Genomic DNA, 69222 nt, shown 5'->3' on the forward strand with positions numbered 1-69222 from the left:
CGTCGTGACAGGCCGTTGCCACTAAGTAGGTGGAGTATCGAGGGATCGGATTGGAGATTTTGGGTTTAAAGATGCTTTTGATTGAGATGCATGATTTATTCGCTCGTTAGCTTGAACTACAACTAGATGACGATAGGCCTAGTCATATCTTTGGTTTTGCTATGATTAAGCCTATGTTCATGGATGAGATCAACCTTTACATATCACTCATATCTATTAAAGGTTTACCCTTTATATGCAATCAATGCTTCATGTTAGGATAGATCCATTAGATTAGATGGAAAACATTAGGTAGTTCTTTGTCGATCCACGGATTGATAAACCTTGGGGGAATACTCTAAGGGAAAAGCTACATGAACCGTGCGCTTGTGGTACACAAATTGGGGCGCTACGGAGCGTCAACATGTACAGATAGAGGGGCTCGCCATCCACGGGTGGCGTGAGAATGGGGGCGTGAGTGAGCGATGCCTTCAGCCTGTCGAGGGCTTCTTGAGCTTCGGGGGTCCACGTGAAGCGCTCGGTTTTCCTCAGGAGTCGATACAGGGGTAAGCCCTTCTCGCCGAGACGCGAGATGAATCGGCTGAGGGACGCTAGGCATCCCATGACCCTCTGTACCCCCTTTAGGTCTCGGATCGGTCCCATCCGAGTGACGGCCGAGACTTTCTCAGGGTTGGGTTCGATGCCCCGCTGGGGCACAATGAAGCCCAAGAGCATGCCTCGAGGGACTCCGAACACGCACTTCTCGGGGTTGAGTTTTACCCCTTTGGCCCTTAGGCAATCAAATGCGATCCTGAGATCGGCAACCAGGTCGTCCGCCTTTCTAGATTTTACAACGATGTCGTCGACATATGCCTCTACGTTCCGCCCGAGATGGTCCTCGAAAACGTGGAGCATACACCGCTGATATGTAGCTCCGGCGTTTCTGAGGCCAAAGGGCATCGTGACGTAGTAGTACATGCCGAAAGGTGTGATAAAAGAAGTCGCGAGCTGGTCGGACTCTTTCATCTTAATTTGGTGGTAACCGGAGTAAGCATCAAGAAAGGATAGAAGTTCGCATCCCGCAGTTGAATCTACAATTTGATCAATGCATGGCAAACGAAAGGGAACCTTCAGACATACTTTATTTAAACTAGTGTAGTCTACGCACATCCGCCAACTCCCATTCTTTTTCTTCACTAATACAAGATTAGCTAGCCACTCGGGATATAATACTTCCTTGATGAATCCGGTCGCCAGAAGTTTATGCAGCTCCTCGACGATCGCCCGGTGCTTGAGCTCGTCGAAACGTCGCAGGCGCTGCTTCATCGGCTTGGAGTTGGGTCGGATATCAAGGGAGTGCTCGGAGACCTCCCTCGGAATGCCAGGCATATCCGAGGGGCTCCATGCGAAGATGTCTGTGTTGGCACGGAGAAAGTCGACGAGCACCACTTTCTATTTGCTGTCGACGGTGGCGCTGACCTGCAACGCCTTGTCGTCGGAGCGATTCGGGTCGAGGGGCACCTTCTTGATACCCTCGGCGGGTTCGAAGCTTCCTGCGTCTCGGTGCGTGGAGTCCAAGGCCTCGCTTGCCATTTAGTCGAGGGTGGCTGCGAGGGCCTCGCCCTCCGCTTGAGCCTCCGCGTGCTCAACGCACTCGACATCGCACTCGTAGGCATGCTCGAACGAAGAGCCGACGATGATGACACCCTTCGGACCCGGCATCTTCAGCTTGAGGTAGGTGTAGTTTGGGATGGCCATGAACTTGGCGTAACAGGGACAACCAAGAATGGCATGATAAGATCCCCGAAACCCCACCACCTCAAAGATGAGTACTTCCTTGCGGAAGTTGGCTGCCGTGCCGAAGCAGACGAGTAGATCGATCTGACAGAGGGGTTGGACTCGCCTCCCCGGCGCAACGCCATGAAATGGCGACTTGCTGGGGCGAAGCTTGTTCAATCCAATCCCCATTTGCTCCAAGGTGTGGGTGTACATGATGTTGAGGCTGCTGCCTCCGTCCATGAGCACCTTGGAGAAGCGGGTATTGCCAAATGATGGGGTCGACAACAAGCGGGTACCGTCTCGGGTGCGGGATGTAGTCGGGGTGGTCTTCGCGGACAAAGGAAATGGTGTCCTTCGACCAGTCGAGGTAGGATGGCGTGGCCTTGGCGACGGAGAAGACTTCCCGGCGCTCACGCTTGCGCTGCAGAGAGGTCATGTTCGTCGTTGGTCCTCCAAAGATGAAGAAGGCATTCTCCACCGGGCGGAACTCGTCATCTCCACCCTTGTCGCCAGCATCCTTTTTCTTGTCCTCATCGCGATGCGCAACGCGGTTGTATTACTTCCTGAGCATTTCACACTGCTCGAGGGTGTGGTTGATCGAGCCCTTGTGTATGGGCACGGCTTCTTGAGCATGTCGTCGAATAGGCCGCCTCCACCTCGAGGGGGGCCTCGAGGTCCTTTGCGGTCCGGGGCGGCGATGAAGGCCTCGTCGGAGTCTTCTGCCTGCCTCGGTCTACGCTGGATTGGTGGGGCCTGCTTCTTCCCTCTCTTCCCCCGCTTTTGTTTCTTGGCGGGGGCGTTGATCTTGGCATTGCCGCCCTCTTCGGGCGCATCTTCCTTGCGTTTGTTCGGCTTGTCGTCGAAAATGGCATCAACTGCCTCCTCGCCGGCGGCGTAGTTGGTGGCTGCGTCGAACAACTCGTTGGTGTTGGCGGGACGGCTTCGCGCAAGCTCGTACACTAGGTTCCTGCACGTCGTGCCCTCGAGAAAGGTGTTGATGACCTCGACGTGGGTGACGCTGGGGAGCTCGGTGCATTGCTTGGAGAAGCACCGCACGTAGTCGCGCAGGGACTCATTGGGCTTCTGTCGACACCCTTTGAGGTCCCAGGAGTTCCCAGGGCGCACGTACGTGCCCTGGAAGTTGCCCACGAAGATCTAGACCAAGTCAGCCCAGTTATGGATCTGGTCCGCGGGCAAGAGCTCGAGCCACGTTCGTGTGGCATCAGTAAGGTGAAGGGGAAGGTTGCGGATGATAACTGCGTCTTCCGTCTCACTGCCCAGCTGGCATGCTAGGCGGTAGTCGTTGAGCCAGACTACGGGATCAGTCTCGCCCGAGTACTTGACGAGGGTGGTGGGCTGTCAAAAGCGTGGGGGAAAAGGAGCGGTTCGGATTTCCTGACTGAACGCCCGGGTGCCCGGGGGCTCCGGTGACTCGCCCCTATCGTGCTCGGGGTCGAAGCGTCCACCCCGTCGAGGGGTGTACTTCCTGCCGTTGACGATGTAGCGGGCGTCGCCGTCGCCGGCATGCCCGCGCGTGTCGTGGAGTCGCTCCCTTGCAGGAGCCTTTCCGATGCGGTCGGGCACCGAGGGTGCCTTCGCGTCATGCGCTACGGCTGCCTTTCCCTTCCCTCCTGGTGGAGTGTGCACCGAAACCTTGTGCTCTTGGCGTGCAGTACCACCGAGCTGCTTCGGGACTATCGAGCGCATGCGAGACGTGGAGCTCTCGGCCTGCTGCACAGCAGCTTGCTCGATGAGTGCCTGTGCCTCGCAGCGCAGGTTGCGACCCGAAGTCGTCGACGGCTCGGGCATCGCTTGGAGTAGGTAGGCCGCAGCGACGAGTTTTTCGCCGGCCGTTTTCAGTTCCGGAGGATTGTCGACGTTGTCATCGGCTAGGATCCGCTCCCGGGCAACGCGTGCCGCCACCTGGGCATGTGCGCCTCGCGCGGTGCGCTGTTGCTCGAGTGCGACGCGCAGCTCCTGAGTCTGCCGACGCTGCTCGTCGAGCTTGGCTTGAAGCTCCTTGAGCTGCGGCAGCGGTGCCAGTCGTGCCGCCGAGCTTAACGAAGAAGAAGGGGCCGCAGCTGGCACCACCGGTTGGTTTGCCTGCGCGTCTGCCCCGCCATTCCCGTCATCACCCGGAGCGTTGTCCTCTTGCCCGTCCGCGAGCTGGACCATGAAGCACTCCCAGGCTGGATCGTAATCCCCCTCGCTGGAGTCCTCGGAGCAGGTGAGGCAGTAAGCCGCCGCGAGCTGGAACGAGCGGAAAGCGTCGGGGTCGCGGACCCCGGAGTAGTCCTCGGCCTCCTCGGCCGTGAAGTTGTCCATGAAGAAGCTGATGTCGTCAGCGATCGAGCTCGCCGTCTCGGGGTAGGAGTCATTACGAGACGATGCGATGAGGTTGCGGATCGACAGATGGTGATGACCCGGCAGATCTTCATACTCGGCGAAGTTCGTGCTGGACGAAGAGTCGTAGGAGGCAGCGTTGCGCATCCCGATGGGGAAGGGCAACGCCGCAGTAGCGCCCCCCTGGGAGGCACTAGGGCTGCAGTCGATGATGGTACCGTCATAGCTGGTGCCAAAGCACGTGATGACGAAGCGGTGGCCCCGTCGGCCGCGACGCTGAGCCGTGACATGGCAACCTCAACCCACGTTGGGGAGCTGAGGCGTGCCGCTCGGCGCCGCTCCACGCGCGCTGGTCGCGAGTGCTGGCCCGAGCGCCTGTTGCGCCGGGCTAGTGAAGTCGGAATGTCAGGGTTGCGTCTGGGCGAGAGAAGTTCCATGAGGTAACTGTTGCCGGTTGCTCTGAACTCAAGGCTCCCGAACCAGATCACGTATCTTGCTGGGAGCGGATCCGAGACGCCTATGGGGAATGGGTTGGATCAGCTCGCCATCCCTGGAGATCAAATGGGAACAAAAGAGAAAATGTCACGCAGCCGCCCCTACCTGGCGCGCCAATTGTCGGTGTCCTGACCCGGCGGTCCGGGCCCAACTAGTAATGCTGCGTGTTTCCTCGTCCCAGATGTGGATGCAAGAGGCAACACAGTAACGCACGGGTTTATCCTGGTTCCGGCCTCGGGGCCGTACGTCCAGCAAGGGAGTGTGCGAGGGTACTGTATTATCTTGCACCGGAGGTGCCTGTAGTAGGGGCTACAGGCGAGGTGAGAGAGGGAGGGAAGCTCCCAAGTCTCTGCTAGAGAAGAAGTTGATTGAGGCGTGTGCCAATATCGGAGGCTTAGTGGTGCTGAGTGTTGCGTGCTATCGGATGGTTCTGACCGCGACCCCCTTAAAGGAAGCCCGTCTCCTCCTTTTATAGACACAAGGAGGGACGGTGTACATGCACAGGGGATCGTGGAAGTCGCCGTCTTTTCCCCGAATCGCGGGGGTGCAGTGGTCGAGCACTGTAGGAAGTACACTGTGGGGCATGGCGTCGGGCGTGGCAGTTGTCCTGAACATCGTCCTTGGCCTTGCGGAGATCGCGCCGGCGTCCTGTCAGCCCCAGCAGGCGCCGTGGTTGCCGCTGTAGGGTGTACCGTCTTCCAGGTGTGGCGTGGCGGTGTTCCGTGGGCCCTGCAGGCCAGAGTCTTGCATATATATGTGCGCCATCGGTAGTGGGGCACGTGGCGGTCCCGGCCCCCCTGGGTGGAGTGCGAGCGCGTGCACTAAGGGGGTCCGGGAGTCACGTGGAGGTCCCGGACCCCCTCGAGGGGGGAGGTCCGGACCTCCGATTGCTAGTGCTGAGCATCCCTCCTTGGGGGACACGTGGTGACACCGGACCCCTTCCCGAGCAGGGGATGGGTCCGGGGCCGTTGGTGTGGTGAGGTGGAGTCCGGACAGCAGGAGTTGGCAGAATAGTAGCGGGAGCTGTGCCGAGCATGTCTCAAACCGCGTCGCAGATCCCTACAGCGTTACCACAGCGTCCGGGATGGCGGAGCAGTGACCGGAGTTGGCAGACAGGACTCCGATCACAGCCACTGTGGGGAATGGCGCCCTGACGCCGCCTGTCCTGGGCGCTGTGGAGTGGTTGGCATTTAGTGCCTCCGTACGACGGGCGGGTGAGCGGAAGGGCCGTTTGTCCTTTTCGTCGAGGGGTGGCCTCGAGCGAGACGGAGATGATTCGCCCCGCTCGGGGGTAGGTTCGCTACCCTCGAGCGAGGCGGAGACGATTTGCCTCCTTGAGGGTAAGCTCGCTACCATCGAGCGAGGCGGAGACGCGGGGCGTGGTCGAGGGTCTCGATGGGAGCCTTCGAGCGAGACGGAGATCACCCCGCGAGTCCAAGGGGGGTGCGGATGGGCCGCAGGCTGGGCTTCTTTGAGTCCTTTCCTTTCTTCCAGATTGGAAGGATGCCGTAGGCCTTCGTGGGCTCAGTTGACTAGTATGTGTTTGCGTTTTTAGGGTGATTTTAGTACCCCGATTAGGGTGCCTCTAATCGTGGTCCCCGACAGCTGGGAACTTGGAATCCGAGAGGACAATGGATGCTCCATAGAGTACCAGAGCTTTGGATGCTGATACTGTTGTGGTGTTACTGCAATTGCGTGAGAAACGCCACTGAAACCAAACTTGGGGTTGTTCGGCTGATCCAATCTCGACTTATCTCCTCTCACATAATATCATTCATTCTACCAGCTGAACTTTATTCCCTAGATCAGCCGAACAGCCTCTTAGATAGTCATCTACGCCGAGTCTGGTCAACGTAGCGTCCAAAAATCTTGACTCCCTCCCCAGTGTTTCTGGGTGCTTATAAAAAATAAAAGGCCAACATGTACGATATAAACAGCAAACTATAACAGATATGATACGATACAATCACACAAACAGGCCAGAGCGATGATCGTGGCGATAGTGGCTACGGCTGCTTGGCTTCATTTGGATTTGTACTGATGGCGCATGTTTAGCTGCATCCATATCACTGTCAATTCTTCAAATGTACATCTCTTAGAGCTGTACAAGGCCGTTAGAATCAAGAGCAATTAAGAACCCGATGCCCAAAAATAAACTGGGAAACATGTGAAGCCAGTGAAACCAGATCCCTTGGCTTCACCGGCTTCACGCTAAAGTGCTCTACAGTATCTGAATAGTGACAAGCCAGATCCGGTAGAAGCTGTGCCAAAAGGGGTCTAAAAATGCTAAAAGAATACTGAAATGACTCCGGGAAAATAGCATGAGTCAGTATTACAGTGATGTTTGTTACTACGTATGGCATCACAGCATGCCGATATTACAAGTCGCACATGGCGGCACAAAAGACAACTGGGGTCTGGGGCAGGAGCATTCAGGCCGCAGCAGTGTCTACTATGAAACGGTGCCAATGAAACAGCAGCAGGTAGAGTAGAGTAGAATAGAATTTATTCTCGGGACTGTCTAGGATGGATTTGCATTTAACTTTATGACCCCAGTACTTCAGAAGTAAGGCCTGTAGCGCATTGGCCGGCGGAATCTTGGAGCCCTCCTGCAAAGACATAAATGAATATGTTAGAAAAGAAAACTAGAAATCCACATAATAAAAGACCACAAAACTTACCCATAACCATATGGGGGGAAGTACGGCGCTCCGTATGATCTATATGGGTAGCCATGGTACGGGTTAAACCCGCGTGGTGGACGCTGCTTCATCCCAGGGACATTAGTCCTCTTCGGTGCAACCTGTTGAGCACAAAGCAAAGCGCGAAAGCTAGAGCATCGTTCATAAGCGTTTTTGAACTTAACTTCTTGAGATCACATTGAACCACTGCCAAATATTTTTGTACCTTAATCTGGCGACCATGCAACTCTGATTCATTCAAATTAAGAGCCTCCTGGACAGCTTCTTGTTCCAGAAATTCAACATAAGCAAAACCTTTTGGCTGCCCAAACTTGTCGGTCAAGATTGTCACCCGATTGACAGTTCCACAAGCTTGGAAGTGCTGCTGTACTTCTTCTGGTGTACACGCATAATCAACCTATGGTATATGATCATATCCGTAAAAATGGTGTTAACTGAGTGCCGAGTCAAATGGATATAAATATTCACAGTAGTAAACTAAGCATCAAACAGGTGAAAAGGTCCATAATAAAAAAAAGTAACTAAGTGGAGCGGGTCCATATTTGATGCCATAGCCATATATAAATAAAGAAAACCATCACTCAAGCAGTGTGCAAAATAGTTGTTGAGAGTTGATGTTAAACCTTACAGTGCTTAACTCCCTAAAAGACAGCCCTTTCATTTTCAAAATAAGCTTGGTAGAATCCAAGAACGTTTCATTTTAAAGGTACACTCTCTAGTATTCTCTGGACGCATATGTATCACAAAATAGGTGAATATGTTCAGGTGACAAACAATGTGTATTTTAACTGGTAATGAAGCTTAGGTAAGGGTGCCACTTTAGAAGAAAACTGAGATACCAATTTTTACAGGTAAATACAATGTAAGACACACAACATTAAAGGGGATATATTGGAGATATCTGAGTCGATAGTAAAAAAAAAAGAAGTAACACCTTATTAAGTGCCTAAGACTGTGCAAAAAAACAATTTCAAACCATTTGTTGCAAAAAAAAACTAACACAAGAATGCAACGGAAAGAAGTATGCACAGTCAGTATTTTTTTCCTTGTAGCATCTGGAACTGCTATCATCTAAATTGATCACATGCTGCAAGTATGCCACACCATCAAGAAGGTGCAATTCCGTTTTCTTTAACACTGTTGTTAATTTCTAAAGTGAGGGTCTGCCTTCTGCATGTCACTCATATACACCTAAATATCAGCCAGTGTTTGTTCTCATGTTAGTAAGAAAAGGAAGTCACCACTCACCACAATATGATCCAATAAAATACAATTGTTAGGTGATACGAGGATTAAAAGGAAAAAGGTAGGAAGATAGGGAGAGCACAAGTTCACAGACAGCAAAGTATAGTGTCAATATTAAGGTGTCCTATTGTTACACTTACATGCCATACCTATGCACCACTCAGGTGATATCATTGGGGACCAGCAGCTATGAACGTCACTGCATCAGATGCCATCTCCAGTCAAAAAGGCCATTCCAAGTGTACACAGCAGCTCTGTGCTGACTTCCTTTGCTTCGTCAGGGAGGTTTCCTAAACTATAATATCTATATTATACTTTTTTACTCTTCTTTTTTTTCTTTTCTTTTTCCATGCACTTCTTTTATATTTTTTTCAGAGATCTTTCTATCTTTTCTTTTCTTTTCTTTTTTCACACTAAGCTAACTCTAAATATGGGCCAGGCGCCCATTAGTCAATTTGAAAGGCTTGTTTAAGCACACTACCCTGCGACCATCACAGTTTAATTAATGCATAAAAACAACAAAATAAGACACCATAAAGACAAAACGAAGGAGTATTGATGTGTACTGATAGCAAAGGATGTTGATAAAGCGCAAATAAGACACTTCACAACAGAAGCACATTGCATTCTGAATAACAGAATAAGGCATCGGGGCAAGGAGGCAATACTGAAATGTGGAACAAGCTCTGAATCATCATTTCAGTAGGCAAGCAATCATTGAATTTCAGAGTGAGGGAATTAGGCTGTGGGCTTTTTGGCGGGAAACATTTCATAATTATGTGAGAACTGCCAATGAAATTTCCAGTTGGCAACTGCACAATATGTGTGTACTATTTCATAACACAGGCATCCACATTTTCTACTCTATGTTTAATATCACATAGAAACTGTATAGAAATTTAACAGCAAGAAAACATACTCATGCAAATATGCATCAAAACACAGGCGCATACACCCAGAGGAAAGAGAGAAAGAGAGCTTATAAAATCTTACATTTCCAACATACACAGAGCGGGCATCCACCTGCTCCTTCGCCTCAGCTGTTGATGCACTAGGGTCACCTCCTGCAAAAAAAAAAAGAGCGATTCTGTCAAGAGAACTTGCACCCTGTACTAGACCAGCAAGCTAAAATTGAAGTACACCCACGATCAAACTAAAACATGATAGACCAGCATGTCCATGAGAAGACAACATAGAAAAAAAAAATGACGGCTCATCAAGACAGACATTTGAATTTTCTTTTGATAGATGGCACGTTGAAACATGGGACATGGACCATATGCACACAAACAATTGATAACTTTTTAGAACATCGACCATCAGTATTCAGTAACTTATAAAATATTTCGTTTAGAAGCATGAAATTCATACATGTAGATTAGCTTTAGTATATATTCATAATCTCATAGTCTTAAAAATCAAACATGGCAGAAAACAAAGACCCACCAGAAAGAATCCCAATTCACAAGAGATAGCAACCTATATTCTGTCTAGATTCTAGAATAAGTTTTCATTTGAAAACCATCAAACAGTGAGGCACAACAAAGTGAACCCACAGAACCAAGTATGCAACTACACAGAAGAATGGATTCACCACTTCAGTGAAAGAACTACTTTCATCGCATGTACATAAATCCATGGTTACTGGTATAGTTTAGAGTATGCAGTAAGCAATAGATGAAACATATAGATTGCTGATTTGCATAATTAGAGATCGGTGAATAAGATATAAATGATAATAGGCAGAGGAACACAGGAGATTAAAGGATCTAAAAAATGGTGGAAAATCAAGGGAAACTGTGGCAAATATAACTTTAGACACGGAGGCTCTTCAGCGCGTTTATGGTCATAAGTGACCAAGGACATAATCTGAAAGTATAGCTAGACTCCATGTCAGATTGGATTCTAACCACCGTGAGATCATAATAAGTTCATAACACACAAATACAAGTTACACGCACAACATGTAAGCAATGGAAATCTGGAATCCAGTTGTGAAAATATCAATGGCATGATTGCATACTTCAGGTTAAAAAGCACACAAATTAAAATGGTGCAGGATTAGTCACTAGCTGACAATTTTACTGAGTACTACCAAATAAGGAATCCGGTCATATTTACAGGCACTGACCTTAACTGGCTCGAACAGCCTTAAAGCCCCTTCTATGCACAGATCGTCAAAAGTATTTAGCGAAGAATATCTCATAGTTTTGTAGCCTAAATACACCGCAAAAGTTCAAGCATCGAAGGGAACACATTGGGAAGACAACCCTGCATCTCCTTGGCGACCTTGGCCTGCATATCGCGGAGGGCGGCAGCCTCCTCCTCCATCTCCTTCAGCCTGCGCTTCATCTCGTCGAGGTCCTGCAGCTGGACGAACCCCAAGGGAGTCAGCTTCCCCCACAGGCCTAGGGTTAGGGTTTAGCGTAAGAGAGACACGGATCCAGGGATGGTACCTTCGCCGCGTCGTCCCCGCCGGCGGCCATATCGACGTCAGCGCCGTCCATATCGCCGTCCTCCGGGATCTCCTGGCCGTACACCTCGTGCTCCTCCTCGTCCATGGCGGCGAGAGAGCTCCTTCGCCTCCCCGAATCAAATCCCCCCCTGATGGCCCCCCCGATTCGGTTGCGGCAGGTGCTGGTTCGGTGAGCAAAGAGATCCGTCGCCGGCCTACTCGCCTCGGACGGGACGGAGAAAGGTGGGTGGGCTTGGGCTGTGAGTTTAAGGATGGGCCTTGTGGTGGGCTTGTGGCCCAGTTCGTCGTGTTAACGTGTCTCTCGCCTGGTAGGTGGGCCCGCTCGAACGAGCGGACCAACGCGCGGCGGCAATGCGGGGCACTCCCGCCTTTTCTGGAATGTTCCGCCGCCGCAGGTTCCTCCGGAACCTTCTGAATTCTTCTTCTTCTTCCCCAAGCTGCGCCGCTGTATAAAGTTCCCCCACTTTCCTACGGCATTTACACCACAAGGCAAGAAGGAATTCACGAACATCCCAGCGAGAGAGCAAGCAGATCAATCCAGCGAGGAAGGAAGAGGGGGAGTGTCATGGCTTCCACTGTGGCTTCCAAGAGGGTCGTCCCGCTGGTCCGCGCGCTGGAGAAGCTCTTGGCCGCGTCGCCCGCACCCTGCGCTGTCTCCTCTCTTAGGCCGGTGGCAGTCGCCGGCGGCCTCCGCGGGTACAACACCGGCGCTCCGCTCCGGCGTTACGAGGGTATCGAGTCGGAGGACGACAGCGTCCGCGAGTACGAGGGCCGTCGCGGCGGCCGGGACTTCGCTGTGCCCAGCCTGTTCTCAGGTAGTCGTCATCCTCGCGCCATGCCTGCCTCATTTGCTTCGGTCTCTCGACTGGGACAGTAGAGTTCGATCGCGTTGAAATGGCCGGCCGGTGCTGACTCGATTTTGATCCCCGCCCAGATGTTTTCCGTGATCCGTTCAGTGCGCCGCAGAGCCTCGGCCGCCTGCTGAGCCTGATGGACGACATCGCGACGGCGGCGCCGGGCCGCGCCGGTGCGGTGCGCCGTGGGTGGAACGCGAGGGAGGACGAGGAGGCGCTGCACCTGCGGGTGGACATGCCAGGCCTGGGCAAGGAGCACGTCAAGGTGTGGGCGGAGCAGAACAGCCTGGTGATCAAGGGCGAGGGCGAGAAGGAGGCCGGCGAGGACGAGGCCACCCCGCCGCCGAGGTACACCGGCCGCATCGAGCTGTCGCCGGAGGTTTACAGGATGGACAAGATCAAGGCCGAGATGAAGAATGGCGTGCTCAGGGTGGTCGTGCCCAAGGTGAAGGAGGAGCAGCGCAAGGACGTCTTCCAAGTCAACGTCGAGTGAAAATTGGACTTCGAGTCTGAGCGGCTACTAAGCTAGAATTCCTCTTTTTTTTTTAATCAAGATCTTACTACTAGCCTTTCTCTTTCGTCATCTTGTGCTACTAAGCCAGAATGTATTCAGGAACGGTTTTGCTTTTCGGTGTCAGATCCAGGGGATTTGCAGTGAGTATGGTGTTCACGCTCTGTCCTCTTCTAATCGAAGGCGTTCTATTTTTATGTGATCTTTTCCAAGCAAATCAAATGCGTAAGCGCCCGAATCAAACGTGAGCACGTTTGGTCGCTTAAGTACATGAACCGAGAGGACACGACACGCAAGATACAGAAACGACCTCGGTCACGCCGGTGGCGGAGCAGAATAGGTAGCCACGGCGCATCAGCCGGAGCGGTACCCACTGGAGGAAGGAGACACATCCTCGGAGTCGGAGAGATCCGGGACTGTTTGCCGTATAATTCTGTCAAGGTCACCGAGTTTACCAGGCGCTCCCGTACACTTGGGAACGAAACCTCGACGCTCACAAGTTCGCAAGGCTCCCTTGACGAGACGACCCCTTCCCGAGGCCCAGACCAGAGGCTGAGCGAGCGAGCGAGCTCGTCCAGGACAGAGGGCGCGAGGAGCGCGAGCGGACAAGGTGCTTGAGGCCAAGGAGCGGCAGCAGCCGCCGTGAACCGCGCGCGTCGCCGGCCAGCAACATCCTAAAATTCAGCGACCACATGATCAACACTTCACACCATTGACACTGACTGACCGACCCCAGCAAGCACACGGCGGTTCTGATCTGCCTCGCGCAGGAGTGATCGAGGACCCGATTACAGATCAACTCACTCCACAGAAGGGGAAGCAACCGGCGGTGAAGATCGGTAGCGAAAGCGACTGCGCAAAGTAATCTGGCGCCTGATTAGAGATAGCGTGTTTTTGGAGCCGAGCTGTTTCCTGATTAGATGAGTATACATCTCGTTTATTTCAACCAGGGGATTTCTAACAAGATCACAATGTTTCAACTTTTAACTAATTTTAATATATCTGCTTGTCGTAAAACGACAGTCTGAAAATGATCTTTTCCCCACCCAAAATGGTGTAGGACAGTGATAAATGCGGTTTCATAGAGCCTTGGTGGTTGGATTGTTTCATATTCTCATGATTCATGTTCTTCATTCGACAAAGCCAGACATGAGTGTAGCAAAAAAGACGGATCCAGTCAGCTCTTCATGTTTCTCATTCGGCACGCAGTACTTGTTTATTCTAAGTGACCAGAAATTGAATTTGACACCCAGGCAAGGAAAATGTTTCCAGTTTTTATATCATAACAGCACTGCAGAAATTATTAAACTTAGTAATGGAGAATCGGTTCATAGATCAAGCGGCCAATTCATTACATGTGACCTGATGATAACGTTGTCATTAGTACACTTTCATTCAGTTTGAATCATCGACTAAACTAAAAGAAGACATGAAAAAGCAAGTCCTTTGACAGAAGTGGAGCATTGGAATGAATAAGCTAAAATGCTACTAAATTTATATTGCACTTTTTAAAAAAAAAAGATATCCGAGGCATTCTCTGATATCTTTAGCCAGCAAACAAGATAGTAGATAACTCACAATAAGACTACTGTTCAGTGCTGGTTGCAAGCAACTCTTGAAGTATTCAAAGTAAGGAATATTGTTTATAGTATTGAGCTGAGAAATATACTTCATATTGAAATATTTGATAGGTCGAGAATTTAGCACATGAAAGTAAAAGTTAAGCATGGTCAATGACTAGACCTGAAACACATAATGAACAGAGAAAAGGATGACATCAATCTGTGACAATGATGGAAAACTCACCTAAAATGATGGGTCAAAGAAATGGTATTGAAGCAAGTAAATCCACTTCAGCACACAAAGTTGGACATTACTACATCAGTCGTACACATTAGTGTTCGCAAGGATCCTAGATCCATTAGTTCATCAACAGGTAGCTCAGAGTACAGGCAGAGCCCCACTACCATCGATTCACCTTTCATTGTCTCTCACGTGTCGCTGCAACAACAACATGTCTAGTTGTCTTCATAATTCATTGACAAATTAGACTTGCCAATAGCATTGCAGTCTAGCAGCCAAAATTGTTTCAGGTAGCAAACCATAATAATCAACTTCATTTTACCACCAGGTGGCATAGATAGGTGCATAAAGAATGCAGGGAGATAACAGCAGTCAAGTGGAAAAATGATTCTCTCTCTGTAGATCAATTGTCTATGCCTTAACATCCATATGCTGGGTCCTGGGAGGCAGGATGGACTTCAGTATCTCTACTTGTAGCTATTACATTTCGATGTCATCAGATATTTTCCCTGCACAAGTAGTAGCATAAAAATCTGCAAGCCCTGGAATAGTCTCCCTGTGAGGATCAATAAACTTCTGGAAAAATTTCTTCTCGGATATACAAACTGCATTGTAAAAGTCGACGTTTTCCTTCGCAAGCCCCTTCGCCTTCAGAATGTTGATGAAATAATGCCGGGGAATAAGCCGCCTCTCCATGCTATAGCCTAGTACTGGTGGCCTAAGCAAGATGTACTGAAGGTTCAACCCAACATCCACCTTCAGGAACTTCAATGCGCGACTCAGCTTACCTTCAGACATTCTCAGAATTTGTGGTGCCCTGCGCACTGCAAGGGCTAGCTCTGCCTCTGAGCATCCAAGGGTCGCCTTCAGGAGATCCATTTTTGCACCAATGGAATCATGACCCACGCAATGGACAGACCACAGGGCAGCTTTGAACGTCCCTGTATTGCGCGGAACACCAAGCTTCTCAGCACATGCCAGCATTTCCTTGACACGCTCTGGCTTCGATGTTAGCACCTTTGAAAATAAAGCAAGATCAGAGGCTGTTAGGCCGCACTGCAGTAGAAGCGCCATGTTGGGCTTGACCACCTCAAGCTTCTGACCGAGGAGGTACGGGGTCCTCTTAAGGGCGAAGTGCAGCAGGTCGAAGGTGCCAAGCAAGGAGAGATAGAACTGGAGCCGGGAAATCATGGATGGTGCGACGAAGATGTTGGGGACGATGCTAATGATGCGGGAGATTTGGGCAGGGGATAGCCCGATGCTGAGGATCTGGGCGAAGCGAGGGGTTAGGGTTTTGTCCACCTTACAGCAGAGGAGCTGCGGGTGCCTGGCGATTCCGGCTGCAATGTCCTCTTTGGCGAGGCCGGCGCCCGCGAGGAAGGAGAGGACGGCGTCGGGGTTGGCGGGAGACTTGAGGTGGGCGAGGCCCTTGGAGGCCTTCGCCGCTTGCGCTGGAGTGAGCCCGCAGGTGGCGACGAGGTATTCTTCTGCGGCGAATCGGGCGGGAGAAGGGGCGGGGGTGGTGGTGGAGAAGGGGTGGTGGTGGTGGGGAGGGAAGGCTGCGCGGACGCCGGAGAAGAGATGGTTCCGGAGGCGCAGCATTGCGATGGGATACGGCCGCACGGCGGCGGCACGGGGATGGGGATGCGGCGATGTGCGAGGCCCGGGCTCTGAAATTTGCCCTTTTACGGTTTTGCCCCAAAGGTGGCTGCCGGCGGTTTGGGCCGGAGCAAGGCCGCTCGACCCACGGGAAAAAATTCTGTCCGACTGTATTTCTATATTTATTCTACTCGTTTCCGCATTTTTAAATATGATGGAAAGCGGGTAGAGGTGCATCCCATACGTATTTGTGGTATTCCATTTTGAATCGAGATGATCCCGTATTAGTCCTATATTTATAAAATTTTAAACAAAATTAATAGGCAAATTATATGTGCTCTCTTGTTCGTCAACATCAGTCGGTGTACTTCATAGTTTGATCATAGAAAACATGAAACATTGATAATATTTTTAAAAAATAGTTTGCGTAAAAGAGTGTACAGTGTTACATTCATGCAAAGTGAATGGTGATTAAATAATAATGCATTTCAGTAAATTTTTCGGTTCTCGCCCGTCTCCGTAACCCATATATCGTCTCGTTTCTGCTCCAGCACCCGTTTTCCGTAATAAAATATGGAAACGGAAATGGTTGGGGTTTTACCATCCGTTTTCATCCCTACCCACACGCCCGGTGTGTTTATGTACCCGAAATACAAAGAAATTAAAATTTCGAATGAATCCAAGCGCTAATAGGTGAAAATACTTTAACACTAATTCATCCGAATAGAGCTAGTAGAGTAGGCTAGACTTTAGGTAAGATTTAAAATTTTTAACAAGCATATAAGTAATAGTTGCTGCTAAAGCTTAGCAATCAACTTTAGGTCATCCAAATAGACCCCTAGAAACTTAACACTTCCGATACATAGCTTTGTAAATCTGCCACAATTATCACTTATACTTGCCATCCACGATCAAGGCGACGCTCACCCACCTTGTGGTCGTGGTGTCCTGCATTAACAATTTTGACAATGATGGTTTAAGGAGGAAAATACAGGAAAATTGAGGGTCAAGAACTGATTAACAATTTACCAATATTTTTTCGAATCTACATCTTAAGAGTGGTAAAATACAAACTTCTTCTTGTATATGTCCCTGCGAGTCCAGATCCCAACCACTTCATACAGTACGAAAGTTAATTAGCTAAGTAATTGTTTTAATTGAAAAAAAACTCCTAACCATTATTTGTAATTATTGACATATTTTTTTTGCGAAAAGGAAGAGCTTTACTGAATAACTTAAGTGTTTACATCCTGAGCAGCTAAGTGCTCGACGCTGGTAGGACGGCGTTCACGCCAAACTGCACTATGGTTCAGCCTTTTGGCCAGCTGGGCTAACTCATGTGCTAACCTATTACAAGCTCTTCCAGTATGACGAAACTCCACTCCGGGAACTCTTCCGGCCACCTCTAGGGCTTCTCTGATGACGAAATACGAAGCCGAGCGCTGGGACGTTGGGTTGACCAGGTAGCTGACGACGGCCGCACAATCCGATTCAAGGATGATCGGACCCGACGTCCACTCGGCCGCAAGAGTCATTCCTTCTCGACACGCTTGCGCTTCGACCTCCTCTGCTGAGCCAGCTCCAAAAATCTTCTTCCATGCGGACAGCACGATTGCGCCCAGGTGGTCCCTTATCACCACCCCGATTCCTGCCTCCCCTGACGATTCAGTAAAAGCTGCATCTACATTCACCTTGAGCTTTCCATCCTCAGGGGGATTCCACCGTTCCTGTGTTCTAGCCAAGCCGTCGACACCAACTCTCATCGGCTCTACTGGCTTTTTGCCTTTATGATCTTCTTCTGCCTGCAAGGAGCTTCCCTCCAGGGACTCCCAATAATTTGTCAGAAACCTGGTCGACGCGTCCCCCCCGACCCAGCGGCCGGCGTGTGTCCATTCGTTACGCACGAACCACGCCCGCCACAGGATGAGAATGAGGCGACCGGCCTCCTCCTTGGTTGAAGCACCAATCACCTGCAGGAGCCACTCCGGCCCTGAAAACATCAACAAACGCTCGTCAAGTATTAGCCAGCTGGCCCTCGTGTTCTTTCGTAACGTGGCAGCATGAGTGCAGCGCACAAGGGCGTGGAATTCTGTCTCCTCCTCCATGCCACAGATCTCGCATACTGCTGACCGCTCGAGGTGGCGTCGGTGTTTGTTGGACTTTGTCGCCAGTCCGCCATTGATCACCTTCCACGCAAAAATGCGTACCTTGTGTGGAATTGGCAGCGACCAGAGCTTCTTCCAAACCGTTCTTGAGACATCCGGGCGCCCGCTTGAGGACCCGAGATTGGAATCCAGATCCCGTAAGTCCATCCCGAGCCTGTACGCACTCCGCACCGAGAAACAACCTGACTTCTCCCAGTGCCATGCAACAACGTCCTCCACTTGGCGCCATGGAATTTGTATTTTCTGTATCACTCCCACATTGTGGACATGGAAGAACTGGTGCAGCACATCTACCTTCCAACTCCGCGTCTCCCCATCAATGAGATCACTGACCCATTTTAGGCGGCATGGTCTCCTCTGCCCTGCTGGACGTAGCGTGAAGCCACGGGGAATCCACGCATGCCGCCAGATTTTGATGCTTGTGCCATCTCCTACCCTCCAGATCGCGCCCCTTTTAAGAAGATCTAGTCCATGCATGATCGCTCTCCAGGTCGGAGACACTTGCGCCGGGAATGCAGTGTCCAGTAGGTCGCCATTGGGGTAGTACCTTGCCTTCAACAGCCTTGCGCATAAACTGTTCGGAAACTCAATTAGACGCCAGGCTTGCCTTGCCAGTAGAGCCTGGTTAAAGATTTTCAGGTCCCGGAAACCCAGGCCACCCCGAGCCTTGCACCTCGTAAACTTCTCCCAAGCAACCCAGTGTGTCCTTCGTTGGTCCTTCTCTCCACCCCACCAAAACTTCCGGATGGCACGCTCAAGATCTTCACAAACCGAGGCCGATAACTGAAATACACTCATCATGTACGTTGGGATAGCCTGAGCAATTGACTTGATAAGAACATCCTTTGCACCTGACGAGAGGAACTTCTCTGACCAGGATGAGATACGTTTGGAGAGCTTCTCCTTCACCGACTGAAAACGTTCCTTCTTTTGTCTACCATCTGGGGTAGGCAGCCCAAGATATTTAGAATCAAACTCGACACGTTCAACTTGCAGGATCTGGCGAATCTGGTCTTGCAGTGTCGGGTCCAAAGCCTCCCTGACTAGGATAGAGCACTTGGCTGGGCTCAACAACTGCCCTGTACCATGCTGAAAAACCTGCAGAATCTGCATTATTTTCTCCGCTTGTTCACGTTCCGCTTTGAAAAACAGCAGCGCATCATCTGCAAAAAGGAGGTGAGAAATTCCTGGTGCATTCCGACTGATCCGGAACTCCTCCACTTCGCCTCGGTTAATTTCCTTCTGCATAACAGTTGACAAAGCATCAGCAACAAACATAAATAAATATGGAGATAGAGGATCACCCTGACGTAATCCCCGGGTCGGCTGGAAGGAATCCGAGAGGATTCCATTGAAGCGAATAGAGTAGCGTACGGAGGAAACACATGCCATGATCCACCATACCCAAATTTCATTAAAGCCCAACTTCACCAATGCTTGTTCCAGAAAGCTCCAGTCCACCCGATCATACGCTTTGGATAGATCCAATTTGAATGCTCCAAAATTCATTGGTGACGCAGTTGAATGTTGAATTGCATGCAGGCACTCGAAGGCAATCAAAGCATTATCAGTAATGAGTCTACCAGGGATAAAGGCACTCTGGTGTGGGGAAATAAGCTCATGCAACCAAGGTCTAAGGCGATTTGCAAGGCATTTGGAAACCACCTTGTATAGCACATTGCATAAGCTAATAGGTCGAAAATCGGAAAGAGACTCAGGATGGAAAATTTTGGGGATAAGGACAATCGTAGTATCATTTACCTCCACTGGCATGGAGCCATCAATGAAGAACCTCTTCACCGCAGAGGTAATGTCATCTTTCAGCAGTCCCCAGTTGCGCTGAAAGAACCTTGCCGGCAGGCCATCCGGTCCAGGTGCTTTAAGCGGACCAATTTGGAACAATGCATCACTTATTTCTTGGTCAGTAAACTCCCGACATAGGTCATCATTCATTACATCGTTCACACATGTGTCTAACAAGGACACCAGGTGAGCCGGACAAACATTCGTATCCTTAGTATACAGTGCCTGAAAGAAATCCGTAGCCATCGCAGCCATTTGATCCGGATCGTCGCACCACTGGCCATTACTAGCCTTCAATCTTCTGATTCTGTTCTTCCTGGACCGCCAAACTACCTTCTGATGGAAGAACTTTGTATTCCTATCGCCTTCTTTTAGCCACGTAATTCTTGAGCGCTGTAACCACATCATCTCCTCACGGTACAGCATTTCGTTCATGGCCTTAGCAGCTTCCTTTGCTTTCATCCTACTCTCATCGTCCGTGAGTCCATTCAGGCTAGCAAGTTCCACTCTCAATTCCTCCAATTTCCTCCTAACCGAACCAAACTTCTCCCTACTCCATGCTTGCATGGACTTCATGACATTCTGGAGGGCCGAGGCCACAACGCCTAGATCAGTACGCGGGGAACTGCCCTCCCAGGCGTCCAATATCACATCTGTCAGTGATTCCTCCCTCTCCCACATGATTTCGTATCGGAACACCTGAGGCTTCCTTCTTGCTGTAGGATCTGGGATTATCCTCAGCAGTAATGGGCAGTGATCCGAGCACGGGGACACCAGGTGCTCGACGCGTGCCGCCTCAAACAATTTCGACCAGCATGGCGAAGCCACCACTCGGTCCAGCCGAACTCTGACGTTCCTGGAACCGGCCTGCCTATTATCATACGTCCAAGGCAACCCAGTGAACCCCAAGTCATGCAGATCGCATGCCGCGAGCGCATCCCGGAAAGCTTCCATCTGACGTTCGCTACGCCTTGTTTCAGAGAAGTGCTCAAATTGCCACATGGATTCATTGAAATCACCCAACATGACCCAAGGTTTATCGGAACGGTACCTGATCCTTTGCATGAACTCCCACATAAGATGTCTATCTTCCACTCTCGGTTCACCGTAGACGAAGGTGGCTCTCCAGATTGGGGCGTTTGGTCCTTCTCTTACTGATATATCAATCACCTTGTCCGAGACGGTAATCAGATCCACAACCAAAGATTCCTCCCAGAAGAGCGCGATGCCCCCGCGCTTCCCATTGCAGCTCCGAGCAAGACAACCTTTTAAGCCTAATCTCCATCTCAAATTCCTCATTTGATCTTCACTTTGCCTAGTTTCCGAGAGAAAAACTAGCTTGGGGTTATGCGACCGCACCAAGGCGGCCAAGTCACGAACTGTCCGGGAGTTCCCCAGCCCCCGGCAGTTCCAGACCAATGCATTCATTGCTCCTGACGGGCCTCCACATGAGCGCCCGTCAGGTTTGCATTGTGATCAGTAGAGACTCGGCTGCGCTTCACAGGCGACTCTCCTTCCTTCACTAATGCCGCATTACCTCCTGCATCTGTCTCAGCATGAACAACCTGGGTAGAAAGGATCCCGTCATCCAACCCATGCTTCTCCAATTCCTTGAGCGATCCCAGTATGTTCGGATTAACCACCCTTCTATTTTTTGGCTTATCCAAATCCTTCATAGCCCCTTTTACTGACAGTTTCTTGTCACCTGCAACACTGTCCTTTGCCTTCCTTGTGAGTGCCCTCCTCTCCTGCATGTTCAGCCGGACTTTCTCATCTGAGTCCTGGGGGCTAGACCCTGATTTGTCACTAGATCCCATGTACGAGTTCAGACCTGAAACCTTTGCCAGGCATCCTGAACCAGACTGTTGTACAGGCGATGACGCCCCTATCCCAACCACAGCCATTTGCTGCACTCCCTTGACCAACTCTGCCGACACCGCCGGCGGGATACCTGCATGGCTATTCCCCTTGACATCGCGCTTCCTGTTATTGCTTACCGACGTGCTCCCTGTTGAGAGAACCCGCTCTCTCTGCTCCCCACAAAAATTCAGCCCACGTCGTGCTCCCATGTCACCAGAGGGGATTATCATGCTTCTCCCTACCTTGTTCTTTTGCGGAGAGCAGCGGAGTGCTTTTGCGAAGATGACACCACCCTTAGTCAAATTTTCATCCGGGCAATCTTCTTGTGCGTGGCCAATGCGACCACAGCCAAAACAGAAGTTCGGGACATTCTCATAACGAACTTTGAACATCATCTCACCGCTACCACGAACCTTTTGACAAACCGCGGGCATGAGAGGGTTTGCAAGAGGAAAATCAACTCTCACCCTCTTGTAATCCATGATAGCCCTCCCTACTTCCAAAACACGTCCAATCTTAGCCCCCAAAGCCCGAGCAAAACCCTCCGTAATCATGTGTATCGGAATATCGTAGATCCGAACCCACAAAGCAATGGAATCAATACAAACCTCTGACAGGCGTTGGAATCCATCATAAGGGGCGAAGATGACAGCATCTTTCTTGTGCTTCCAGGGTCCTCCCCCAAGTACCTTCCTCCGTAACTTCCTGTGGAGAAAAATATTTTTGCCATATGTTCCAAATTTCAAATGAATGGAAAGGTTAGATGTCATATAGGGTTTTACACATATAAAATAGCATTCTTGTTTTAGGAATAGCAACAAGTTTCTAATTTATGCTGAAGCATATACATAGCTTTGCACATAATTGTTGTGTGGAATAAGAGTAAATGGAATCATACTTTGGCAAAATCACCTCATTTTTCTATGAAAATTAAATACAATTGCATTTCGCTGCTTGTACGTAAGATTGAGCCAGATGATTTCAACCTAGATGCAAGCCCAGGTGGAATCTATCTAATGTAAGTGGAATATCTTTTTGTAAACAAATAGTATCATACTAATTTCACAAATCTTCTTTCAAATGTTAAACTAGCAGAATTTAGAAAAGACATTTATGCATCCTGGCCTAATTTCTAATGAAGTTCAAATGAACCATCAAACTTGAAATTTTTTGTCCTGTATATTTGACGAATGAATCGTAACTTTGCGTGCGTGCGAGTACTCCCCTCGGACCGACATTTCCATACTCCACCGAACGCTCCCTGTTCGGCCCACCAGCGCACCTTCCTCGTCTTCGTTCCCCCGCCGTGCGCCTCCACTTCCCCGGAGACAAAAGAGCCCCGCGATCTCCCGGGCCCCACCTCACCACCCGCGCGCCTCGATACGAAGAAGCTTCTGGTCCACCGCCACCGTCTTCTCCCCTTCCCCCTCCTCCGGCCGTCGGCGCGGCGGGGCGGACGGCGCCCGGGCGGCGCGATGTGGGTGTTCTACCTGATATCGCTGCCCCTGACGCTGGGCATGGTCGTCGTCACGCTCCGCTACTTCGCCGGTCCCGCCGTGCCGCGCTACGTCGTCGCCACCGTCGGATACGCATGGTTCTGCTCCCTCTCCATCATCATCCTCGTCCCCGCCGACATCTGGACGGTCAGATCCCTCACCGCGTCTCACCCCCACCTCCTCATCCACTGCCCCCGGTTCCGTTCATCGCTCAGCTCCGGCTCGCTGGTTTGGCTGTTAATGCTGTTAGATCCACCGGGTTTAGCTCGTTGCCTGTTTTAGCTTTGTGGCAATTAGGACGTATGTACGAATTGAAACAGCAATTCACTTGGGAAGCGCGTCAGGCCTTGGAGCACGCTTTTGAATTGACGCGTATTGCTGCGGTATGAGATCTGGGAAGCTAGCTTTACCCCTTTCGCCCATCGGAGAGGCCACAGATCATTTCATAGCTCTTACAAAATGCAGTGGGGCAAAGCGATTGGTACCCTAGGAGAATTGCATAGCCTGACAGCAAGTTACTCTTAGAGAATTCTTGTTCTACACTATTTGAGTCTTCACAGCTGATTGCCATTCAACCCTCTATAGTCCTAGTCCTGATGGTACTTTGAAAACATCTTCTATTGTTTGTTGGGATTCGCCATTTTGTTAGGTTCAGGCAATTTGACACTCTTGAGCAGCCATACAGACCAGATGCAGTGGAATTGTTTGGCTAATGATAGTCCCAAGTAGCTATGGTAGCATGTCTTTGGTATCCATTTAACTGGTGTACTTAGTAACTTAGGTTTGAGGAAGTGTCAATTGTCGATATACTGTGCTGGAAAATTCTATTTTTGTACTCCTTGGTTTAAACCCTTGTATCATCTCCTTGCAGACATTAACTGGCAGTGCAAAGGGTGGCATTGGATTCTTTTGGAGCTGGTCTTATTGGAGCACATTTATCCTAACATGGTATGCTATAAACATGTCTTGCATAGTTTCCCCTCTACTGTTGAAATTTCCTGATTCTTAGTAGCAGCCACAAAGAAAAAGGAAGAAAGAAAATCTATTTGATGAGAATTATAACCAAGGTTTCGTGGTACTTGGGAAAACACTGGCTATGTATTGTATCATTTGTAGAAGGATAAGTTAGATTTGAAGGTATATAATCTTGTGCTGGATGGATGGTTGCTAGCTTACTCATTTTCTAGTAGGACTGGTTCATGTAACCTTTGGGTATCAATTCTGGTGTACAATCATAGTTATGATTTGCTTGGATCTTTAGTCTTAATTTTTATTGGATGCACTAGTGCTTCTTCATATCATTTGCATTGGTGTCGATATTTCTAAACAATTCTTGTGTTTATATATTTAAACAGGGCTGTAGTTCCTACTATCCAGGGCTATGAAGATGCAGGAGACTTCACCGTTAAAGAAAGGCTGAAAACTAGCATTCATATGAACCTGCTTTTCTATTCAATTGTGGGAGCCATTGGCCTTATTGGTCTCATCCTACTCCTAATCATGCATAGAGCTTGGTATGTTTCAATCTTTACTTGAGCTAAATTATGCACTACAAAACTAATGTCTGAACATCACCTTGCATGTCACTTCAATTTTTATCACCGTTTGTCCCTTGTCATTTCATGGTATTTGTGATGTTGCCAAGTGAGCGGTGAAACGTTTTGCTGAAATATCTATATAAGGCTCAACACAAAGGCAATTCGAACATTATGTTTAGTGCTAATGTTAGAGTTGCATAGTAACTTTTGATTCATAAGAGGAATAATATATAATCAATGGTACCATCGCAGTACTGCTGTTATTCTGAATGAATGATGCTCTTGCTGTGATCCATTGAGAACATAGTTCTTCCAAAACTATCTGTAATAGAGTGTTGACCTGGAATAAATTTTCTTGACAGGGACGGTGGTATTGTAGGATTTGCAATGGCATGCTCAAATACCTTTGGATTGGTGACTGGTGCTTTTCTTCTTGGTTTTGGATTGAGCGAAATCCCAAGAAACATATGGAAAAATGCAGATTGGTCTCACCGCCAAAAAGTACTTTCTCATAGAGTTGCCAAGATGGCTGTAAAGCTTGACGGTGCTCATCAAGAATATTCAAATGCAATTGTCGTAAGTACATTTCATAAATTGTTAAGCAATAATATGCAGCTTCTTGCATCTTGTTGAAGTTACTGTTCCATTTCAGGTTGCTCAAGCCACTTCAAATCAAATGTCAAAACGTGACCTTTTGAGGCCTTACATGGATATTATTGACAACATGGTAGCTCAAATGGTACTTGCTGTAATCTGTGCATGACTCGAATTTCATTATTGCTATTATGCAAAATATCTTATGATTTTATGTCCATTGCAGCTGCGGGAGGATCCTTCCTTTAAACCTTCTGGTGGTAGATTAGGTGAGAATGATATGGACTATGATACTGATGATAAATCGATGGCCACACTTCGACGGCAACTCAGGAGGGCTCATGAGGAGTATTATAGGTGCAAAAGGTATCATAGGATAAGCCACTAGATATATTTCATTTAGTAATGTGGAGTTGTGGACTGTCATATGACACATGCAAGTTTATGTGAAGCTAGTGAGTAGTAAATAAGTACAGAACAGATTAAAATGTGACTGCATTTTCACTGTTTAGCCGCTAAGTTTCAAGTGTGCTGCCATTTTGCAGTGAGTATATGACTTGTGTCATGGAAGCCCTCAAACTAGAAGACACAATAAAAAATTATGAACACCGTGATGCGAATGGATGGTGAGTTTATTGATTTTATATTTGCAGAAAGTTCTTGTAGTCTCGTCGCTGTAATTATTGTGTAGGAGCATTTCAATTTTATAGGAATTGAGATGTGTCCTTTTGTCCCATTCGATTATATTCACATGATAATGTATTTTGGGCTTTTGGCAAAATACCCCCCCCCCCCCCCCACACACACACACACACACACACAAATCCTCCTCCTCCTTTGTCCTAATAATGTTGCACAGTGTGGTTGCAACTTGATAATTCCACTAAACAAGTTATGCGTAGTATGATAAGCATGAGGAATGATTTAATGTGTTAATTTTTGGAAGTAACAAACTGCGTACTGCTAGTATTCTTAACAGTAGCTGCTTTAGTCCATTGGTTGTAACATATAGAAAGCATAAACAATACTGACCAAGAATACTTGATTAGTGATCTGAATATTCCAATTGCTAACATGAACATTGTTTTTCACCTATTCATAGTAATTGCTTGGAAAACCTTGAGCAATATGTACTGCAAACCAGTTGTACTCATTTGGTTCTGAAAGATGTAACTACTAATATTGATCTCTTTTTATTAAAAAAAACAGGAAATATGTGTCAAGTTTTAGAGAAAGTCGTTCCGGCACACTTGGATCCCTTTTGGACACTATTGGTATTCTTCTTACCTATAATGCAGCTTTTTTTGGTTTTCATAATTTTGTACAACTAACATCTCAATTAGGTTAGGTTCTTACTTTCTTAGTGAACTTGTATTATTCTTACAACTGGTTACTCAAGTTTTTCTTAATGCATTTCCAGAGTTCATTTGGTGCTGTATACTGAGAAAGCAGCTTCAAAAAGCATTTGCTGTTATCCTTGGCTGCATGTCAGCTGCTATACTGTTGGCTGAAGCTACTTTGCTTCCAAGTGTTGATTTATCTCTTTTTTCCATTCTTATTAAAGCTGTAGGAAAGCAAGAGGTTTTAGTTCAGGTGAGAACTGGACGCTTCATTTAAATCACTTGCAATCACTTTTCTACTCTGTGTCCACTTTACCAGAAAGTTTTGTTACTTGTGGGACTTACTAATCTATGCACACTTACTATCTTATCTTATTATTAGTGATAAGTTAGGTAGTTTATTTGCATAGGCCACAACAATTATGTTCATTTGTCACCTACTCGTTATCTAAATTTTAAAAACATGTACCAGGGGACACTTGGAACATGTTGACTCTATTTTAGAATTATTATATTAGAAATGAAAAAGTCGCTCTTTTGTTTCACTCTGTTGTGACATCATAAAAATTCAGTTTTTTTGGCCATATTTACAAACTTGCGTTTATACACAGGTTGCTGCATTTGTCCCCTTGATGTATATGTGCGTTTGCACATATTATTCATTATTCAAGATTGGTATGTTGATGTTTTACTCCCTGACACCAAGACAAACCAGCTCTGTCAGCTTGCTTATGATTTGTTCGTAAGTTTTCAATGCTTTATGTTTTATGCTAGGCTGTTTCCATTTCCAAAGCCACTCGACTCATTTTAGGCTGAGCAAGAAATTCGGTTTTGCAGAATGGTTGCAAGATATGCACCTCCTATTTCATATAACTTTCTGAATCTCATCCGCCTTGGTGATAATGCTAAAACTACTTTCGAGAAGGTAAAATAATTGCGATTTTTATTCTTCTGTTTGTTGTACATCAATATCAATTGTGTACATGAAAATGTGTTAATACTTGGCACCTGGAAGGAAATTTTTTATAGCTTATCCCTTTCATTTATTTTGTATATTTGCTGTTTGCCAAATAGAATATTCATACCTAACGCCGAACAAACTATCTGTTGTAGAGAATGGGGAACATTGATGATGCAGTTCCTTTCTTTGGGAGAGGCTTCAACAGGATCTACCCACTGATTATGGTTGTTTATACGCTATTGGTTGCTAGTAATTTCTTTGGCCGCGCGATTGACTTTTTTGGAAGCTGGAAAAGGTTCAAGTTACAGTGTGAGGAAGAGAATATAGATGGTTTAGATCCGTCTGGAATGATTATTCTCCAAAAAGGTGACGACTCAACCGATTGTGTGTCTGGGGAAATTGGGGGCATCTTGTGATTTATGTTTCCATAAGGATTCCAGTTTCCTTGTTTTTCTTTGCAAATGAAATTAAAACAAGACCTTGAATTATGATTGACAATGACTTTCCTGACTTTAATTGGGAATGATGCTTTAGCTGATCACTCAATACATTAAAATATTTGTGTAACTGCTGTTGAATTGTTGCTGCAAACAGGGGCATTTGGTTCTTCTGCAGTGCAAACACATCATTTGTCATACTAATTGATTGCCTTTATTTTTTCTATTTTTCTACAGAGAGATCTTGGATTGAACAAGGATACAAAGTGGGTGAGCAGGTTATTCCATTGGCAAGGAATTTCAATGGTGTGAGCACAGATATTGAATCGCAAAATGTGCCATTGGTGCGTTTCCATTTACATTGAGTCTACAGTGTAATCTGTCTGCCATTCTCTTGAAATCGCAAAATGTTTGGAACAAGTACTCTTTGAACACCTCGCCCCCTTTTCTGGAACTCCTTTTTGGGTTCAGAATCCCTTGAAATCGTGTGTCTGATCATTTTACACCCGCTAGATATGGAAACTGGTAAGGTACAAATCACAAGCCTTGGCCCAAAACCAGTTAGATGATGTGCCATCTTGTGCACAAGTTCACATCATGAGGTTGCATCCTGTTCAGACGTATAAAAATATATATAAGAATCTTATACCCGTAGGTCCGGCAGAGGGGACTTACTCTGCCTCTTTTAGGTTTACTTCCTAATTTATGTAATACTGAGCTTAGGTCAGTTTTCATAGTTGCAGTTTGTTGGATTCTATCTATTCATTAAACTTTGGTTGTCGCCAGCCTTCGATCTCTTCATTGAGCTTTGGTTGTCTCCAGCTGAATTTGAGCTTATTTTGGTTACTTAGTAGTTACCGGTTTCTGTTTTCTTTCTGAACTGTGTTACAGGTTGAAAATACAGTGGAGATGAAAGCAGGAGCAACTTCTTCCAGAATTGACGGGAGGGCTGGCCATTCGAAATATGCTAACAACAGGGAAAATATTGCCAGCAAATACGCTTCTGTTAGAGAACAGAATCGGAAGGCAGTGAAAAAAGAGATTTCATCGAACTCTGTGTCTTTGCTTGAAGAAACAAATTCTGAGCAGCGGTCCAACACTGGTATTCCACCAACTGGAGTTTCCGCAACATGGGCCTCGATGAAGATTGGTTTTCAGAACTTCAAAGCAAATATGGGTTCCAAAAAGTTCATTCCTTTGCGCCAAGATCCAGGATTTGTTCCAAATTCGAATGTCTCTTCACCTGAATCTCTTGATGACATATTCCAAAGGTTGAAACGGCGGCCTGCAAACATGCCCGTCGATTACCTTGATGACGATGAAGACAACACGGGAGACATGGATCTGCATTTCCAGGATCACTGAGATAGGCTGTGACATTCTTTTAGGATTAGACTATGCATACCCAAAAGTTAAAAGAATTTGTAGAATTAGATGCAGAAAGGAAGATATAGGGTGTATAGATTGAGAAATTGTATTTGGGTTGGTGTGCTTCCTGGAAGCTCATGACGCCTGCCCATCTGGAAAACTGCAAAATGAAAGGACGATACGTTGACAGGCTTAGCAGAAAAGCAGGAGATTTTACCACCAAGGACTTTTGGGACTCTGCTTTACATATACTATGCAGGTGACGTTGTTGACTCGCTGATTATCTTACCTTGTTGAATCTGTATTGGAGATGCTAATTTGCTATCAAAGCGAAAGTATGTAAAGGTGTACCTACGATTCTATGTGAAGTGTAACGTGCCTTTGAGAGTTGTATCAAGTGTACTATCAAAAGTATACATGATCGGGAAAATGCCCCCAAACTGTTTTCGTGTGGCAAGACATCGAACTCGTATTTGATGCTGTAACTTGTAGACACTTTCTATCTGCTGGTTGACTGAAAAGAAACCGCCCACTTTCTAATGAACATTACCAACTGGTTCTTCTATGTTGCGATCACATGTTACACTACAATCAGAGGGCACCGCAGGATTGCACGAATCAGGAACTGTTTGGAGGAACTAGAGTTGAGTGTTAAACTTTAGTATTTATGCACATGCCAAATTTTTTGAGTCTTGGCTAAAGTTTAGACTATCTCATTAGCACTCCCATTTGGAGAAACTAGTGTTAAAGTTTAGCACTTTCACCCGTTAGGATCCATTAGCACTTGGATCCAAGGGTCTAAGAATCGCTGCAGGCATATTGGTAGATATGAGTTGATAATTCTAGAGAATGTAGGATGATGTCACATGGAGAAGACAGCCTTATAAATAATCAGTGCAAATTAATCGTGTAAAAAAAAGAAATAGTGATGGAACGAACATTTCCCTGTTGCCTGTCAAAAACCGTTCTAAATACCTTGATCCTCCCCCCCCCCCCCCCCCAAACCTTAATTTGTAGAACATCTGTAGGTGAAATTCTGCGCCCTAAATGATGCCTAAATTTATATTCTAAGTTAGTAGTATAACTAGATGAATGGGTCGTAGTCTCAGCGCGCTCAAGGAGTCAAGGATGCCTTGTTCATCTCTTGAAGTTCGAATCCAAGCAAAAGTCAGCGACTCAGGTTGAACAACAAAAGTCAACAGATGGAATGAGAATGCCAATATGCCACACAGGTGCTGTCGTTCAGTTGCATATACTCGATCCGACGATCCGTATTAGTTAGATTAGATCAACAACAACAACAAAAAAAACTGAGATGACTGAAGTTAAAACCAACCAAAGAATATCGATCAACGGATCACGTACAAGTTGTTGTTTCCTTTAGAGATCTGTACACAGCATGGAATCATATGGATCATCATGGCTAGGCTAAGCTGCATGCCCCTTCGACACCCAGGCGAAAACCATCAACAAAATGCACCCAAAGAATTTTAAAAAATGTCAACGAAACTACTAGAACCAGTCATCGACGGACTAAAGAGCACCGGAATGCATGCATGGCCAGATCAGACGGGCCCGATCAGAAGAGGACCCACTTGGCCGCGGCGCCCCTCTCCTGGAGCGTCTCGGCGCGCGCCGCCAGCGAGCACGCCGCCTCCTTCTTCCCTCCTCCGCCGCCGCCCCGCGTGGCCTGCAGCAGCTTGGCCCAGAAGCTGGTGGCCGTCCTCCTCCTCTGCTCCCTCCTCGCCTGCAGGAACGCGGCGACGGCGTCGGCGTCCCCGACGACCCGCTCGTGGCGCATGAGCAGCGACACCCGCGGCGCGCGCCTCATCTCGTCGTGGAACGCCGGCTCGGGCGCGGGGCTGGCGCGCCCCGACGACGCGGCGCTGGAGCCCTCGGAGGAGTAGGCCGTGGACGCCTCCGAGCAGGACGACGCCCCCTCCTCGTCGAACCCATCGTCCTCCTCGTCGCCGCGCACGACGGAGGGCAGCGACGCCGAGAGGGACAGGTGGGCGAGGCGGTCCCGCAGGCAGGACGCGCAGACGCCCGCCCCCTGCTGCCGTTGCCGCGGGTGGCGCCGGCACCGCGCCGCCTCCGCCTTGCCCGACCTCGCCTTGCCCATCACCATGCCGATCAAGAAACCAACCCGGCGAACGATCACCCGTCCTGTGTGAGAAGAACCAAGCAGCAGGCAGTCATCGTGTGTGGGCGCGCTCGTGTGCGCGTATAAATACGGAGCGGGCGGGGCGGAGGGGAGCTTCGCGGATGGTGGGAGTGGGAGGAGGAGCTGCGAAGCGGTTGGACTTTTGCCTGGCTGGCCATGCGTAGGCAGCGGAGCGGAGCCTGGCTGGGTCCGGGTTGGCGGCGTGTGCGCGCGGTCGGGGCGCCGTGCTCGCGTGCGGTACGGACCACGGAGCGGCGGAGTACTTGGCACGCACGGCGTCTGATCGGGGTTGGGTTTTTTTTAGCCAGTCGATCGGGTTTCCCCCCTGCTTTTTCTCGGGCGCTTTTCGTAAAGGGGTCTTTTTGGAAGCTTCCGATCCTGGATCTGGGATGGGCGATGACATGCGTGGTGGTTCGTCAGCTCCACGGAGAGGGAATTTCGCTTCATTCTCTCGGCGCCGCGCTGGGTGGTGCACTGGTGTTGGTGTTGCTTTCTTCTGACCCTAGGTGGTGGTGGTGGTGATGGGTCTGGTGATGCGCTGCCATCCAAGGGAGATGAGACTTTTTGTGTGTTGGTGCGCCTGCCGGCAGGAAGCCGAGGGTTACTGTTGATGAGGTGACGGAGACAGAGCTTTGCTGATGGGACACACACTCCTTTCAAAGAAATGGACAAAAATGATGGTAGCCAACCCTATTTCTTTTCTATTTTCTCCTACTTTGTTTATGTATATTAGTAGCTGGTAGCTCTCTTGCTGGATTTCTAAACAAACTAACTAACAAAGAAAGGGTAATCAACACAGATATATAAGTTCATGGCCATATTTGCGTCTTTTAACGTAAGCTATACATTCTCTCTTCTAGTAGTAACATACACTTTTTTATCTCGCTCTTTGGCGGTAAGATGGAAACACAGGAGGTACAAAACCAGTCGTTGTTTACAGGGCACAAGCGGCCACGCATCTCACGTCAGTGCAAACTGCAAACACAGAGATCCCATCTCCGTCAGGCCCAGCCGCGCAGGCTGACAGCGGAGGAGGTCGCGAAGCCGCCGCGACGACGGCAGGAACGAGTCCGGTCGTGCTCACTTGAGTGAAGGTCCCAAGGAGGGGCTCTGATGTTTTCTGTGTAATCCGTCTGAACCAGGTCAGTGGAACCACTTCAAGATGCCGAGATGGACTGACCGGTTGACGGCTTCCTGGTTCCACGGCGGCGGAAAATGAGGCCCTCCTCGGCTCTGTCCGCGCCGGACCGAGTCCGAGAGCTCCGCGGCTGGTCTAAATTTTCTCTGCCTCTGTTTAGAAAATCTCCCGGCTAATGTCAGGGAAAGTTCATAGGCCCATAGTCCATAGACCAAGGCTGGACTCATCTGATGCCGGAGGGATGAAACTTCCTGGCATGGTTTCGCCGGCGAGCAGGAATGTACGGTGGACGATGCTACCTTCGCCACGATTTCCATGAAACTTTGTTCGAACTTTCAAATGGAGCAGGGCTTGGAGTGGTAATAGGTCATGGTCCTAGTGGTTTTTTCACAGCCCACCAGAGTCCTTAGATTATTAAGTTCAAAATTGTATAAAATTAGAGTTTGATCTTTTTAGAATCCGATCCTTAGATTTTCTAGTTCAAAATCTTAAACCCTTTACCACCCCTAAGCAGGGCAAATACAATTTCGACACTAGGGCCGTGTTTGGTTCCCAAAATCAAAATTCCAAATTTTTTTTCCGACACCTGCATGGAGACTTAAATCTAGACGAAATAAAAAACGCATTGCGACTGCTGCCTGTAAATCGCGAGACGAATCTAATGAACCTAATTAGGCCGTAATCAGACGCTAAATTGCTACAGTAATGCTACAGTAAACAACTTCTAATGACGGATTAATTATGCCCGTTACATTCGTCTCGCGATTTACAGACGAGTTTTGTAATTATTTTGGTGATTAGTCTATGTTTAATACTTCAAATATATAAAGATGCCTTTTCAAAAATTTTACAGCCTGCAACCAAACACGGCTTAGGCGTGGGGCGCGCCATGCCGCGCCACGAACCTGGCAATCCGCGAGGAAGTCGGCGCCAGCGGACGCGATTTCGAATAGTTTTGGGGTTCTGGACAGCGGGATCCGCAAGAACAAGCGCCAGTTTTTATTTACGCTGTGGTCGGCTTTGTGCGTCTCGCCGCCGCGCACGCAACCGGCCGCCGCCCGCGCGACGAGAGGAGCAGCGCGGGGTGCGAGGGCGGGGCACGTGCCCGGGGCGCGGTCCCCGAGCCCTGGGGCCGGCACGTCGGGCTGCGGGGCAGCGCGCTGGCGGGGGCGCTTCCCGTGCTTCGCCCATCGTGCTTGCGCGCGCATCGGCCACGACACATGGGTGACGCCGCCGCCTCGTCGGTCGAGACGTGTGGACGCGCCCAAGTCTGAATCCGCCACCGCCACTGTCGCGCCGGGTCGGTCCCTCGCTTTATCTGGGGCGACGGCGACGCCGCGTCGGTGCGGCTGTGGCGGCGCGGTCGGATTTGGCACCGCGCTGGTGATTCTCGTACGGCGCCGCGAACGCGCTGCCAGAATCTAGTTGGTTGTTTTGTTGTCGTTCTATATGGGCCTGTTTGGTTGGTTTCCCTGCCGAGCCAGGTTCGCACGAGGGAGCCAGGCCCCGATTAGCCAGGCCCGGCGCATGCATGGTGAGTGTGATTGGTTGAAGGTTTGTTCGAGACAGGTTAAAGGGAGATGGTGATTGGTTGCTTGAATATGCAGACGGCCAGCCACCTTTTACACGCGTTGGTGCGCTCGCTGCGCTCGCCCGAGCCAGGCTGCGCGGAAACGACCGTTTCTCCTGTATCTACCGAGCCAGCCAGGCCGCGCGGAAACGACCGTTTCTCCCGTATCTACCGAGCCAGGCTGAGAGGGGCCAGAGGGCCTTTTTGCACCGCACGGGCCAGGCCCAACGGTTGGTTCAGGCAACCAATCATGCGCAGGTTGTATCTGCAGAGCCTGGCTGAGCCATATCCAGGCAACCAATTAGGCCCTATCTGTACTGGTAGAAGCAACCAAACGAAATCTAAAGTGAGCACAACAAATGCATATGCTCATGGCAAGACAACAAATGCATAAACAGGAAGGTGATTAGTGCATCAATACATGTTTTAGCTAGAAAAGCAGTAGACTACAAACCGTAATAGCTCAATGGAACTTATAGCAACAGCCAAAAAATAAAGACTGGTCAAGTAATAATATCATACGATCTTAACAGAAAAGGGAATTAGATTATAAACATATAGGGAAAAAGATCTTATAAGTATGGACAGTAGAAAAGGAGGCAGGTGGTTGGATATGCATGTGTCCAAAAAATAGAGTAATACAGGAACGTATTATTGAACATGCAGACTTCAAATATAGTTTGAAGTGAACTCATACTTTGAAATAAAGATGGTAGGAGCTGTAGTGAAAGGGAAAGAACAGGCACTGAATACCTTCTTGAGAAATCAAAGCCTGATCTTATTTTGGTTTCTAAAATTAAGGGGTCACATAAGAATGTAAATACTATTCTTTTCTATGAATAAGCATCATCTTGCATGTTGACAAAAGCTAATAATTTATTTGGTGTAAAACAATTAGATGTCTAATTATCTAAGCGTTCAATGCTCCTATGTACATAGAATTATGCAGAACACGTTGACTGAAGTAGGATGAAAGAAAAAAGAGAGGCATCGACTACCTTCTCAAGTGAACAAAAGCAGACCATGCTTTGCGTCGCCAAACTGAAAGGTCTTATGATAAAGCAATTGCAACAACAGGTAATAGATAAACATACATCGATCACAGGCCTTAAGTACAAATCACTTAGCATTTATGACTCTTATGGTGAAGTAGGATAACAATTCGGAGTAGGTCAGGAAAATAAAGAACAAAACACATTGCAGGGTAATGGTTGATGACATTGACAGAAGGTCTTTACCATATTCATGTGTTCCTATCTCTGAAACGATAGAAGAAAAAGAACTAATTTGGGCCCATGCCAACAATCAATCAAGATGACAACCCGAATAAAGCGGCACATCAGTCGACGGCTGGTATTCAAGCCTATACGCTGTATTGCTCAGGAAGAAAAATGAGCCCAAGTGCATTCACAGTTTCAGACTTACTCCCTCCATCCAAGTATATAAGGCGTGGTCAAACTTGGCACGGTCTTCAATAATAACATTTGACTCATAATATCTCCTATAATATAATGTTTGTATCAACAAAATTATAGTTACATGAAACTACTTTTAAATATGAATACAATGATATGATTGTTATAAGATGAAGTTTTTATCAAACAAGATTAATTGTAGGTCAAAATTTTTAAAGTTTGAATCTTAAATTACGTGCGCGCCTTACATAATGGGACGGAGGGAGTATTCATAGTTTTACAAAGCTGGCAACAAACTCCTTGCACATTGACTCACATGCAGCATCTGGTTTTCAAGTAATAAGCAAGATAACCACCTAGCTGCCTAGGTGGTTTTCAACTACGTAATAAGCAAGCGGCTAGCAAGGTAACCACCTAGCTAACTAGGAGTCTAATTCATTTCCGTACACCCGAACAAGGCAGAGCCATAACTTAAGGACAGCGGCTATAAGGGCAGCCAAAAGACCAGCCCAGGTGACCAACACCCATGGCTGGTTATAGAAGAAGAGTACCACTATGGCAGAGCTGATGATGACACCCAAGCCAATCTCCTTGAAACCAACCTCATCGAGAGCTTCACACACCGCAAAGGGTGTCCGGGGCACAAAGAGGGCCAGGTGCCCAAGTGCGAACATCACCGCCGCCTGGTAGATGGACAGCAAGGCAACTGGCAGGCACCATTGGTAGTCCCAGCCCCTAGTGGCGTAGACGGTTCCTGCTGAGAAGAGAATGAAAACAGATGGCCTGTAGACAGCAAGTATCCACAGCGTAGAACGGCTTATCATCAACTTCTTGTTGTGTTCCCCAACCGTCAATTCCGGCGACGCCGACGACATTGCCATTACTAGCTTAATAGCATGGGGCACGTTGTTGTCCATCTTCAGCTCTACTTCTGGGACAGTAGTGGATGCCAACAGAGCCATGGTTTACTTCGAAGTGTGATGCGATGTATCCTGAAAAAAAGTACAGTTTGATATCAGTTCCTATACCATAAAAAACACATTGCATACATGGGATCTTGTATCAACTAAGGATGTAAAGATTTCTACACTCTTGCCTGTCTAAAAGGGGATCCATTGCCAAACAAAAAACTCTAGGATCGGTCACGCATAATTATTGATGCCCATAGACAAGATTTTGAAGTAGTAAATCAAGATGTACAGTCGCGATTGGGAGAAGCTACCAAGTTAACAAAATTAGGTCAATTTCAAAAGTAACCAAGCTACAGATGCACAGAATGGAGCACAATGGCTCCCCGCATAGTATTAAATCAGGTCCAGGTGCATCGTGGAGAAACCTGAAACTTGTAGCATTCTCATACCTGATACGTTCAGTTATGATGTGAACCAACTAGATAGAATGGAATCAGGTGGAACATCAAACCATCCACAGTTTGGAACGGAGGGAGTACATTCCTGCTGCAAAGAATCGGCAGAGGCGACCGCAGGCCAAGCATAAAATAGCTGAGCGTGGTCATATCAACTCAGCCGGCGGTGGCAAATCCTCCACCACCATGTTCATCGTGCTCAACCGCCTCCGCCCAAGGCCGCCCCACAAAACGAACGTGCACAACACCTCACGGAGTCACGGTGACACCCAACGCCGGATCAGCGGTTGCCACAGGAGCCCCACCCCGACATATTTACACCCGCGGGTGTCCCACGCTAGGACCATAACCCTAAACCGCAGCGGCCTCCTCCGGCGAGGCGGCGAGGAGGGTGCGCGGCTGCGCGTATAGCGCGTTAGGAGAGAGAGGGGAAAAAGATTTTTGTTTCTATTTCCCCCTCCAAATCGTAAGTATCGCCGAACAGACGCGAGTGGGAAGCCTTCATCTCGGCGAGTTGCACGCCCATCAGAAAAAGGGGGAACGAGAGTAGACGAGGGGGTGCGAGCTGCTACAAGATGTTAGGGGAGAAGATGCATACCTTGATCTGCAGCCCGCAGATTCGTCGCGTCGAGGAGCCAGGGATGGAGGGAGGGACGAACGGAGTGGAAAAGGGCGGCGGCGGCGGCGGGTGGGAAGGTGAGATGGGGCGACTCGCGAGTCGCGTTCGCGACTAGATCGAACTGGAAGGCTCTAGGGCGATTATATCTCTACCTCCCGGTCCCGGGTCTCTCCTGAGTCCTGACATGTAGACCCCACCTTAGCTCTCCGTCCGTCGGCCTCCGTTTTGCCTTTTCCTTTTTTTTTGTCTATTCCCTTCCCCGATTATCTCGGTTGCTTTTTTTTACAAGCCGTATGCCCGTAGGCATACGTTACCTGTATTCATACGCGTAGGAAAACAGTACACGTCAAGAAACACGTGTGATTGTGTGAACCTATAACAAAGAGGATACAGAGGAAAATTTATGTGCAATTTAACCTTCCATTCAATTATGCAATCATGGATTTTATATCTTTATTTTGCTTCCAACCAGCTATGGATCTTTTACAAATATAGGAGTAATAACACTTAGGCCATCCCACGGCTCTGAACAAAAAGGTTGTGTCAAAACCAAATAGCGGCGGATGTACAGTATGAACTATGGCAGGAAGGATATTCGTTTTCCTTTTCTTTTTTCTAGCATACTCCTTCCAGGTCTAAATTAATTGTCATTTTGGACATTGACATGGTCTACAAAACAAAAATTTGACCAATGTTTTTATTAGGATATAAATAAATATATTCAAAACTTTATATTTTTATAAAAGCACTTATTAAGACAAATATATGCATATGACTTTCGAGATTCAAGACTAAATAGTATAAAAGGTATATAAGTTTAAAAAGTTTAATTTGTAGCTTTTTTTAAACGACAACTAATTCGGACCTAGATGGAGTAGGCGCTAAAGCCCACTTTGTAGATAGGCTTTGTTCTTCAGTATACATACTGGGCCTTCACTGCTTCGCATGTTGAAGACTGGCTAGTTTCCCTAAGAAAAAGGAGTTGGGCCTGGCCCGCTGATAGCTCTTCCTGCCTATTATCTCAACATATCTCCTCCTAGAAAAATATGTTGATATTAATTGTTAGCTTTCTCTTCATTCTGAAGTTATCAGATGAACCCAGCCAACTACAGAGAAGCTCTTATAGAAACTGCAGCAGATGAGGCAGAAGGAGCTGACATTCTTCTAGTAATACCCCTGCTGCATATAACAATAGTGGCTTGTTATGAAGATAGAGTGTTTATGTGTTCATCTATAACCATGGTCCTCACTTGACAGGTGAAACTGGGATTACCATACTTAGATATCATCCGACTTCTTCGGGATAATTCAGCACTACCGATTGCTGCTTACCAGGTTAGTACATTGGTCGACCCATACTTCAAGATGCAAACGACGCGGGCCATTTTACCAACCCAACGGGCCGGACACCGCCGCTAGCCCACTTAACTCCCCATCTCAACCCACTTCGCTGGAGCGGCCTAATACGGGTAACACGTACAGACCGCCCAACCCGCATGTCGGTACCCTGTAGCAGGGATACCCACTCCTACTGCAGCAAGGTAGGGCTCGCATAGTTATCTTTAACTATGCCCTAAGGAACGGAGCAGCCGGATCCCTGGGATCCGGATCTTACCTCATCGGGCCAGCGGCCCCGGACCTGCTCCCCGCATGGGAGGCGATCCGGTGACGCCATGTGGCCCCGGGTAAAGGAAGCTCCGCACCAGCAGCTGAGGGCCCGGACCCCAGTGGGGGTCCGGGACTTCCTCGCGTCCGTCCGGACCCCCCGCGCGTGTGGAACCCAAATACCGCCGGGGCAGGGTCCGGGAGTGCCACGTATCCCGCAGGCACGGGCGCAACCGCGAGGCTTCCGCTGGAAGACTCGCCCAACCACCGCATTCAATGCGGGTAGCTGAGGCGTGCTCTGGCGCCGCAGCATGCGGGCAGCCTTTGTCAGGCCTCACTATACACCGCGTATTACCGAGGTACACAGTGCAGCCGCCTGCGCGGCGCCCGCGCAGAGCACGCCTGCCGCATTAAATGGACACGACAGCGCGGCTCTTTCCATCATGTCGCCTACGCCGCAAGCTACACGGCCCGTTCAGCTGTGCGGCAGGCTACGGGAAGCTACGCCGCACGCTACGCCTGACGCCGTTTCGACAAGACGGGGCAAAGCACGCCGGTCGGAAGATTCCCGCGGACAAGGCAATGAAATCCTGGGATAAGATCTTCGTCGCCTGCAACGCCTTAATGCTCTGTACAGTATATTATCTTATACTACTGCTCTGGGGCCACCTGTCGGGACCAGGCAGCGCCTTTGTACGTGCTCCCCTTGGACTATAAAAGGGAGAGTGCGCGTAGGATAGAGAGATTTTTTCCTTCTCCTCCACACGCGCGAGGACTCGAGCAATACACCACATAGTGGACGTAGGGTGTTACGCTCCGGCGGCCCGAACCACTCTAAACCCTTGCGTGTTCTTGTGTTTTTGCTCTGGAGATCGGATTAGGACTAGCTACCCCTCGAGTTCATACTCCCTTAGGGCTTGGGCGGGTGCATTCCACCACCCGGCCGTGGGTTTGCACACAACGACATTTGGCGCGCCAGGCAGGGGAGTTGCTAGATTTAGTTCATCTCTAGTTCGCCTCCATGGTTCGTGTGGTGGAGCACTCCCACCACGGCGACGACGTGGAGATGGCGGAGGGTGTGGCGTCGTCCGCGCCGCACGCCTCTCGCCTCCCTGCGCCAGGGGCAACTGTGCCTGTGGAGCAGCCACCGGTGGCAGCGGCGCACGCCGCACGCCAGCGGGAGTCAGGGCGCCCATCCAGGGCCTCCTCACAAGCTGCAAGCGGCGGGCCGCTGGCAGCAGCCAGGGAGTTGCTTCGCAACCCTCCGGCTGCTGCGGCTTCGCCAGATGCCCTGAGACAGTGGCGGGATGATGTTGACCGTCTCCTCCATCTGGCTCAGACCTCCCCCAGCTCTGCAAGGACTGGGCAACGGCCTCCGCCTGGCAATGCGGTGGTGCCCTACCACCGGTGCCAGGGTGGCGCATCGTCGTTCGTGCGCTCCCCCACGGTGAGGAGCACGCGGATAGAAGACCTGCGGGTGGAGCTCAACCGCAGGCGTGCGGGTGAGGACGCCCGCGTCTCCCTCGAAAGGGCGCGAGAACGCCGCCTCAACATTGAGGGCCGCAACCTCAACGTCGACTTGGATGTCGCGGCACCCAAGCCTCCGGGAAACGCCCGGATACAGGCGGCTGCCCCGGTGGCCGGGGTGGGTTGCGCCACGCTGGCAGATCATCTCCGCGCGGTGGCATGGCTGACCAAGTTCCGCCCGCACCTACCGGAGAAGTACGACGGTACCACTAATCCGTCGGAGTTCCTGCAGGTGTACGTCACCGCCATCACAGCAGCTGGTGGCAACGACTCCGTCATGGCGAGCTACTTTCATGTAGCCTTGACTGGGCCAGCCCGGACTTGGCTCATGAACCTCACCCCTGGGACGATTCATTCCTGGGAGGAGCTCTGCGCGAGGTTCACTGCGAACTTTGCCAGCGCGTACCAGCAGCATGGCGTGGAGGCTCACCTCCACACTGTGAGGCAGAAACCCGGAGAGACGCTCCGGGCTTTCATCTCGCGCTTCACCAAGGTACGGGGTACCATTCCTCGTATCTCTGATGCATCTATCATTACTGCTTTCCGTTAGGGGGTACGTGATGAGAAGATGCTCGAGAAGCTGGCGACGCATGATGTGGAGAGCGTCACCATGCTTTTCTCCCTGGCCGACAAGTGCGCCAGGGCCGCTGAGGGCCGCGCATGGCACTCAGCCCCCCAAGACGGAGCCGCCGAGGCCGGTGGCTCCGAGACAACCGTCCAAGGCGGTGGCAAGAAGAAGAAGAACAAGAACCGCGGACACGGGGGGCCGCAAGCTGGAGCCCCAGTCGCTGCAGCAGCAGCACCTGCTGTAGCAGCAGCTGCTGTGTGGCATACCGAAAAAAATCAACCAAATTAAAACATGCGATAAAAATATTTATTTGCAAAACTTTCATCGTTGAGCTCAAAACCCCCATAAACCCCGAACCCTATTTTCCGGAATCTCTCTCTGTTCCAAGTGTCCGATTTCCAACCCCCGACCGCTTCCCTGTGGCCTCGTCCGCGCGCGCACGCGACGTTGCGCGTGGCCGACCGGCGCCGCGATCGCGGCGCGAATCTCTCCATCTCTCTCTCTCCCCTCCTTTTCTTTTTCTTTTTCCTTTTTCCATTTTCCTTTTCTTTTCCTTTTTCTCTCCCCTCTCTCCTTCGTTCTCCCTCCTCTGCTCCTTCCCGCGCGCACGACCCCGGCCGCCTCCTGCTCCGCCCAGCCACGCTCCCCACCCCCGCACGCGCTCACCCTCGGCTGCCTCCACGCGCCCACGCACGCGCGCACGCGCCCACGCGACGCCCGGCGCGCTGGGCCGCAACGCCGCACCGCCCGCCGCGACACGCTGCTCCCGGCCCCCCGCGCGTCACGCCACTCGCGCGCACGCGGCCGCGCCGCCCCGGTCCCGCTCGCCCTTGCTCCCCACGTGCATCGCCGCGCCGCTCGCCGCTGACCCGTCCTGCTCCGCCGCGCAGCGCTGCACAGCTCGTCGCTGCCCGCGCGCACGCTCCCGCACACCCTCCTCCCTGGCTTGGCCACGTGCGCGCCTGCCCGCACCGCGACACGCACCGCCTCGGCCCCCTGCGAGCGCTCGCCGGGCCGCCCGCCGTTGACGCCCCGCTCTCGCCGCTCGCGCCTGTGCCGCACAGCACCCGGCCCCTCCCCCACGTGGCCGCACGCTGCCGAGCCATCGCTTCACCCTGGCCTCGCCGTCCGCGCCGTCCGCGCCGCCGCGCAGATGCCATTAAGGCGCTCCGCGCCGCACTCCGGACGGCACCAACCCGCCACCGCCGCGCTTGACCCTCCCCACCGCCTTCCCGCGGCTATAAAGAGGCCCCTGCCCCGCCTCCGAGCCCCGCAACCACCACCACCACGAGCCGCGCCTCCTCCCAAGCTCCAGCACCGCCGCCATAAGCTTGCTCCGCCGCCGCGCCTGCCTCCCTGCTCCACCCCAGCTCGAGGTAAGAGGGGGAATCGAACCCCCTCGATCCCCTCTCCCTCTTGCCCCCATCCCCGGCCGCCGCCGTCCCTCAGGGCGCCGAATTGGCGCCGGCGTCGAGCACCCCCTCCCTCTCCTCTATTCTGCGTGGGGAGAGGAAGGAGATGGCAGTTTTGCCAAAAACTCCCTCCACTTTCCTCTATTCTAGAAAGAACCCTCCACCCTTTGGCCATTTTTGCTAAATAAGTCCTGCCTTTTATGATATTCACAAACAAACCCTTCCACTATGCAACATAATTATAAATAAACCCCTGACCCTTTTTAGAATAACCCAAATAGTTTCTAAAATACAAACCAAGCCCTTGCCTTCTTAAATATAATTACAAATAGGCCCCTGGACGCTGATTTAACCCCTAAACCTTTATATAACCTATCATTTCATGCGCCAAACGACCTCGGATCTACCTAAAACTTTACCACGCCACTCATGACATAATTTTGTCTATGCCATTAGAAAACCGAATGAAAATATTACTCCGAACTCCATATCTTAATTATTTCTGATTCGAGCTTAACGATAAAACTTTTATTTCTTTTCTTGATTGTGTGTTTGTTTGTGTGCATCGTAGACCACGGTGTAAACGAAGGAGAGGCTGTTGACGAGCAGTATTGCGAGCCAGCGATCGAGGACCAGTTCCACGACCCCGAGCCCGAAGGACAGTGCTTCGACCAGGACCTCCCCGAAGGCTTCGAAGACGGCAAGTTCAATCCCATCCTTTGATGTATGTTTTGTCCTAGTTTTTATAAACACAACCTATTGGCCTGTTTTACAAAATTGCATATGTTTTGCCTGCAAAAAACACGGTTGGATAACCACCCCTTGATTTGTTATAACCATTCCTTGACCACCTAGATTAATGTCTGAATGTGTTTTGTTTGGACGTTAATCGCTGCTAGAACGCTTAGGATCTTATACACAACACAACTTGTTTTTTATAAAGAAAAGGTGTGTGTGTGTGTGTGGGAAGGGATAAAAGTGGAATTTTCGAAAGATGAGTTTAGACGGGATGGGTGGCATTTCTGTATGATTTGCCGATTGGTGTGCTTGTGCCTGTGTGGCTGGGCAAGGAAGGGAGATATCCATCTTGTCACCACTAAGGACCGAGTTGGTGTGTCATCTCATCTAGCTCCACTATCGTGCAAACCACTCGACCGTTGTATGGGCAACAGCTTAGCATAAACCCCACTAGTTAGTCTGATAGCCATCAGGAGAGCTGAGAGAAACGGGTGATCAAGTAGAAGGGATTAGCTTTGTGTGACTTATGCCCGGGTTACAACCTCTGTGATAGGTCAATGACCCCTTGGTGCATCCCGTGATGGCTAGTCAGGTCTAGCTAAGGTGGGTAATGGCTTTGTTGGGATCTGCACCGACACTAAGGTGATCGAGTTGCGGTACCCCGCTTGTGGGTAAAGTTGCACACCTCTGCAGAGTTAAGAATCTATTCGAATAGCCGTGCCCACGGTACTGAGCGAGTTATGGTGTGGTCACATAACTAGTGTTTATTGTGGGATGGGTTGGTGTGAGTTGTTTTGGAAATGTGTCCGGCAGTTGTGCCGTGTGCTACGGCGGATGAGGAATCCGGTAGCAGCTTAAAACTTGGATCCTGCGTGGATCAACCCCTCGTATTACTCGGTACAAGAAAATTGATTTTGGAAAATGATTTCTTTCAAATGAACCCCTGCATAAAATATTGCTTTCCGCAAATTAAACCCTCGCCTTATCCTTGATTTACCCTATGCATTATATTCTGTTTATACCCTCTCCGTGGGTGTGGTTGGACTTGCTGAGTACGTTTGTACTCACCCCATTCTAAATCTTTACAGAGGAAGATCCAGATTTCGTTCCTGATGACGTCGAGTAGTGTACCGTCTTGCACCCAGTCTTGCCTGTGGATTAGGGTTACCCGCAGGAGTTACCGCATGGCGCAAGACTCTGATGACCTCCTTTTTATATTTAATATTATTGTGTGGGTGTGGGTTGTAATCCTCGTGATAGTGGCGCTTCTCTGCTCACTACCGTGTAGAATTGTACGGTGATGAACCATCTGATGTAATAAATGTGTCCTCAGCCTCCTAGGACTAATGTTTGTATCACATTTAATTCTTCTCTTATGAGGGGACGCTTCATGCTGGGGGCCAGAACACGAACAGCAAGCGCTCGCGCCCGCAGGGTGGCAATGGAGGTTCATGCCCAGTGCATCCCACCGCTCGCCACAGCGCCGCTGACTGCCGCGAGATCCAGAAACTCGCGAAGCGGATCAGTGGGCGATGTGAGCAGTCCTCCAAGGACGGCTCACCTCCTCCTCGCCAGCAAGCTGGTAAGGAGAAAGCCTCCAACGGTGAGGCCGCTGCCGTCGACAAGGAGCTGGGGTACCAATCCCCCGCTCGGGAGCTAAAGGGTGTGTACGGCCCCGACAACTCCAACTCTGACGGCGACGAGCGCCGCAAAAAGCTATACGTAATGTACGGTGGAAGCTGGGAGCTTGTCTGCCGGCGGGATGTGATGACCCTTCGCCGAGAGGTCCTCTCGGTGAAGCCGGGGGTCCCGAAGGCAGCGCCCCACCTCAAGTGGATGAACACCACCGTCTCCTTTGGGCCATCTGACTGCCCGGAGAACATGGCCGGGGCTGGTGTACTACCTCTAGTCACCGCCCCTGTCATAGCCAACATCAGGCTCTATCACGTGCTGATTGATGGTGGGGCTGGCCTCAGCGTCATCAGCTATGCAGCGTTCAAGCAGTTGCAGATCCCGGAGTCTAAGCTGACTCCCTCTCGCCCATTCTCTAGAGTGGGCCCACATCCGGTGTTCCCTCTGGGGAGCATCGCTCTCCCGGTCACGTTCGGGACCGAGGAGAACTTTCGCACAGAGAGCGTCCAGTTCGATGTCGCGGAGGTGAACCTCCCGTTCAACACCATCATTGGCAGGCCGGCGCTCTACCGCTTCATGGCCATTGCCCACTACGGGTACTTGGTCTTGAAGATGCCTTCCCCTGCCATTGTCCTCACCGTGCGGGGAGACCGCACCGCTGCCGTCGCTGCAGTTGAGAAACTGCACGCTTTGGCGGCAGAGGTTGCACGCACTGAGGAGGACCCATCCACCTCACGAGCCAAGGCACCCACCACGGTACCTAGGGTTCAACCGTCCGACCCGGACGATGTACCCGTGAAGACCATGCAGGTCGGAGTGGACTCCTCCAAGACCACCCGCATCGCGGGGAACCTGGAGGAGAAATAGGAAGAAGCGCTCATCACTTTCCTCCAGGCAAATGTGGATGTGTTCGACTGGGAACCGTCATAGATGCCCGGGATCCCCAGGGAAGTGATCGAGCACCATCTGAAGATCTACCCCGACGCCGCGCCGGTGTGCCAGAAACCTTAGAAGTAGTCTGTGGAGCTGCAGAACTTCATCCGTGAAGAAGTCTACAAGCTGCTACACACTGGTTTCATCGAGGAGGTCCACCACCCCGAGTGGTTGGCCAATCCGGTCATCGTCCCAAAGGCCAATGGGAAGCTTCGGATGTGCATCGACTACACCAGCCTCAACAAGGCATGTCCCAGAGATCCCTATCCTCTTCCACGTATCGATCAAATCGTGAACTCCACCTCCGGGTGTGACCTTTTGTCTTTCTTAGATGCTTACTCTGGTTTCCACCAGATACAGATGTCTAGAGAGGATAGGAAGCATACTGCTTTTGTAACTGTGGATGGACTTTATTGCTATATTGTCATGCCATATTGTCTGCGGAATATCTTACCCACATTTGTACGAGCTATGAGCAAAACTTTCTGTAATCTAATTAGAGATATAGTTGAGGTGTATGTCGATGACATTGTAGTCAAGACTAAGGAAGGGTCAACACTAGTTGAGGACCTGTCCCTTTTCTTCGACCGACTGCGCACCACACGCACGAAGCTGAATCCCGAGAAGTGCGTCTTCGGCGTCTCGGCAGGGAAGCTGCTGGGTTTCCTGGTCTCGCACCGAGGCATCAAGGCAAACCTAGCCAAGATCAAGGCAATCGAGGCGATGAGGCCTCCCGCTCGCATCAAGGACGTCCAGAAGCTCACTGGGTCCTTGGCTGCTCTTAGCCGCTTCATTTCGAGGTTGGCTGAGAGGGCCCTCCCCTTCTTCAAGCTATTGAGGAGTTCCGGTCCATTCTCTTGGACTGAAGAGGCTGAACAAGTCTTCCAGGAGCTGAAGCAGCACCTCACCTCACTGCCAATATTGGTGGCTCTAGAGCCAGGTGAAACGTTATTTCTGTATCTTGCTGCGTCTGCAGAAGCGGTCAGCATGGTGCTGGTCGCAGAAAGGACTGAGCAAGCCCACCAGGGGGACACCAGGGTCTCCCCGGCCAAGGATGATGGGCCGAACCCCGGACATGGGGGTCCGGCAGCCAAACCTCTGCCTGAAGGTCCGGACCCCGGACATGGGGGTCCGGAAGAGCCTCAACCCAGTGGGACCACAGAACAGCTGGGGGCCCAAGGACCTGACGTGGTGGACAAGGGTGAGTCGGACCCGGTAACCAGGGTCCGGACCATCCAGAAGCCAGTCTACTATGTCAGCGAAGTCCTCCACGAGGCAAAGGCCAGGTATCTTGAGACACATAAGCTCATCTATGCCATACTTATTGCATCCAGGAAACTGTGCCACTACTTTCAGGCACACAGAGTTGTCGTAGTGATGTAACACCCGGTTTATAAAAGGAAATAAACCGAGCAATCATATACGTGCCAGGATCAAGTCACACGTATATACAACAGAATGAACAGTATATCACAGCACATATCACGTAAAAAGACATAATAAAGCGAATACGAATGTTATTTATTACATTAATGACAAAATGTCTGATACAGCGGAAGCGAAGTACAAAATACGATAAAAAAACTCTCCGAAGCTGAGCAGGGCGCCACAGGGACGTCGACTGGGAGACGAATGCCTAGAAGTCCTCGTAGTCCTGGTAGCACATAGTAATTAATCAGAATTAAACATGTTACTACTGAAAACCAAACCAAACCAAGCCACCCGGGGAAACCTGCCTCGTCGAAGGAAGATAACCCCACTAATCAAAAGGAGGATCTGGGCCGCTCATGACCGTGAGCACGGCTAGTATACCAGTTTTACACTCTGCAGAGGTTGCACATCTTTACCCACAAGTCGTGAGCTACGCTAGTTGTTCATCACACTTCCTTAGGTGAGATGGCTAGCAAACTCACTACGAGGCCGTTACAAAGAATCTCGTTGGTAAGACGTAACCGCGAAGAGTTGGATTGGCGACGATGGGGCCCACCTCACGGGGGTACAAGCACAGGTGCGCAAACCAAGCACAGACCAGCCGGAGGAGCAGGGACCATTGAAGCTTACCACCCTTTGCCCCGCAGGTAAGTTACTCCAAACCAAAAAGACCTAATTAGTAAGCCAAGACCGTCCCATTCCAGTCTTGTGGTAGCGCTGTTGTCCCAGGTTGTCGCTCTATGAACCGGTCCTTATGGAGAGTGGCCAGCCAAGCACTAAGCACCGTGCTGGCCCCCTAAACCATGTTTCTAACAAAACCAATTTTAACGAGACGCGAGCCACTCAAGCCAACACAGAGGGCCACTCTCAGAATTAAGTTGCATAAACCATTAATCAAATTAATTAAAAAGGACCAAGTGTGTTATAGCGCGGCACCTAGCACAACTAACCAAAATGCAACCCAAGGTAATTATATAAAGGATAAATGTGGCTAGGAAATCCTTATAGGCATACAGTATTAAAATGCAGTATGAAAATGTATTTAAAGTGATAGGTGTTGTTCATGTTATACTTGCCTTCCTCGTACTGCTCCTGCTGCTGCTCAAACTAGTCAGAAGACGGCTGCTCCGGGTACTGGTACTGGGGCTCCTCCGGTAGCTCAACGTCTACTCACGAACACATGGCCAAAACAAGGCACAACAATAAGCATACAAGCAACCACTAACAAAAGCTAAGAAACAGTACATCAATACATAAAAACAGCACACTAAACTAGTCTAAAGCTATTCTACGCGTTACAATGATCGCGTGGACATAAAGAACGCCTAAAACGGAGCTAAAACGCAAAATCTAGGCCAAAAACAAGTTCTAGGGGCTTATCTGCGAGAAAAACTAAGTTCCAGGGGGTTTTCTGCAAAAACCGAGGGCTTAAACGTAAATAAACATTAAATCTGGGGTCTAACGCGCAAAAGGACAGGGGCTGGACGGCGGGTTCAATTTCTAGGAAGGTCAGGGGGGTCCTTGCAAAGTTTTGGGCCTAACGGCAATTACTTTTGAACTACAAAGGAGTGCGGGTTGATATTAACAAAACCGGGGGTCTCTATAGAAAAAAAGACAGGCCGAACCGGTATCCTTGGATCCAGGCCGTTGGATCTCGATCTGGTGGCCCAGATCTGTTCAGCTCGGGTTCTAATCGCGGGCGTCCATGCGGGATCTGAAGGCTCAGGAGAGTTGGGGCGCGGGGCGGCGGCGCTGTCGCCGGAGCAGGGCTTCCCGCGGCGGGGGATCACCGGAAGTAGCCAATGTCGGCCTTCCCGGGGTCAATCCGGCCAGGGTTTGGGTCTAGGGTTGTCTACGCGACACGCGTGATGCACCTGGGCTCTAATCGGCGCTCGGGGAGGCGCTAGCAGCTGCGGCGGCGGGTCTGCGCTGCGAGGCTCACCGGAGCGCGCGCGTTCGGGCTGTGGCAAAGCTGGGAGGTGTGTGCAACGGGGCCAGGGCGCACGCGTAAGTCGCGGCACACCTTTTGGCACGCTCTACGGGGCCTAACGCGTAGCGTGGAGGGCTCACCGTGGTGCAGCGGCGCTGGGTCGCCGGCGCGCGGGGTCGGGGCAACAGGGCACGCCACTAGTGAAAATAACTAGCAAAAAAGGATGGGGAGGGCTTGGGGGTGCTCACCGAGGTTGCAGATTGGCCTGGAAGACCGGGCAGAGTCGTCGGCGACGTTGACCGGCGGCGGAGCGGAGGCAGAGCTCGTGGATAGGGGCGCTGCGGCGGTCCTCCGGGCGTCGGGGCTGCAGGATTCGACTCGCGGCGTCGCTGGGGAGAAGAACAAGGGGTCAGAGGGGTCCAAGATCCCACGGCGGCGAGCAATTGCTCGGGAGAGGACTCACCGGCGGTGATGGCTTCGGGGCGGAAACCGGCGCGGCACGGTGTGACTCGGCTCTGGCTGCAATGGGGGCGAAGGTGAGGGCGTAGGGAGATGTGCGGGGGGTCAAATAAAGGATGAGGCCGTGATCCTCGGCGCTGGACGATGGCGGCGAGCCCCGGTGATCTCGTCGGGATTTTGCGCGGGGAAAGCGGATCGCGGGCAACGGATTGCGCGATCCCGGGCTCTGGTTGCTGCTTCTAGAAGGAGGAAGGACGTGTTGTGGCTGGCCAGTGGGTCTCGGGCGTGCGCACGGGGCGGAGCGGGGCCACGGGCAGCGGGGGTGCAGGCGGAGTGGAGCCGAGGAGTTCGGGCGCGAGGTGGAAGAAGGAAGGTGGAGGGGAGGCCGCTGACGAGCGGGCCCGGGCGGTCAGTGGCGGGGCGAAGACCGCGGGGTGAGAGGCGGCTGACTTGAGGGGGGCCACTGGCAGGGGCGGGGACCGCGTGCGGGCGTCGCGGCTGAGAGCGTGGGAGCGGGGTGAGCTGGGCCGTGCGTCCGCGTATGCTGGGCCGCAAAGGTTGGGCCGGGGCGCTGGGATGGACCGAAGCTGGGCCCAGGTCGCGGGTTGGGCTGCTGTTGGGTTTGGGGTTTTGCTGGGTTTTCTTCTTTTCTATTCTTTTCCTTTTCCAAACTAACTCAAACTAAATCTATTCGAATTCAAATTCAAAATTTGAATTCAACAACCTTATGCACCCAAGCAAATAAAATAAATGCTCCAGCATGAATGCAGCAACAAAGTTTAACCTATGATAAAATTTTAATTACTTGAGGAACAAAATTGTATTAAATGCAATACTAAACACATTAAACCTTAGAAAATTAAATAAAGCCAATTAACTTTATTATAAAATGCTGAAATTTAAATTAGGGTGTTACAGACCCTACCCCCTTAAAGAAATCTCATCCCCGAGATTTAGCTGGGCTGGCTAGCAAAGAGATCTGGATATGTCTTCCTCAGTTCATCTTCTCGCTCCCATGTAGCCTCAGTTTCTCTGTGATGACTCCACTGAACTCTGCACATCTTGATGCGCTTGTTCCGCGTAACCCTCTCTGATGTATCCAGAATCTTCACCGGATGCTCAGTATAAGTCAGATCTTCCTGCACATCTACTCCATCCAGTGGTGCCTGCTCCTCGGGTACTCGCAGACACTTCTTCAGCTGAGATATATGGAAGACATCGTGAACTCCTGAGAGGCTGGTGGGCAACTCCAGGCGATAAGCAACTTCGCCTTTCCTCTCTAGCACCTTGAATGGACCAACATACCGAGGTGCTAACTTCCCCTTGACATTAAACCTGCGGATTCCTTTCATCGGAGACACCTTCAGGTATACATGATCACCAACACTGAAAGTCAGGTCTCTCCGTTTGCCATCTGCATAGCTCTTTTGCCTGCTCTGTGCAATCCTCAGATTTTCTCGCACAGCCTGAACCATCTGCTTTGCATCTTCTATGACATCAGGGCCAAAGAGCTGCTTCTCACCAATCTGATCCCAATAGAGAGGAGTCCTGCACTTTCTGCCATACAATGCCTCGAAGGGGGACTTCTTCAGACTGGCCTGATAGCTGTTGTTATATGAGAACTCAGCATACGACAGGCACTTATCCCAACTAGTACCATACTAAATAGCACAAGCTCTCAGCATATCCTCCAACACTTGGTTGGTTCTCTCTGTCTGCCCATCTGTCTGAGGATGATAGGCGGTGCTGAATCGTAGCTTCGTATCCAAAGAATCATGAAGCTGCTCCCAGAACCGTGAAGTGAACTGAGATCCTCTGTCAGATATAATCTTCTTGGGCACACCATGCAAGCAGACAATCCGAGAGATGTACAACTCAGCAAGTCTAGCACCGGAGTAAGTAGTGTTCACTGGAATGAAGTGAGCAACCTTCGTCAGACGATCCACTACTACCCATATGGAGTTGTACCCTTTCTGAGTACGAGGCAATTCAACAATGAAGTCCATAGTGATTTCCTCCCATTTCCACTCTGGAATCTTCAAAGGCTGTAACAGACCTGCTGGCCTCTGATGCTCAGTCTTGACACGCTGACAGGTGTCACAAATAGCCACGTACTCTGCCACTGAACGCTTCATCCCATACCACCAGAAACGTTCCTTCAGATCATAGTACATCTTCGTGCCGCCCGGATGAATAGAGTAAGCTGTATCATGGGCCTCACTCAGAATCAACTTCCGGAGATCCTTCACATCTGGCACACAGATCCGGTTCTTGTACCACAAGGTACCCTGATCATCCTCTCTGAAATGAGGAGCCTTGCCCTTCTTGAGCAACTCACGGATCTCCTGCAGCTTCTCATCTTCCTTCTGATGCTGCCGGATCTCTGCCTCTAGAGTGGGCACTACCTCGAATGCTGCACTCGAAGTATGATGCAAGAAACCCAGACTCAACTGCTCAAACTCCTCACATAACTCTGGAGGCATCTGGAAAGCAACGGCCATATTGTGATAGCTTCGTCTGCTCAGAGCATCTGCCACAACATTGGCCTTACCCGGATGATAGTGAATCTCCAGGTCATAGTCCTTGACCAACTCTAATCATCTTCTCTGCCGCATGTTCAGCTCATTCTGCGTGAAAATATACTTGAGGCTCTTGTGATCAATGTAGATATCACACTGCTGCCCATACAAGTAATGCCTCCAAATCTTCAGAGCATGCACAACTGCGGCTAACTCAAGATCATGAGTGGGATAGTTCAGCTCATGCCGACGTAACTGCCGTGAAGCATAAGCAATCACTCTGCCCTCCTGCATCAGAACACAACCAAGACCATCATTCGAAGCATCACAATACACCGTGAACCTCTTGCTCTGGTCTGGCAGAGTAAGGATTGGCGCAGTGCAACACCCTAAATTAATTTTCCTATTTAATAATAAATTTAATTGGTTTATTTAATTTTTCTAAGGATTTAATTTGCTTAGCTTGCATTTAATCTAATTTTGTTGCATAAGCAATTAAAATTTATTTTAGGTTTAAACTTGTTTGTGCATTCATGCTGGTGCAGTTTTATTTGTCTGTTTGAGTGTATAGGTTTTAAATTCAAATTTGTAACACCCTAAATTAATTTTCCTATTTAATAATAAATTTAATTGGTTTATTTAATTTTTCTAAGGATTTAATTTGCTTAGCTTGCATTTAATCTAATTTTTTAGCATAAGCAATTAAAATTTATTTTAGGTTTAAACTTATTTGTGCATTCATGCTGGTGCATAAGTTTTATTTGTCTGTTTGAGTGTATAGGTTTTAAATTCAAATTTGATTTGAATTCAAATTAGTTTGGGTGTAGTTTGAAAAAGAAAAAGGGAGAAGAAATAGAAATAGAAAAGGAAAACCCCAGCCCAACCCAGTAGCCCAAACCCGCGGCCCACCTCTCTCCCCGCGGCCCAATTCCTTCCACGCGGGCCCAGCTGCTCCGTCTCTCCGCGGCCCAGTCCAGCACCAATCCGGCGGCCCACTTCCTCACCCCGCCTTGGCCCAGCCCGCTCCCACTCCCTCCCTTTCCCGCTCTCAGCCCGCACGCTCCCTCCCGCTCGCGCGACGCCTCCCCCCTCAGCGACTGAACCGCCAGCCCCACTCGCCTGCCAGCGCAGCTGCGCACGCTCGGCCCAGCTCGCTCCAGCCCGGCTCGCGCCCGCTCCCACCGACCGCCCCCTGGCCCACCTGCCAGCCCCTCTCCGCGCGGAGCGCACCCCGCACGCACGCGCCCGGCCTGCCCCGCCTCAGCCAGCAGCACCGCGCGCTCTTTCTTTCCCTGACCGGGCGGGCCCACGCGTCACCCGTTCTTCTCCCCCCGTGAACCGCTCCCTCTGCCGCTGACCAGCGGGGCCCGCTTGTCGGCCCCGTCTTCTCCACCGCACCAGCGCGCCCGAGATCACCGGCGAAACTGCCAGGGATCCCCTTCCGCAGCTGTGCCCCGAGATCCCCGGCGCCCCTTTAAACGCCCCCTACGACCCCGCTTCCCCCATCCTCGCCCCGCAGCACCGCGCCCAAACCCTAGCCGCTCAGCTCTGCCTCTGCTCGGAGCAGAGCATCTCCCCGCCGCGGCCACACCGCCGCGGCCACGCCGCCCCGCCGCCTCCCAGGCCCTGGCAAGCACCGCAAGAGCTCCTCCTTGGCGCCAGAATCCTCCTCGAGATCTCCTTCCTCGACTTCGACCCCGGCAGCGCCCTCCCCCGCGAACGCCAGTCCACGCTGCGCTGCCGTACCTCACCCCCAACCCCGCTGCGCTTCATCTCCGCCCGATTCGGGCCACGGTGAGGACCCTTTCCACCTCCTCTCTCTTTTGCGTTAGATACTAGAGCCTGTAGGCCATCCCCGAGCCCGAATCGAGGCCTAGAACCGTGTTGGCACGTTCACCGGCGATCCAGCGCCGCCTCTCACCCCGGCGAACCCCGTCCGAGCCCCGAGCCGCCTCCCTGTGGCCTCCAGTGCATTACGCACGCCACAACGGTGCTCCACGGCTAAACCGAACCCCGAGCGGACCCCGGGAGCGCCGGATTGGCTTTCCCCGGCGAGCTCACCGCCGCGGAGCCGTGCTCCGGCGACCCAGCGCCGCCGCCCGCGGTCCAGCTCATCCCTGGTCGTCTGATCTTGCGTGGACGATCTGTATTAGATCCAGGACCAATCTAATCCTGGCCCTCAGATCTAGATCCAACAGCCTCAAGCCACCCATAACGGTTCGGCCTGACCTTTTTGCTAAAGAACCCCTGCGCTTTATGGAATTTAACCCGCCGTCCTGAGCTGTGTAAAAGTATTTACAGTTTAGTCCTGGTTTTTATGTTTTGAACCCTGAGCTTTTTAGATTTCGAACCCGCCATCCAGGTTTAGTCCTTTTGTGAGTTAGACCCTAGATCTACCCGGTAATTGCGTTTTAGTCCTCGGTTTTTGCAGAAAACCCCCTGGAACCTTAGTTTTCTTGCAGTTTAGTCCCTGAACCTTGTTTTTAGCCTAGAATATGCGTTTTAGCTCCGTTTTAAGCGTTCTTTATATCCACGCGATCGTTGTAACGCGTAGAGTAGTTCTAGCCTAGTTTTGTACGCTGTTTTCATGTATTGTTGTACTGTTTCTTAGTGTTTGCCTTTGTTTGCTTGTATGTATTGTGCTGTACTTGTTTTTGACCACGTGTTCGTGAGTAGACGTTGAGCTACCGGAGGAGCATCAGCACTGTACCAGGAGCCATCTTCAGAGCAGCTTTCAGCAGCAGGAGTAGTACGAGGAAGGCAAGTGTAACATGAACAACCTATCACTTTTAAATACAATTTCATACTGTATTTTAATACTGTATGCCTATAAGGACTTCCCTAGCCACTTTATATCCTTTATATGTATCCTTGGGTTGCATTTTGGTTAGTTGTGCTAGGTGCCGCGCTATAACACATAATGGTCCTTTTTAATTAATTTGATTAATGGTATATGCAACTTAATTCTGAGAGTGGCACTCTGTGTGGCTTGAGTGGCTCACTTCTCGTTAAAAATTGGTTTTGTTAGAAACATGGTTTAGGGGGCCAGCACGGTGCTTACTGCCTGGTTGGCCACTCTCCATAAGGACCGGTTCATAGAGCGACAACCTGGGACAACAGCGCTACCACAAGACTGGAATGGGACGGTCTTGGCTTACTAATTAGGCCATTTTGGTTCGGGAGTAACTTACCGACGGGGCAAGAGGGGAGTCGAGCCTCAATGGTGCCCAGGCTACGAGGCTTGGTGTGCGCACCCCTCGAGGTGGGTACCATCGTTGCATTGCCTGAATCCTTAGCGGTTACACCTTACCAGCGTGTCCTTTGTAACAGCCTCGTAGTGAGTTTGCTAGTCATCTCACCTAAGAAAGTGTGATGAACAACTGGCGTAGCTCACGACTTGTGGGTAAAGATGTGCAACCTCTGCAGAGTGTAAAACTGGTATACTAGCCGTGCTCACGGTCATGAGCGGCCCAGATCCTCCTTTTGATTAGTGGGGTTAGCTCCTTCCGACGAGGGGGTGCCTCTCGGGGTTACCTTGGTGGTTGTGGTTTGGTTCTCAGTAGTAACATGTTTAATTTTGATTAATTAATATGTAACTGGGTTTATGGTAATTCATCAACTTGTAGTAAATAGCTGTAATAAAATTTTGCCAAGACTTAAAAGCTAATGCAGTCAGTCAGCCAACCTAGAGCCTCATAGTTTGTGTTATACTTGTTGAGTACAAGTTGTGTACTCACTCTTGCCTACTCTACTCTTTTTCCTCTTGGGATACTCTACTGCTGCTCAGTTCCTGCCGACGCGAGGGAGTTCACTCAGAGCTACCAGGACTACGAGGACTTCTAGGCGTTCGTCTCCCAGTCGACGTCCCTGTGGCGCCCAGCTTCCGAGAGGCTTCGTATTTGTACTTCGCTTCCGCTGTATCAGACATTTTGTCAATAATATAATAAATAAAATTCGTATTCGCTTTATTATATCTTTTTACGTGATATGTGCTGTGATATACTATTCATTCTATTGTATATACGTGTGACTTGATCCTGGCACGTATATGATTGCTCGGTTTATGTCCTTTTATAAACCGGGTGTTACACGCCGTTGTCAACCTCTTCTTCAGCTCATCGAAGGCCATCTGACGCTCATCGGTCCATATAAATGCCGCATTCTTCTCTAGCAAGGAAGTCAAAGGCTTTGCGATCTTGGAGAAATTCTCAATGAACCTCCGATAATATCCTGCTAAGCCCAAGAATGACCGGACTTCCTTCACCGTCTGCGGTGTCTCCCACTCGAGCACATCCTTTACTTTGCTTGGATCAACTGCAATACCTCCCTTGGAGATGATATGACCGAGGAATGGAACCTCGTCAATCCAGAACTCGCACTTGCTGAACTTAGCATACAGCTGGTGCTCCCTCAATCTCTGCAACACTAGCCTCAGATGCTCTTCATGCTCTTCCTCTGTCTTGGAGAAGATCAGAATATCATCAATGAAGATCACCACGAAGACATCAAGATAATCCATGAAAACCATGTTCATCAAGTGCATGAAGAAAGCCGGGGCATTAGTCAAGCCGAAGGACATGACCGTGTACTCATATAGCCCGTACTTGCAAGTGAATGCCGTCTTCGGAATATCCCCAGGACGGATCCTCAGCTGAAAATAACCTGAACGCAGATCAATCTTCGAGAATATACGAGCACCTCGAAGCAGATCGAAGAGATCCTCAATACGGGGCAGTGGATGCTTGTTCTTGATGGTAACTGCATTCAGCTCCCGATAATCGACACACATCCTCTTCGAGCCATCCTTCTTATCTACTAGCAACAATGGAAAAGCCCAAGGAGAGAAGCTACGACGGATATAGCCCTTGGCTAGCAACTCATCAATAGTCTTCTTAACTTCCTCATGCTCTATAGGTGCCATGCGGTATGGCCGCTTTGCAATAGGAGCTGTGCCAGGCAAGAGATCAATAGAAAACTCGATGTCACGTTCAGGCGGCATACCTGGCAAATTATCCGGAAAGACATCCGGGAATTCAGACACCACGTGAATACCGTCCGTGGGTCTAGCCTCCATCTGATGAAGAAATCCAGAAGGTTCCACTGCACTGATAGCAACCTCCTGACCACTGGAAGCCGACAATAAGACTGTCCTCTGAGCACAATCTATCTGGACTCCCCACTTAGCAAGAGTCTCCATCCCCAGAATGGCATCGATGCCCTTAGTGTCTAGCACCATCAGATCTGTACTGAACTCTACTCCCCTGAATGATACACTAACTCTGGGGCAGAAAGTATGAGATCTCAACTGTCCTCCCGGTGAAGATACTAACAGGCACCTCTTTAATGTGCTAGTACGAATACCATGTTGCTCGACAAAAGACTGAGTAATGAAGGAATGCGTAGCACCAGTATCAAAAAGCACTGTAGCTGGATATGAATTGACCATGAACGTACCAATAACCACGTTGGGAGCCTCGGCCGCTGACTCGGCCGTCACGTGGTTCACTCTGCCCTGAAGTGGCGCCCTGGGCTGAGCTGGGCGCCCCTGCTGTCCCGCCTGCGCCTTCCGGGGGGAAGAGTTGGCATAGTGCCCCGGCTGGCCGCAGTGATATCAGGTGCGAGGGGGTCCCTGAGCCTGCTGTCTGGCAGGAGGAGCTGCCTGCCGTGGAGCCTGAGGTGCTTGCGGAGCTGGCGGAGCAGCACGAGCCGGAGGTGCCGGTAACCTCGGGCCCTGACCTGCCTGCTGCTGCTGTCGAGGTGGGTACTGCTGCGGCCTCTGCTGGTACTGCTGGGGAGGCCGGTACTGCTATTGTTGGTACTGCTGGGGCGGCTGGAGGCGAGGACGGGTGTTGCTGCCGGAAGCAATGGGAACGATCTTCCTCTTCTTGTCCTCCATCTCCAGGTGCTTGCGCTCAGTGTTGAGCGCGCTATCAACCAGATGGTTGAAGTCGTCAAAGTGGAGGTTGAGCAGCGCGTACTGGAGGTAGTCCTCAAGACCCTCCATGAAGTGCTCCTGCTTCTTGCGGTCATCCGCAACATCGGCAGGGGCGTAGCGAGCAAGCTGCAGAAAACGATCACGATACTCCGTGACCGTCATAGTCCCCTGAAGTGAAAAAGACAGATATATAATCGAAGGATTAATTCATGACTTAGAAAGATGGAACAAGAGGGTATTAGCTCAAAAGGAAACACTAAATGATTATATCTGAGATTACCTGCTTCAGTGCAAGGAACTCCTTCTGCTTCATCTTCATAACGCCCGCAGGGACGTTGTGGCTGCGGAACCGCTCCCGGAACTGGAGCCAGGTGAGAGCCTCGCGGTCCTGAACTGGGTGGGACTCCCACCAGTCCAAAGCTGCCCCCCGCAGCTGTCCTGCTGCGTACAAGACTCGCTCCCGATCATCACACTAGGCGATGTCCAGCTGGCGCTCCACTGCACGGAGCCAGTCGTCAGCCTGAAGAGGGTCGGACGTGTGAGAGAACATCGGCGGGTGACCCCTCAGGAACTCGGCACGCCTGTCGCGGGGCTGCGGCGGTGGAGGAGGCGGAGGCTGAGTGTGAGCCTGCTGAAGTGCCTGAACAATATTGTTCAGGGTAGCCATCATCTGCATCTGGAGCTGGAAGTACTGCTCCGGGGTCAGAGGCGGAGGCATCGGGATCCCAGTACCCTGGTTGTTCTGCCCCTGCTGGTCAAAACCACGCCTGGTGTTCACCATCTGATTTGGACAAAAGATTTCATGAGTAAGGATATTGCAGAAATAAATTCAGATGGATACGATATTTCTCTGCGAGAAAGACTTAGACATGATAAAGTAGACATAATAGAGTAGACGGTTTTACCCCCAACGATCTAACTCATTTTATTAATTAATTAACTTTAATTTAATACTGATTTTCATTAAACAAATTTAAACTACTAAGCTATGCAATCATTCAAAAATCCAAATCAAACATGTAGCATAATAACAAACAGACAATTTTCACAACTTAGCCGAGTTTTACACACGACTCGACTAACACAACGCGTCACAGAACGTGCTATCGTATTATTATAAAAGGGTCACCTAGCTGATACTTATTTTGGTCAGATGACTGATTCAGGTCAAAATCTACGAAAACTATTCTTTAGAGAGAGAAATCAAGGCAAGACGGGTAAAAGTCATAGAATTCAATGGGTATAATAGTAAAATAGTTTCAGCAGGCAAGGATTTGGAGAGAGAAGTCCTAAAACTCGACCAGTTCTATCTAGGCTTCGTCCTACAGTCGATATGGCCCATATACCACTCTGTAACACCCAGTTTATAAAAGGACATAAACCGAGCAATCATATACGTGCCAGGATCAAGTCACACGTATATACAACAGAATGAACAGTATATCACAGCACATATCACGTAAAAAGACATAATAAAGCGAATAGGAATGTTATTTATTACAGTAATGACAAAATGTCTGATATAGTGGAAGCGAAGTACAAAATACGATAAAAAACTCTCCGAAGCTGAGTAGGGCACCACAGGGACGTCGACTGGGAGACGAACGCCTCGAAGTCCTCGTAGTCCTGGTAGCGATGAGCAAACTCCCTCGCGTCGGCAGGAACTGAGCAGCAATAGAGTATCCCCAAGAGGAAAAAGTAGAGAAGAGGCAAGAGTGAGTACACAACTTGTACTCAATAAGTATAACACAAACTATGAGGCTCTAAGGTTGGCTGACTCAACTGCATTAGCTTTTAAGTGTTGGCAAAATTTTATTAAAGCTATTTACTACAAGTGGATGAATTACCATAAACCCAGTTACATAGTAATTAATCAGAATTAAACATGTTACTACTGAGAACCAAACCAAACCAAGCCACCCGGGGAAACCTGCCTCATCGAAGGAGGATAACCCCACTAATCAAAAGGAGGATCTGGGCCGCTCATGACCGTGAGCATGGCTAGTATACCAGTTTTACACTCTGCAGAGGTTGCACATCTTTACCCACAAGTCGTGAGCTACGCTAGTTGTTCATCACACTTCCTTAGGTGAGATGGCTAGCAAACTCACTACGAGGCAGTTACAAAGAATCTCGTTGGTAAGGCGTAACCGCGAAGAGTTGGATCGGCGACGATGGGGCCCACCTCACGGGGGTACAAGCACAGGTGGGCAAACCAAGCACAGACCAGCTGGAGGAGCAGGGACCATTGAAGCTTACCACCCTTTGCCCCGCAGGTAAGTTACTCCAAACCAAAAAGACCTAATTAGTAAGCCAAGACCGTCCCATTCCAGTCTTGTGGTAGCGCTGTTGTCCCAGGTTGTCGCTCTATGAACTGGTCCTTATGGAGAGTGGCCAGCCAAGCACTAAGCACCGTGCTGGCCCCCCTAAACCATGTTTCTAACAAAACCAATTTTAACGAGATGTGAGCCACTCAAGCCAACACAGAGGGCCACTCTCAGAATTAAGTTGCATAAACCATTAATCAAATTAATTAAAAAGGACCAAGTGTGTTATAGCGCGGCACCTAGCACAACTAACCAAAATGCAACCCAAGGTAATTATATAAAGGATAAATGTGGCTAGGAAATCCTTATAGGCATACAGTATTAAAATGCAGTATGAAAATGTATTTAAAGTGATAGGTGTTGTTCATGTTATACTTGCCTTCCTCGTACTGCTCCTGCTGCTGCTCAAACTAGTCGGAAGACGGCTGCTCCGGGTACTGGTACTGGGGCTCCTCCGGTAGCTCAACGTCTACTCACGAACACATGGCCAAAATAAGGCACAACAATAAGCATACAAGCAACCACTAACAAAAGCTAAGAAACAGTACATCAATACATAAAAACAGCACACTAAACTAGTCTAAAGCTATTCTACGCGTTACAATAATCGCGTGGACATAAAGAACGCTTAAAACGGAGCTAAAACGCAAAATCTAGGCCAAAAACAAGTTCTAGGGGCTTATCTGCGAGAAAAACTAAGTTCCATGGGATTTTTTGCAAAAAACCGAGGGCTTAAACGTAAATAAACATTAAATCTGGGGTCTAACGCGCAAAAGGACAGGGGCTGGACGGCGGGTTCAATTTCTAGGAAGGTCAGGGGGGTCCTTGCAAAGTTTTGGGCCTAACTGCAATTACTTTTGAACTACAAAGGAGTGCGGGTTGATATTAACAAAACCGGGGGTCTCTTTAGAAAAAGAGACAGGCCGAACCGGTATCCTTGGATCCAGGCCGTTGGATCTCGATCTGGTGGCCCAGATCTATTCAGCTCGGGTTCTAATCGCGGACGTCCATGCGGGATCTGAAGGCTCAGGAGAGTTGGGGCGCGAGGCGGTGGCGCTGTCGCCGGAGCAGGGCTTCCCACGGCGGGGGATCGCCGGAAGTAGCCAATGTCGGCCTTCCCGGGGTCAATCCGGCCAGGGTTTGGATCTAGGGTTGTCTACGCGACACGCGTGATGCACCTGGGCTCTAATCGGCGCTCGGGGAGGCTCGGGGCGGCGCTAGCAGCTGCGGCGGCGGGTCTGCGCGGCGAGGCTCCCCGGAGCACGCGTGTTCGGGTTGTGGCAAAGCTGGGAGGTGTGTGCAACGGGGCCAGGGAGCACGCGCAAGTCGCGGCACACCTTTTGGCACGCTCTACGGGGCCTAACGCGTAGCGCGGAGGGCTCGCCGTGGTGCGGCGGCGCTGGGTCGCCGGCGCGCGGGGTCGGGGCAACAGGGCATGCCACTAGTGAAAACAACTAGCGAAAAAGGACAGGGAGGGCTTGGGGGTGCTCACCGAGGTTGCAGATTGGGCTAGAAGACCGGGCAGAGTCATCGGCGACGTTGACCGGCGGCGGAGCGGAGGCGGAGCTCGTGGACAGGGGCGCTGCAGCGGTCCTCCGGGCGTCGGGGCTGCAAGATTCGACTCGCGGCGTCGCTGGGGAGAAGAACAAGGGGTCAGAGGGGTCCAAGATCCCACGGCGGCGAGCAATTGCTCGGGAGCGGACTCACCGGCGGTGATGGCTTCGGGGCGGAAACCGGCGCGGCACGGTGTGACTCGGCTCTGGCTGCGATGGGGACGAAGGTGAGGGCGTAGGGAGATGTGCGGGGGGTCAAATAAAGGATGAGGCCGTGATCCTCGGCGCAGGACGATGGCGGCGAGCCCCGGTGATCTCGTCGGGATTTTGCGCGGGGAAAGCGGATCGCGGGCAACGGATTGCGCGATCCCGGGCTCTGGCTGCTGCTTCTAGAAGGAGGAAGGACGTGTTGTGGCTGGCCAGTGGGTCTCGGGCGTGCGCACGGGGCGGAGCGGGGCCACGGGCAGCGGGGGTGCAGGCGGAGTGGAGCCGAGGAGTTCGGGCGCGAGGTGGAAGAAGGAAGGTGGAGGGGAGGCCGCTGACGAGCGGGCCCGGGCGGTCAGTGGCGGGGCGAAGACCGCGGGGTGAGAGGCGGCTGACTTGAGGGGGGCCACTGGCAGGGGCGGGGACCGCGTGCGGGCGACGCGGCTGAGAGCGTGGGAGCGGGGTGAGCTGGGCCGTGCGTCCGCGTGTGCTGGGTCGCAAAGGTTGGGCCGGGGCGCTGGGATGGACCGAAGCTGGGCCCAGGTCGCGGGTTGGGCTGCTGTTGGGTTTGGGGTTTTGCTGGGTTTTCTTCTTTTCTATTCTTTTCCTTTTCCAAACTAACTCAAACTAAATCTATTCGAATTCAAATTCAAAATTTGAATTCAACAACCTTATGCACCCAAGCAAATAAAATAAATGCTCCAGCATGAATGCAGCAACAAAGTTTAACCTATGATAAAATTTTAATTACTTGAGGAACAAAATTGGATTAAATGCAATACTAAACACATTAAACCTTAGAAAATCAAATAAAGCCAATTAACTTTATTATAAAATGCTGAAATTTAAATTAGGGTGTTACAAGTGACCTCTTATCCGCTAAGAGCGATCCTACATAACTCCAATGCCACGGGCAACATCGCCAAGTGGGCAGCAGAGTTGGCTGAGTTCCAGCTGGACTTCCAGCCCCTCCATACAGTCAAAAGCCAAATCCTGGCTGACTTCATAGCGGAATGGACTCCTTCACCAAGCAATCCTGGGGGTCCGGACCTCAACTCTGGACCCCCGGAGCCGGAAGTCAGGACACCAGTCTTCACCGAGCCCCACTGGATACTCTTCTTCGACGAGTACGTCCGCGAGAAGCGAGCCGGTGCTGGTGTGGTCCTCATCGACACAAAATGAGATCAGCTGAAGTATTTGGTGCACCTTGAGTTCGAGGCCACCAACAACATGGCGGAATACGAAGCTCCCTGTCTCTGGGGATCTGGCAGCTCCTGGTGAAAGGAGACTCCCAGCTGATCATCAAGCAAGTCCGTGGTGATTGCAGCTGCAACAATCCCCAGCTCGCGGCATACCTCATTCACGTGAGGAAGCTGTTGTCGGTCAAAACCCACCGGCGAGTAGCGACAGGCAACACGAAGAGCCAGGAGGTCGCCCGGGCGCTGGCAGGCACTGCTCCCTCGTCAACGGCCCGCAATTCTAGCACACGCCGCGGCTTTCTAAGACGCAGGGCATGCCACCTGACCTATACCTGATCAGGAAGGTGCGAACGTGCTTGCGACAATTTGCCTGCATACACCAACACGTCAGCCGATGGCTTTTCATCGGTTCTTGGCTGCTTGGGGCTCCACTCCCTCCTTGGAGGGCGCCTTTCCACCCTTCGCGGGTGCCTGATTTGCTTCGCGAGATCTGGACGCGTTCTCCTCAGCACGTCGAGGTACTTTGCTTCTGCCTCCTCGAGATTGCGTAAGCGCTGCACTCTGCGCTTCTGCGAGCGGGTGAGCCTGTCAGGACACCATCGTGGACGATGATACTTATCTTCCCCTTCAAGCTCAAGATCATCCCTGGATGGCCGCTCAATATGGTCGTCGTGCCATGCTTTGGGCCCCAAGAGCTGGAACACCGACGTCTCGCCTGGTTGGCGTCCCCGAGGCCTGCACTCCAAGCAATCATCGATAGTAGGCAATCGGCTCATGCCAGAATTCCAACAATACCTGAAGAAGGGGCAATGCCAGTGGTCGCGTATAGCCTAGCGCCTCCCCAGCATCCTCCCTGTGCGGTGCTCATACTCCTCCTCTTCCGATTCATGTCGGCGGCACAACTTGTACTGATACTGGTACTTTTCCAGAAGCCGATTGGAAGCTGGGAGTTGATTGCGGATGTGACGCACTTGTTCTTCAGTGACATGCTGCTGCTCCGGCTGGTCTTCATCCTGGGGCCGTTTGCCAGAAGCGGCCTCTTTCCTCTGCTCATCACGGAGGCACATGGGTCCCGCCATGTTAATCTAGAATGCCAAATTCTGGCCCTCAGGTCCAAAATCCGACAGCTCCACCACGTTAGCTTGTGGGAATGGTTGACTGTCCACCTTCATCGTGTGTTGGGCCAGAATTAATCGGCCTTGCTCGATAGCCGATTGGATCTACCGACGCAGCTCCTTGCAATCATTCATGGCATGGGTGAACGAGTGGTGCCACTTGCAGTACAGTCTCCCCTGCAGCTCTTGCATCGTTGGCAGCTTGTGATTCTCTGGGAGCTTCAACTGCTTTTCCTTGAGCAGTAAGTCGAATATCTGCTCTGCCTTAGCCACGTCAAAGTCAAAGCCTTTCACAAGCCCCTTCTATTTGACCCACTTGCACAGGACGGGGTTTGCCCCGCGGGTCCATTCTGCCACAGCCACTTCTTGTTCCCCGCCAGAATCATCGGAATCATCTGTTTGGGCCATGTTTACATGGCGCTTGAATTTTTCCGGGTATAACTCCGGGTGATAGTGTTCATACACCGTGAGTTTCTGTACCATATGCGCTAGAGAAGTGAACTGCAACTGAAAAGCCAGATCCTTGATCGGCTTAGCGAGCCCCAAAACTGCCAAATCGACTGCCTCTTTCTCTGTGATGCGCGATGAGTAGCATCGATTCTTAACTTCTCTGAAGCGCTGTACATACTCTGACACACTTTCCCTTCGCTTCTGCTTGACTTGGGCAAGGTCGGCAATCCCGGCTTCAGCAGCCTCTGAATGATACTGGGTGTGGAACTGATCTTCCAGCTGCCTCCAAGTCCGGATCGAATCTGGGGGCAGTGACGTATACCATCCAAAGGCTGAACCCGTGAGAGACTGGGAGAAGAAACGAACCCTTAGAGGATGCGACACTGAGATCATCCCAAGCTGCATTAGCTATCGGCTCACATGCTCAATAGAGCTGGCCCCTTCTGACCCGCTGAACTTGGTGAACTCCGGGAGCCGATACTTGGGTGGCAACGGGATCAGGTCGTAATCACTTGGATACGGCTTAGAATAGCCGATCGCCTTTCTCTTGGGCAGGATGCCGAACTAGTCCCTTAATATTGCACTGACCTGCTCCACACTCAGAACTCCTGGGGCCGAGGGCTCAGCACTCGGCCCGGTAGCGTACTTCGCTAGCCATGCCTGTTTCTCCGCATCTGCCCCTGAAGCTCCTGTACCTACAAACTGTCTCACGCGTGTTGGGTTGATGTTGTCAGGTATGTACACGCAAGTGTAGCCATGTGGGATTTCCTTAGGCGGCTCGCTCAGGAACTGGCCCTCCCCAGGATCACCGCCAATCTTGTAGACGACGTAGATCGGCGAAGCCTGCGGACTCGGGTTTGTGAGTGAGTATGGCAATGGCGGCCTAGACGGAAGTGCGTCCTCTCCCCTATGACTCCCCAGGATTGGTCTTGATGGGGAGTACTGGTTCTTGATCACCTCCTGGATGACACGATGTGCCACACGCTCGAGCTCATTCACCAGGCTTTCTAAGTGTCAATGAAGCGTGTGAGCCACCATGTAGTTCATCTCCTGGCGCAGGGCTCTGGTGCGCTCCTCTGATGGTACGGACAGGTCAACGTTGTCGAGAGTGCCTTTGGGTGAGAACCCCTTCCACCTGATGCGTGGTTGCGGGTCCTCTCGAAAGAGCCGATGAGATCGGCTTCGAACTGAGCTTTGACCTCATCATATTTCTGCTTGTGTTCTGGAGTCAGCTCTTCATACGTGACAGGTTTGGTGGCCGGTGGAATAGGTGCTTGGTCCTGAGGTCCTGTCATCTCTCCGGCGGGCGTTGTTGCTGATGAGTGTCCCACCGGGCGTGCCAGAATATGTTGTCGGTCAAAACCCACCGGCGAGTAGCGACAGGCAACACGAAGAGCCGGGAGGTCGCCGGGGCACTGGCAGGCACAGCTCCCTCATCAACGGCCCGCAATCCTGACAGACGCCGCGGCTCCTGAAGACGCAGGGCGTGCCACCTGACCTATACCTGATCAGAAAGGTGCGAACGTGCTTGCGACGATTTGCCTGCATACACAAACACATGGAAACATAAGCCCGAGCCGTGGTCGGCTCCCCGGGATGACTCTTGCATCGGCTTTAAAGATCCGATCGAGTCCCGGTGTCAGATTGGATCTGCAAACTGTAAAGCTGCTTCGATTAAATCTAGCCAATCTGATCCACAATGGTAAAGGCTTCACCGCTAGATCGGAATATCCTACACGTAATTGGGCCTAATGAGCATAATAAATAACTAAACCTTAACCAGAATAGAGGCCTAAGAACAAGCAAAAAGCCGATTCCCGGATCAATTCCCTGTTAAGACTAAGGCAAAGCATCTAATACGTCACCGAATCATTCAACCCATTTGCAAGGCCTAACCTAGCAGATATTATGCCAATTCTTAAGTATAAGAACAAACCGTAACGGATTAGATCTACTAGATAAAAAAGAAGCAGGGTGTCATCTCTACGCGACTAATTCCATGCAACGAGGATTAGTATAGAATAAAAACATGATCGCGCAAAGATGACATGATATTCGTAGATGATAAGCAACAAAAGCACGATGAATCTACTAAAGATCATGCTACGAAAATCAGGATAACTAGTACTACTCGCCATAAAAAATGCTTCAGTACGAGTAATACCAAGGTAAAAGTAAGAACAATGTTGCCCTGATCGCAAGAAGCGATCAGGGCAGCATGGCGCTTACTTGGATGAAACCCTAGAATTAGGGGTGGCGGTGCGCCGAGAGTTGTTGTTTGCGAAACGTGATGACATTCTCCTTGACCAATGTCATAGGGTACATATTTATAGTCCGGAGACTTGGGAAACAATCTAAACTAATGTGTCCATATCGGACTCTATCTCTAACTCAATCTAAACTAAGTCTAAGGATACATGGCCCACATGGCCCAAATGCTCACGCAGGAGCCGATTCACAAGTCTTCTTTGATTTCTGCTTTAAGCCCAACTCGCTTGCGGCCCATTAATTAACCCTGTTAATTTATGGCGATAACACATGCCCCCTGGTTTTGGCAATGATAATTCCAAAACCACTCCATCACTTCACCTTCCCGTCGATGCTTCATTAAAGCGCACAACAACCGCCATGGAAGACACAATGTCTTTGCAACTTGCTCCTCATGGAATGTGAAACTTTCGATCCGTCTTCCATTTTTTACTATTTAATCTCACCCCAAATCGACTTCTTTCACCGCAAACTCATCTTCCTCCCAAAGCCAAGTAGCGCAGAAAACCCCAAACCTTCAGTAGCCATGGCGATATCTTCCTCATCCGGCTCCAACTTCATCGACTATCCTTCTTCCCCTCTCCCCTATTCTTCAAGCTCCTCCGCCTCCTCCCTCGACTCGATTCCTGAGAGCCGAGAACCGACGCCGGAGTACGACCCGATGGCGGCATACGAGGCACTCGCTCCTCTACACTGGGATGCAGAGGAGTTTGACTTCGGGATCGTCTCCGAAGACGACAAGCCCCAAACTGAAGGTGAAGACCTCCGACTCCTGTTCCAGGAGGAGCCGGAGAGCAGTAGCGAGGAAGGCTTCTCTTGGGATGCAGCCGATTCCTCCTCGGAAGAGGAGATCGGCTCCCCCTCCAGCAGTGATGAGCCGATAGGAGGAAACCCCTTCCAATTCCTCGGGTCCTCCGAGAAGGACAACGAGGAAGAAAGTAGCGGTGGCGGCGGCCGGAGCAGCGACACCGAGACCGACGGCGGCAGCAGCGCCTCTGACGGCGCCAGCAACGACGACGATGACAGCGACGGCGGAGATGTGCCGGCTCGAAGCCCCAAGCGCCGTAGGTACTAGGTACCTACGAGCGGTAGATGTAGGTAGTACTGTAGAAGTAGTATTGTAAAGCCGAAGGATTCTTCCTTTATCAAATCGGCTCTCCTGTAAGAACCCAACTTTTAATGAAGCTCATTATCCCTTAATCTTGCTTGTTTGGATTATACCCCAAAAAGCCGATGGCACCGCATCAGGCTTCAATAATATCCAAGAGCCGATAAAATTCAAACCGGAAGCAACCCGCATAAGAACAGAACACCACTTCCACTTTGAACCCAACTCGAAATAGATACTCCAAATCCAAGGGCAATTCGAAAATCCCACTCTATAAGTTCGAGCAAAGACTCTCCAAGCATCCAGAATTCAAACCAGAGCCCGCAAAACGACCAAACCCTAAGCCAGCAGATCTGAACCATGGCGGACTCTGCAGCTCAAACAACAAATTCTTCAAGCGATGATGCGGCAATCTATGGCCTGAAGGTAATATTCAGCCTAACCTTTTAACTTTCTTCAGCTCATTAAGCCTCCAACAAATTAAACTCTGAAATATGACACCATATGTAAAGTTCTGAACTCCAGGTGTCAGACATTTTTCTGCCGCATCCTTCCAATCCGAAATCCTTTTGTCTTGGCCCAAAACTTATGAAAACCCCACAGATTTAATTTCCTGTGAAGTGAATAGAATCCCTTTCGTGAGTCAAAACATCAATTTGAATTCCTGGACCGACTGCTTAAGAGCCTGG

General features: G+C 50.4%; 6 protein-coding genes across 10 annotated transcripts; 2 read left to right on the forward strand and 4 right to left on the reverse strand.

Annotated features, from left to right (window-relative positions):
- Positions 1-6827: 6827 nt before the first annotated feature.
- LOC120642375 (polyadenylate-binding protein 2-like) lies at positions 6828-11201 on the reverse strand. 3 transcript variants are annotated; one of them, XR_005662589.1, is made up of 7 exons: positions 11000-11200; positions 10814-10913; positions 9537-9607; positions 7504-7695; positions 7278-7399; positions 7102-7205; positions 6828-7053 (listed from the first exon to the last, which is right to left on the reverse strand). XR_005662589.1 is itself a non-coding variant. In XM_039918871.1 (6 exons), exons 1-6 carry the CDS (start codon positions 11102-11104, stop codon positions 7157-7159), a joined length of 639 nt encoding a protein of 212 aa, XP_039774805.1. In that variant the 5' UTR covers positions 11105-11200; the 3' UTR covers positions 6828-7156. The 3 variants fall into 3 exon arrangements, 1 of the variants encoding a protein (XP_039774805.1); XR_005662590.1 differs by having other exon boundaries at positions 6828-7205; positions 7278-7427; positions 11000-11201; XM_039918871.1 differs by having other exon boundaries at positions 6828-7205.
- Positions 11202-11460: 259 nt separating this feature from the next.
- Positions 11461-12584, forward strand: LOC120642366 (24.1 kDa heat shock protein, mitochondrial-like). Of its 2 annotated transcripts, none has more exons than XM_039918859.1 (2): positions 11461-11834; positions 11954-12584. In XM_039918859.1, exons 1-2 carry the CDS (start codon positions 11585-11587, stop codon positions 12364-12366), a joined length of 663 nt encoding a protein of 220 aa, XP_039774793.1. In that variant the 5' UTR covers positions 11461-11584; the 3' UTR covers positions 12367-12584. The 2 variants fall into 2 exon arrangements, with proteins under 2 accessions (XP_039774793.1, XP_039774784.1); XM_039918850.1 differs by having other exon boundaries at positions 11475-11837.
- Positions 12585-14169: 1585 nt separating this feature from the next.
- Positions 14170-15854, reverse strand: LOC120642361 (transcription termination factor MTERF8, chloroplastic-like). The gene has a single exon (XM_039918838.1). It carries the CDS (start codon positions 15787-15789, stop codon positions 14668-14670), a length of 1122 nt encoding a protein of 373 aa, XP_039774772.1. The 5' UTR covers positions 15790-15854; the 3' UTR covers positions 14170-14667.
- Positions 15855-22832: 6978 nt separating this feature from the next.
- Positions 22833-29833, forward strand: LOC120642385 (LMBR1 domain-containing protein 2 homolog A-like). Of its 2 annotated transcripts, none has more exons than XM_039918900.1 (14): positions 22833-23257; positions 23982-24058; positions 24466-24624; positions 25011-25224; positions 25301-25387; positions 25469-25608; positions 25788-25868; positions 26452-26516; positions 26663-26835; positions 27194-27324; positions 27420-27507; positions 27696-27909; positions 28218-28354; positions 28872-29001. In XM_039918900.1, exons 1-13 carry the CDS (start codon positions 23090-23092, stop codon positions 28343-28345), a joined length of 1725 nt encoding a protein of 574 aa, XP_039774834.1. In that variant the 5' UTR covers positions 22833-23089; the 3' UTR covers positions 28346-28354; positions 28872-29001. The 2 variants fall into 2 exon arrangements, with proteins under 2 accessions (XP_039774834.1, XP_039774826.1); XM_039918892.1 differs by having other exon boundaries at positions 22835-23257; positions 28218-28324; positions 28872-29833.
- Positions 29834-30652: 819 nt separating this feature from the next.
- Positions 30653-31583, reverse strand: LOC120657753. Its single transcript, XM_039936173.1, has one exon. It carries the CDS (start codon positions 31474-31476, stop codon positions 30928-30930), a length of 549 nt encoding a protein of 182 aa, XP_039792107.1. The 5' UTR covers positions 31477-31583; the 3' UTR covers positions 30653-30927.
- A 4228-nt stretch (positions 31584-35811) lies between these two features.
- LOC120642399 lies at positions 35812-37733 on the reverse strand. Its single transcript, XM_039918909.1, has 2 exons — positions 37600-37733; positions 35812-36627 (listed from the first exon to the last, which is right to left on the reverse strand). Exon 2 carries the CDS (start codon positions 36595-36597, stop codon positions 36058-36060), a length of 540 nt encoding a protein of 179 aa, XP_039774843.1. The 5' UTR covers positions 36598-36627; positions 37600-37733; the 3' UTR covers positions 35812-36057.
- Between the last annotated feature and the right edge of the window lie 31489 nt (positions 37734-69222).

Source organism: Panicum virgatum, chromosome 1K, assembly GCF_016808335.1.
Source record: "Panicum virgatum strain AP13 chromosome 1K, P.virgatum_v5, whole genome shotgun sequence".
In the NCBI taxonomy this organism is placed as follows: Eukaryota; Viridiplantae; Streptophyta; class Magnoliopsida; order Poales; family Poaceae; genus Panicum; species Panicum virgatum.

What these genes read in the sequence shown, in the direction of transcription:
- LOC120657753 (XM_039936173.1), bottom strand. Translation starts at nt 31,476, where the DNA reads ATGGTGATGGGCAAGGCGAGGTCGGGCAAGGCGGAGGCGGCGCGGTGC.
- LOC120642385 (XM_039918892.1), top strand. Translation starts at nt 23,090, where the DNA reads ATGTGGGTGTTCTACCTGATATCGCTGCCCCTGACGCTGGGCATGGTC. An exon ending in ACAACATGGTAGCTCAAATG is followed by an intron (nt 25,388 to 25,468) that starts GTACTTGCTGTA and finishes TGTCCATTGCAG; the next exon opens with CTGCGGGAGGATCCTTCCTT. An exon ending in GAGTATTATAGGTGCAAAAG is followed by an intron (nt 25,609 to 25,787) that starts GTATCATAGGAT and finishes GCCATTTTGCAG; the next exon opens with TGAGTATATGACTTGTGTCA.
- LOC120642366 (XM_039918850.1), top strand. Translation starts at nt 11,585, where the DNA reads ATGGCTTCCACTGTGGCTTCCAAGAGGGTCGTCCCGCTGGTCCGCGCG. An exon ending in GCCCAGCCTGTTCTCAGGTA is followed by an intron (nt 11,838 to 11,953) that starts GTCGTCATCCTC and finishes ATCCCCGCCCAG; the next exon opens with ATGTTTTCCGTGATCCGTTC.
- LOC120642375 (XM_039918871.1), bottom strand. Translation starts at nt 11,104, where the DNA reads ATGGACGAGGAGGAGCACGAGGTGTACGGCCAGGAGATCCCGGAGGAC. An exon ending in GCGGGGACGACGCGGCGAAG is followed by an intron (nt 10,914 to 10,999) that starts GTACCATCCCTG and finishes GGGTTCGTCCAG; the next exon opens with CTGCAGGACCTCGACGAGAT. An exon ending in GCTCTGTGTATGTTGGAAAT is followed by an intron (nt 7,696 to 9,536) that starts GTAAGATTTTAT and finishes CATATACCATAG; the next exon opens with GTTGATTATGCGTGTACACC.
- LOC120642361 (XM_039918838.1), bottom strand. Translation starts at nt 15,789, where the DNA reads ATGCTGCGCCTCCGGAACCATCTCTTCTCCGGCGTCCGCGCAGCCTTC.
- LOC120642399 (XM_039918909.1), bottom strand. Translation starts at nt 36,597, where the DNA reads ATGGCTCTGTTGGCATCCACTACTGTCCCAGAAGTAGAGCTGAAGATG.